Below are 72,089 nucleotides of genomic sequence, written 5' to 3'. Positions count from 1 at the left end.
TGTGCAAAACACTTATATGTGTCATTTCAGGTTTAATAACTTTGGTATAATTGGACTTATGATACTATGGATTAAGACTCTCAGAGAATGCTCTAAGAGACTAAGGTTAAAACCACAGTCTTCTTATAACGCAGCCTTTGAATTTACAGAACATTTCCACTTTCACATTCTCTTGTTCAAGCAAGTAATGAACTTTTGCCAGGAAGCAAGATAATGGAATTACATTCTACCTCTCAAAATAAGACAGGTCATAAAGATTTGCTGCCATTTTTAATCTACAATGTAAGCTATGGTTCAAATATTTGAAAACATTTTATTGCTCTTCACATAGTCTCACTGGTTGAAATCCCCAAGAATCAGATTATTAGATGAAAATAGAAGGACTATTAGGGAGTTCTTTTAGAATAAAATTCCATGAAGGAAAAAGAAGGAAGCAAAAATTGGCAGCTAGAAAAGTTGAACTATGATGTAACTTCATTTTACATCTCAGCTAGCTGACTGTACGGGATTTCAGAAAATGGGTTGAGTCTATAGAGCTGTGTCAGTTGAGGAAACAAAATCAAGGATTATCTTTCAGGAGCCCTTCCAGTAACAGTGGTAATAAGCTATTCATTCCTGAAGAATCACGATCTACCATATGTCCACATTCAGAACATATCAACCATATAATTCCTCTACAGAGATAAAAGTGCTACTCTATAGAACACTCTTCATCCATGAGTGAACAAGTAATAACAGACCAGGTATGCAGGTCTTATAAAAAGCACTGTCTTTTTATCTATTTTTCCCCCTGTGGGCTTCCCTGGTAGCTCAATGATAAAGAATCCACCTGCAATGCAGGAGATGTGGGTTACATCCTGGGTCAGGAAGATCCCCTGAAAAAAGGAAATGGGTACCCACTCCAGTATATTCTTGCCTGGGAAATCTCATGGACAGAGGAGCCTGGTGGGCTACAGTCAATGGGACTGCAAAGAGTAGGACACGATTTAACGACTATAACAATGATCTTTTTTTCTGAATAAGTAAAATGAAAAATAAAACTTAAGATTTACAGATACAAATGCCAAAATTTGCTAACTAAAACCATATGCTTGACTTGCTTCTCAATCTATCATACAAGTTGTAATCAGTTACCATAATGTACCTTATCCATCTAAAACTCCTACTCCTTTATTTATGTTTTAAGTAAGGAATGATTACAGCCATGAAATTAAAAGACGCTTACTCCTTGGAAGGAAAGTTATGACCAACCTTGATAATATATTAAGAAGCAGAGACATTACTTTGCCAACCAAGGTCCATCTAGTCAAGGCTATGGTTTTTCCCGTGCTCATGTATGGATGTGAGAGTTGGACTGTGAAGAAAGTTGATCGCCGAATTGATGTTTTTGAACTGTGGTGCTGGAGAAGACTCTTGAGAGTCCCTTGGACTGCGAGGAGGTCCAACCAGTCCATTCTAAAGGAGATCAATCCTGGGTGTTCATTGGAAGGACTGATGCTAAAGCTGAAGCTCCAGTACTTTGGCCACCTTATGCGACGAGTTGACTCACTGGAAAAAACTCTGATGCTGGGAGGGATTGGGGGTGGGAGGAGACAGGGACGACGGAGAATGAGATGGATGGATGGCATCACCAACTCGATGGACATGAGTTTGAGTGAACTCCAGGAGCTGGTGATGGACAGGGAGGCCTGGCGTGCTGTGATTCATGGGGTCGCAAAGAGTCAGGCACGACTGAGTGACTGAACTGAAGTAAGGAATATTGGATTATTTCTTTGTTTTATAAAACTGCATTAAGAATGACTCTGTATTTATTTTGCTAATTCATTTTCTAGAATATAAAGGTACTGACAAAAATATAAATAAAAAAAATTCTTAATACATTCCTTGTGCTCAGCCATGCCTTACTCTTTGCTACCGTACTGAAGTGGGGTGTTATTTTCTCCTCCAGAGAATCTTCCCAACCCAGAGATCTAACCCATATCTCTTGCATCAGTGGCATTAGCAGACAGATTCTTTACCATTGACACCACATAGGAAGCCCCATCTTAATACATTATTTGCTTCTATATATAATTTCTATTCATTAAGTTAGTGTTCTGCAGTGGGAAGTTGCTAGTCAGTAAGCAAATAACATGAAATGTGAAAGACAATAGTAGATGAACTGTCATATTGATCAATTTGTATGGCATCTGAGAAAAAAGAATAGGTTTAGTTGTTAAGCTGCATATATGCATGACATAAATTCCTGGAAAAATAAAGTTATAATATGGACATTACTATCATTTTTCATTTCAGAGAAAGTTAATTTTTTAAAGAAAAATACTAGCATAATTTCATATTTAACTTTACTGCAGCCAAAGTCTCTTCTTTACAAATTTGTATAAAAGACTGAAATAAATTTTGGGCAAGGAAACTTTTTAAAAAATTCAATATGACATACCTCTAGCTAAGGAATAAAAAATAACTTGATTTATGCAATCAAATAGTAATTTCCTTTTTATGAATCTGTGTATGTGTGTGTGTTAAAATTAGAAGGCAAGGGTATTTTAAAATACTAGAAATGTTATAACTAATCAACTAGCTTTTCTTTACCATGTCATTTTTTAATGTTTTCCATTTTCAAATGCAATCAATTTGTTAATGTCATTATACATGTTAATTTTCACTATGATAACTGATTTAATGTTAAAAATACACAAAAGTATGTTGTGTCTAGATCCAGAGAGAAATATACCTGAAACATATGAGTCATTCTCTTCAAAAAGAGAGACAGAGTGATGGATGAAATACCGGACTTTGATTTACATCCAACTAGAACCACTGGGCCCTTACTCTTTCCTTCACCCTACCCTCTCTAGGCAACTTGCTCTGCTTCATTGCAGAGTGGATCATTTCATTCATGAAGAAATTCCACCACAAATTCCACCATTGTTCTATAGATCTAGGAGAACGTATTCCTAGGGCTAAGTTAAAAGGAGACCAAGGTGTGCACCATGGCTGGTTGAGAGTTCTTGGAGGAGGCTCTGACTTCCCTAAAGTTGCCAAGAGGGATCAGAACAAGAATCTTGAAATTCAGGAAATTATCATCTTTCAGAGACACCACAGCGAGATTCTGCATTCATGAAAGAGTCAGAAGATGATTTTCTTGTCCTTCCTACTTCCAACCAAATATTTGGAGATACAGGGATTTCACGTGGTCTAGATAGAGATATCTGACATGACCTAACACAGATGGTGTCTTGTGAAGTTGTGGCCAGTTTACTAACTTGTCACCTTGGTTTTTTTTATTTTTCTCTTTCCCTGATTCAGTTCCATTTTTTCCCATGCTCACCTATTGTCTTGGGAACCCAGACTAAGAGAGGAAGATAATCAGAATATTTATATATTAATGAAAATGACTCATTTAGGGTAAAATACTCCTTTAAATTTTAAAATCTTGACTTTTTACTTAAAAAATGTTGCTATTTCCTTGCAGCAATACTTCATATATATGGAAATTTGTACTGTATTAAATGGTAAGTGCACATTTCAAGCTTTCCCAGTTTTCAACTCAAATTCAAAATAATAATTTTATAATAATTATTGTGAGATCTAAAATAAATTATCTTCATTACATATAGAAAACTAAATATTTACAAGAATAACAAAAGTGTTTGTTCAGTCATGTCCAACCCTTTGCTACACCATGGACCACAGCCTGCCAGGCTTCTCTGTCCTTGGAATTCCCCAGGCAAGAATACTGAAGTGGATTGCCATTTCCTTCTCCAGGTGATCTTCCTGATACAGGAATCAAACCTGTGTCTCCTGCATTACAGGTGGATACTTTACTGTTTGAGCTGTTTAATTTGTGATTGAAACCTACATGCATGGATTTCTAACCTACATGAGGATAGAGAAACTATTTTAGTCACTCTCTTTAATACTTAACGCGTTTGGCATTAGGAGAGACAATACATTAAATTAATAAACTGAGCATCTTAAAGATTTGATATCAAATCAATTAATTCAGTTCTCATTCCTATTAGTCAAAATTCTGTTTGTTCTGAAAAGTCAAAACAAATTATTTCTCTGTAATTTTCAATTTTGTAGGTGGGTAATTTATATTAAGGTTAATAGAAATGTGAAATACATTGAATAGGCTAATCACTACACACTAATCACATACAATACTGATTTTTTAAATAGTAGTATTAATAATTTCTATAAAATTTGTCCCTCTGTGCTAAGGGATGCCCCATCCAAGCTATTATTTTCTTGGATTTTTGTTCCTATATTCCAGTACTCTTACTCAATCCTGAATTTGTTACTTTTTATAAACAAGGTCAATAAAATATTTAACATGCATTTATCACCATGTTTAATGGTACTCAGCTTTTTCTCAAATTAAAAGTGAATATAACTGATCTAAATTTAGGTGTGTTTTATAAAATTACTTTTTAACTTAGCAGTTTAACAAAGGATAGTGAAAAAAGAAGCATGCATTTTTATTTCCCCAAACAATGCACTGACACCTTCATGCTTAACATCTAAATATATTGTTATTTGATATGATTCAATTTCTGTATTGAATTTATACCTGTAAAATAGAGAGAAAATTTAGGCAAAAAGTATAATGCATATATATTCAAAACTTTCAGTGTTAATGTTACTTCATTGTTTGGAAAACAATTGCTTTTTCATGAATGTTACTAAAGAATCACTCTTTAAATTTGTATTCCATTAAATAAATGGAATTATATGTAGATATCATACACACAAAACCATCTTTAATTGTAACACATAAAATATTTCATCTAAGCTCAAGATTATTTATAAGGTATGTGAAATTATTGCAAGGATTCACTTTTTAAGTGAAAATCACTGAGCAAAAGGAAATAATAAATGACAATTTCCATCTGAAGATATTATTTTCTTGAAACTGATTATGATCCTGTTTTTAATATTTTATTAAAAAAAGAAATTTATGAAACAGAGCAAATTATATATATATGTGTGACTTATCCTGCCTACACCATTAAAACAAAAGTAAAAGATTATTAACTTTTTAAGAAATAAAAGAGGGTATGGTGAAACCTACAAGAACAAAGGGAATGAGAAAAGAGACATGATCAGACAATGAATGTCAATAAATTTTATAGAAGACAAATACCAGCTAGGGAATGGTTAATTGATAGCAGAGTTTAGATACTTACAACTCAATAGACTAAAGAGATTTGTTCTTGAGAAAGAATTATTTTAGCCCAAATGGAATACTGAAAGGCACAAATAGAACTTAAAGTAATGGGACCAGAGATATTTTGGAACCTGGTAGTGAAGTTTGAATTTGAGGAATTTAGTAAAAGTAATTTTGCAGAGTGGCTACAACAGCTGATCCTCCGGTCCCAGAGACTAATGAACTGATATTCTCTGCAAAATGAAGGGCTAGACTAACTCTTCATGTGGTGAAACGAATGCATCATTGTATGGGTGAAGCATAGGGCTATAGAAAGGGATGACTGGAAATTGACATACTTCTCAGTGGGTTAACCTCTGTCAGTTAATCTTTCCTATTTCCAGAACATTGAGAGCCAGAGACATTCCTTCCTAAAAGAAAGTATTAAGCATCACTTATAAAAATATATTCAGATACCTACTTACCTTTGAGGATGTGGGGCACACAGCAAAATGGCCTGCTTGCTATCTGATTATTATTACATTCAAAAAAGTTATACCAAAGGCAAGGATTGTGTAGCGATTATTCAACTTGCATATTCATTAAAATGTTTCTTTAGAAACTGTAGTACATATTATATGATAATCCTCTCTTCCCATCACTGTTCAACTCTATAATATCCTGCTTTATTCTTTTAAATGTTTGCACAAAAATCTGAAATTGTTTTTCTTATTCTTTTGATCACTAGTTTATTGTCTCTGCCTCAGTGTGATAAAACATCCATAAGGTAAGGGGCTCTGTCTGCCTTGTTCAATTCAATAGTATCAGGTGGAGTTCAACTGGGGTGGAGAGGACATATTTTATTATGGAGTTTCTAGGTTTTTCTAGTAGTCCAGTATGGATGTGAGAGTTAGACCATAAAGAAGGCTGAGCGCCAAAGAATTGATGTTTTTGAACTGTGGTACTGGAGAAGACTCTTGAGAGTCCCTTGGACAGCAAAGAGATCAAACCAATCAATCCTAAAGGAAATCAACCTTGAATATTCATTGGAAGGACTGATGCTGAAGCTGAATTTCCAATACTTTGGCCACCTGATGCAAAGAGCCAGCTCATTAGGAAAGACACCGATGCTGGGAAAAGACTGAAGGCAGGAGGAGAAGGGGATGGCAGAGGACAAGATGGTTGTATGGCATCACTGACTCAATGGACATGGGTTTGATCAAGCTCCAGGAGATGGTGAAGGACAGGGAAGTCTGGCTTGTTGCAGCACATGGGGTCTCAAAGAGTTGGACACAACTGAGTGACTAAACAACAACAGCAAGATGAAACAAATAATTCTAGATGTAATATGAATGAAGAATAGGGTCTGGTCTTGTAGCAGAGGATTAGGGATAAAAAGGAGAGTAAACGGAAATGTTCTGTTCTGGGGCATGATCTATCAGATAAAAAGATTGTGCAGCTGACATAAATTGAAGAAAGTAGAAAATAGTGGGAAGCAAGTAGAAGAGAGGTAACCATAGCCCATAGAATCTGGAAAGAAATTTCATGATACCAGAAGTCTTCAAGATTGACCTAGTTTATTCCCATTTCCTTAAAAAATATTATATTATTACACACATCATTACATTTGTTACAGCACTGGGCATGTCTTAATCATACATCTAAACAATCCAGAAAATCATCTTCCAGCTTCATTTAAGAAAGTAAGCACAGGTTTTCCCCTATAGTCTTTGCTTTTGTTCCCCTCCAAGCTCGCAGTGTGTTCTACCCCCTCTTCTAACATCTTCTAGCATAAAATAAATTAGCAGTAATAACATACTATCAAGAGGTTATTATCTCATTGAGGAAGCACCAATAACAAACATGTCCCCCTCTAATTTTTAGTAATATCAGTAATCAGTCAATTCAGTTCAGTTACTCATTCACATCCAACTCTTTGCAACCCAATGGACTACAGCATACCAGGCTTCCCTATCCATCATCAACTCCTAGAGCTTGCTCAAACTCATGTCCATTGAGTCGGTGATGCCACCCAACCATCTAATCCTGTTGTCCCTTTCTCCTCCTGCCTTCAATCTTTTCACCATCAGGGTCTTTTCCAATGAGTCAGTTCTTTACATCAAGTGGCCAAAGTATTGGGGTTTCAGCTTCAGCATCAGCCCTTCCAATGGTATTTCAGAGTTGATTTTCTTCAGGATTGACTGGTTTGATTTCTTTGCTGTCCAAGGGACTCTCAAGAGTCTTCTCCAAAACTGCAGTTCAAAAGCATCAATTTTTGGCATTCAGCTTTCTTTATGGTCCAACGCTCACATCTATATCTGATTACTGGTAAAACCATAGCTTTGACTAGACAGAATTTTGTTGGCAAAGTAATGTGTCTGATTTTTCATATGCTGTCTAGGTTGATCATAGCTTTTCTTCCAAGGAGCAAGCATCTTTTAATTTCATGCCTACAGTCACCATGTGCAGTGATTTTGGAGCCCAAGAAAATAAAGTGTGTCACTGTTTCCAATTGTTTCCCCATCTATTTGCCATGAAGTGATGGGATCAGTTGCTATAATCTTCATTGCTTGAATGTTGAGTTTTAAGCTAGCTTTTCCATTCTTCTTTTGAACGTTCGTTAAGAGGCTCTTCAGTTTCTCTTCATTTTCTGCCATAAAGGTGGTGTCATCTGCATATCAGAGGTTACTGATATATCTCCTGGTAATTTTGATTCCAGCCTGTGCTTCATCCAGCCCAGCATTTCACATGATGTATTCTACATATAAGTTTAATAAGCAAGGTGACAATATACAGCCTTGACAGACTCCTTTTCCAATTTGGAACCAGTTTGTTGTTCCAGGTCCAGTTCTAACTGTTGCTTCTTTACCTGCATACAGATTTATCAGGAGGCAGGTCAGGTGGTCTGGTATTTGTATCTCTTTAAGAATTTTCCACAGTTTGTTGTGATCCACACAGTCAAAGGATTTGGCATAGTAAATAAAGCAGAAGTAGATGTTTTTCTGGAACTCTCTTGCCTTTTCTATGAGCCAATGGATGTTGGCAATTTGATCTCTGATTCCTCTGCCTTTTCTAAATCCAACTTGAACATGTGGAAGTTCTCAGTTCAGGCACTGTTGATGCCTTGCTGGAGAATTTTCAGCATTACTTTGCTAGAATGTGAGATGAATGCAATTGTGCAGTGGTTTGAACATTCTAGAACATTCTAGCCAAAGAACATTGGCATTGTCTTTCTTGGGACTGGATTGAAAACTGACTTTTTCCAGTCCTGTGGCCACTGCTGAGTTTTCCAAATTTGCTGCCTTATTGATTGCAGCATTTTAACAGCATCATCTTCTTAATATCTTCTGCTTCATTTAGGTCCATGCTGTTTCTGTTCTTTATTGTGCCCGTCTTTGCATGAAATGTTCCCTTAGTATCTCTAATTTTCTTGAAGAGATCTCCAGTTTTTCCCATTCTGTGGTTTTCTTTATTTCTTTGCATTGATCACATAGGAAGTCTTTCTTATCTCTCCTTGCTATTCTTTAGAACTCTGCATATAGATGGATATATCTTTCCTTCTCTCCTTTGCCCCTTTCACTTCTCTTCTCAGCTATTTGCAAGGCCTCCTCAGACAACCATTTTGGCTTTTTGCATTTATTCATCTTAGGGATGGTTTTGGTCCCCACCTCCTGTACAATGTTATGAACCTCTGTCCATAGTTCTTCAGACACTGTCTATCAGATCTAATCCCTTGAATCTATTTGTCACTTCCACTGTATAATTGTAAGGGATTTGATTTAGGTCAAACCTGAATGGTCTAGTGGTTTTCCCTACTTTCTTCAATTTAATTTGGCAATAAGGAGTTCATGATATGAGCCACAGTCAGCTCCTGGTCTTGTTTTTGCTGACTGTATAGAGCTTCTCCATCTTCGGATGCAAAGAATATAATCAATCTAATTTCGGTATTGACCATCTGGTGATGCCCATATATATAGTCATCTCTTGTACTGTTGTAAGAAAGTGTTTGCTATGTGCAGTGCATTCTCTTGGCAAAACTTGTTAGCCTTTGTCCTGCTTCATTTTGTACTCCAAGGTCAAACATACCTGTTACTCCTCCAGGTATATCTTGACTTTCTACTTTTGCATTCTAGTCCCCTATGACATAAAGGACATCTTTTTTGTGTGTTAGTTCTAAAAGGTCTTGTAGGCTTTCATAGAACTGTTCAACTTCGCCTTCTTTGGTATTATTGTTTGGGGCATAGAGTTGGATTTCTGTGATATTGAAGAGCAAACACATACTTTTTGAACAAATGTATTAGTGTAATTTACCAAGATTCACAAGATTCTATTTGTTCCAACAACATAAAATTTATACTTAAAGGGATATGCACACACAAACGGTGCATATCTACATCAGACTTATGAACACTGGCAGTTTATATTTGCATTTGTTTTTCTTAAGAGGGAGAACATAATTAAACATATCATGGCTGTTAAGGAGTTTACAAGTTTATAAAGCTAAATATAGCCAATGGCCATCTCGGCCAATAAATTGCCGTTGTCTGCAGTGTGATAATTAGATACAGTTATCATGATAAATAACATTTTGTGTCTTGTATTAAAGTACAGCTTGTGGATTCTTATTGTAGTAATAAAAGTGAGTCTACAGAGTATGCTCTGAACTTTACCTGAAACTAGGAATCCGGAAATATCACTCGAGGACAGAACTTCTGTGTCCAGTGCTCACACCGAAAGTCCCATCATTACTCTGATATACAGCATGTTGATCTCTAGAGCAGAATCTGCCCTGAAGGCAATAAGCATAATAGTTTCATTTTGCTGCATCTCTCTGGAGCCAAATTTTAGTGATTCCTAATGTGCACTTCTACAGACTGAAGTACTGCAAAGGTTGACTGTGACAGGAAATAAAAGAGCTCACATCAAAGCCCTTATCTGATGATTTGAGCTTTACCCTGAAGACTTGCTTGCCTTCAAGGTAGAACACCAGAGCACCTGGAAGATTTTTTGACGTGTACTGTAATGAAAATAAGAGACTGATCTACATCAGTGCAATGCTTGGGTTTTCTACTTGGTGAATCCTTTTTATAATACTGCATACTAATGTACAACTTTGTCCAGAGTGCAATTTTCCCATTACACATTTTTACACTAGTTGGAAATTTATAAAACAGATTTTTATTTGTGGAAGTAGCTCTCTTATGCAAATTTTGATTTTAGAAACTGAGCTAGAAGGAAAAAAAAGTGCACCATGGCTGAGTTGTCCACTTTCAACAATAAAAGTCTTAGTCTCTCTGCCCATTTCAGAATTTGAAATTTTTAGTTTCCTTACCTTAAATGAAGTCTTTCAAAAATAGAATACTATGGAGGGCAACTCACAAGGGTTTCTAGCTTGAAAAGTCAAATCTCAATCAACTAAAATTGACCATTTATGATAGTACTATATTTATTCGTTTAGTAAGAACTTCATAAAATGAATATTATGTTCTCAACTCTGGTTATTGTTTAGTTGCTAACGTCCTGTCTGACAGTTTTATGACCCCAGGCTCCTCTGTGGATGGGATTTTCCAGGTAAGAATACTGGAATGGGTTGCCATTTCCTTCTCCAGGTGATTGTCCCACCCCAGGGATTGAACCCGCATTTTGTGCTTTGGCAGGCAGATTCTTTACCACTGAGCCACCAGGGGAGCCCCTCTCAACTCTTAAACTGGTAAATTAAATAAATAAAGAGTATTAGTATTTATCCAAATAATTGCAAAACATAATGGAATAAGATAGCAGTAAATGCTAAAGCTGAAACTCCAATACTTTGGCCACCTCATGCGTCGAGTTGACTCACTGGAAAAGAGTCTGATGCTAGGAAGAATTGGGGGTGGGAGGAGACGGGGACAACAGAGAATGAGATGGCTGGATGGCATCACCGACTCGATGGACCTGAGTTTGAGTGAACTCCGGGAGTTGGTGATGGACAGGGAGGCCTGGCGTGCTGTGATTCATGGGGTCGTGAAGAGTCAGACACGACTGAGCTACTGAACTGAACTGAACTGAACTGAAGAGAAATACAATGCAGACCTATGACATTCCAGCATTTGTACACATTATTTGACCTAGGGAATAAGAGAAAGTTTATGAAATATGTAGACGATGAGTTAACCATTAGACAAAGCCATTACTAACTTTGAAGAGCTACACACATAAGCAGACAAGCAATGAAGCTCATATGTGGCCAGTGCAATTCAATCAAGAGAATATTTCCCTATCTCTGTTGAAACTTAAATAGTAGTTAGCTTGTATGTTTACTTTGCAGTAGTGTAAGGTGTAGAATAGGTACTCAATATTTGTTTAGTGAATACGTATCTACGCATTTTCCCCACTCCTGTTCCTCTTTTATTTTTTTCTTTTGCTCCTGAATTTTCCACTTTTCAATTTTGTCCATGCATAAAAGACATTTTCTTTTCCACAATACAGGTTTTGGTAAGAGTATCAGTTTGAAAATTATTTTTGAACAATGAAACCTGAGAAGGAAAATAAACCAAACGTGAAGCTGATGAATGAGTTCTACACCTATCCCTGAACTGTGAAATGTTCACAACAGTATGGGAATGCTCTTTGCCATCAAACATACTAGGTATGGATTTTACTTTTGTGTATGATTTGGAAAGTTGTACTCTGAAATTATGTCTCTCATATGAAAATTGAAAAGTGTATAATAGCATCTTTACCTGCTGTGAGAATTAGATGAATTAACTTACATGAAAGGGTATATCAAAAAGCTTTTGACACATAGTTGATATTTAATAAATATTTCCTTCTTTCTTTCCCTTTTTGCCTTACTCTCTCAGGCTAATCAAAATTCCAAACTCAACTAGAGTCAGAATTCTAACTTGCATTAGGCCTATAGGGTGATGCTGAGTGACTTCCCAGGTAAGTATCACTTTAGACGATTGCCTTAGAAATGTTGGGAGTGTAAATACAACTGGTAGAGTGGATGTTCATTAAATAACTGTCTATATATTAATTTAAGAAAGTTAATTGATTTGAGGACAAATAAGCTACTCTTTGAATGTCTGGTTCTAGAAGATATAATGCAGGTATAAAATGCTTAAAGAAGTTATCAATATCCTTGAAATTTCAAATTTATTTTACACAATAAAAAATATATTTTCAAAAAAAAGATAAAAAAATATGTATATATATTTTCAGGAATTTCCTGGTAGTCCAGTGATTAGGAATCAGTGTTTACACCTCCAGGACCTGGGTAGAGTCCCTAGTAGGGGAACAAGAGGCTGCAGCCATATGTGGCCAAATGTGAGTTTGTGAGTATATATAAATATATATATATAATTATATAATAATAATATTATTATATTAATTGATAATTATAGTTATATATAATATATAAATTATTTTATAGTTTTCCATATATTTATATATGTTGCATTTTTATTTTAGTCTAAATTTTTCTTTTTCTTTCTCTTTCGTTAATCAGTTTTAAAAGACATTTATCCATTCTTCGTATCAAAGAATGTACTTTAGGACCTATTTATATTTCAAATTCAGTTATTTGTTTTCTATTTCATTAATTTAAGCTTTTATTTCTATTGTTTTCCTTTCTTATTTTTAGTTTTCTCTACTTGCTATTTGTTTTTGTTGAATTTATTAAGGTGCATAATAAGATCTTCTCTTTAACAGTGTGTTGAAACGAAATTAAAAACAATGTCTCCTTACAACTTAGAAAGCATGTCCACAGAAGTAAAAGAGAAAGAAACCAACTTTGTTATTGAATACACATTAAAACAGAATGTGCTGCACATCAAAAGCAATGACTAAGAGACTACCAAAATAAAGATCTCACACCAAGTCAGCAGCTAGGACCCATGACAGACCAGTTCTTGAGAAAACTAGTAAGTGGTTCTCAAGTAGAAAGATTTTGATAGCACGATTGGTTACACACAGTTCACCACAATTCACCCGGCAATTTGGATGCCCATACTTGTTTGCTAGTAGATTTAACTCAGAGAAATAAACTTATATCTTTTATAACAAGAGTTGGTTTACAGCTTGGAGGGAGGAACCCAGAAGTTAGGCTCCCATTCTCCCCTGGAAAGTGGAAGATAGGTCTCTCTTCTTTCATGATTACAGCACAAGGAGATGGTCATTGAGAAAGACACTTTCTGGGTTTTAATTTGGCAAGAGATTGATTTACCCCTTGAAAAGATTTCCATGTACATTTCAGAGACAAAGTAATTATCATGACAAATTTTCTAAAGTAAACAATTTAAGAAAAGGAGTCAGAATGTCTTTTCCCTTATTTTCAACAGGCTTCTTATTTTCAATTTAGATTTGACATGACAAATCAAAGATTTCTCAGGCTGCTGAGCTTCTGCTGAGATTCAGCTTTGTCAGAAGTTTTCCATGCTGCCTCTAACCTCCAGCATTTCTACCTTCAAGTGGTAACATTAACTAGATGATCTCTAAGAACACAGTAGTATGGATTTACTGGACCTTCCATCTTCCCAGCATTATTAGAGTGGACCCATGGGAAAGAGGAAATGTGATACAAATTGCAATGGTGGAAAAGATCAGGAAAGATTTTATAGAGTTATCATTAAAACAAAAGACATAAGGACATGCCCCATAATCTAATAAACTGGGTAAGTGGAGAACTCAGTTCAGATCAGTCACTCAATAGTATCCGACTCTTTGTGAGCCCATGGACTGTAGCACGCGAGGATTCCCTGTCTATCACCAACTCCCGGAGCTTGTTCAAACTCATGTCCATTGAGTTGCTGATGCCATCCAATCATTTCATCCTCTGTCATCCCCTTCTCCTACTGCCTTCAGTCTTTCTCAGCGTCAGTGTCTGGGACCAAGAAGGTCAAGAACCAAGGATTCAGTTCATCAGGTGGCCAAAGTATTGGAGTTTCAGCTTCAGCATTAGTCCTTCCAATGAATAGTCGGGACTGATTTCCTTTAGGATTGACTGGTTGGATCTCCTTGCAGTCCAAGGGACTCTCAAGAGTCTTCTCCAAAACCACAGTTCAAAACATCAGTTCTTCAGCTCTCAACCTTCTTTATATTCCAACTGTAACATCCATACCTGACTACTGAAAAAGCCATAGCTTTGACTAGATGGACCTTTGTTAGCAAAGCAATGTCTGCTTTTTAAAATGCTATCTAGGTTGTTCATAGCTTTTCTTCAAGGAGAAAGTATCTTTTAATTTCATGGCTGTAGTACCATCTGCAATGATTTAGGAGCCCCCCCTCCAAATAAAGTTTGTAACTGTTGCCATTGTTTCCCCATCTATTTGCCATGAAGTGATGGGACAGGATGCCATAATATTCATTTTTTGAATTTTGAAGCTGGCTTGAATGAGCTTAAGCAAGATTTTTCACTCTCCTCTTTCAGTTTTATCAAGAAGTTCTTTAGTTCTTCACTTTCTGCCATAAGGGTGGTGTCATCTGCATATCTGAGATGAGGTATTATTGATATTTCTCCCAGAAATTTTGATTCCACCTTGTGGTTCATCCAGCCAGGCATTTCACATGATATACTCTACTTATAAGTTAAATAAACATGGTGACAATATGCAGCCTTTACATACTCCTTTCCTGATTTGGAACCAGTCTGTTGTTCCATGTCCAGTTCTAACTGTTGCTTCTTGAACTGAATATATACTTCTCAGGAGGCAGGTAAGGTGGTCTGGTATGCCCATCTCTTGAAGAATTTTCCACAATTTGTTTTAATCTACAGAGTCAAAAGTTTTAGCTTAATAAATAAAGCAGAAGTAGATGTTTTTCTGGAATTTTCTTGCTTTTTCAATGATCCAACAGATGTTGGCAATTTGATCTCTGGTTCCTCTGCCTTTTCTAAATCCAACTGGAACTTCTGAAAGTTCACGGTTCCACGTATTGTTGACTCCTGGCTTGGAGAATTTTGTCCATTACTTTACTAGCATGTGAGATGAGATTATGTGCAATTTTGCAATGCAATTGTACCATGCAATTGTGTGGTAGTTTGAACATCCTTTGGCATTGCCTTTCTTTGGAATTGGAATGAAAACTGACCTTTTCTAGTCCTGTGGCCACTACTGAATTTTCCAAATTTGCTGGCATATTGAGTACAGCACTTTAACAGGATCATCTGTTAGGATTTGAAAGAGCTCACCTGGAATTCCATCACCTCCACTAGCTGTGTTCCTAGTAATGCTTCCTAAGGCCCACTTGACTTCACATTCCAGGATCTGGCTCTAGGTGATTGATCACATCATTGTGGTTATCTGTTTTATGAAGGTTTTTTTTTTTTTTTTTTGTATAGTTTTTGTATTTTATAGGGGAAAGCTGGTATTTGAATTTTTAAGAAAGGACCACACCTTGGTGGATTCTCATACAAGTGTTCTGAGGTACATACTTTGAGAAATACTCCATGAAAGCACTGGGAACCAGGGGAAAATTAAATGTGAAAAACTATCTCAGATATATTAATCTGCTAGCTGAACACACAGGCAATACTGAAATGAGAAGGCAAATTTGATGCTAAAGCAAGAAAAATTTAGATTTAAAAGCTGGTAAAATATGCACAAGTCCATGGCCTAAGAGAATAAAAAATGTGATAAAATGACCCATATAAAATTTTAGCTCTCTTTATCTCTGTAGCATTTGACAGGGCTTAATATAATTTCAAATACACCCCCAACTTTGAATTCGTTAATGATGTATTTACCTTTTAATAATTTTTCTAGTATATCTGCACTTTTAAAATTATTTTGTTTTTAGTCCTTGTCCAGAAACATAGGGACTGATGACTGCACCCCCCCCCCGCCCCCGACCAAGGTTAACTGGCTTCTTCTATTCTCCTTCTAAATTTCATCCTGAGAATGATAATATCCATTCATAAGTTAATTTCTCACCAATAACTTTTATAGTGCCTTTCACCAATGCCCTTGTCATTAGTGTCATGTCATCTGCTCTTTTCACTCCAGCTAATAACGCACAGTGGTGGTTCAAGAAGTAATGCTTAGGTAGGCAAATGTATCTATGATGTAGGAGTGGGAGAGAATTGAATGAGAACACCCAAAACCTTTCTGAAGTGAAAACTAATGTGAGTTGATTTCAGAGGTGTTTTCAAGCACTAAGAAAATGTGTCCTAGGCTAGGGATTAAGAGAAAAGTCACAGAAGAGAGGATATTGCATGGGAGGGAAATATGAATAATGTAAGAAAGCAGGAATCTGGAAGTTCAAATATCAAAGTTTTCAGTGCCTTAACTGCCAAGATGTGACCTGTAACTTGTCATTTGATAAGGCTTAGACCAGATATTTACAAAGTTTTATACAGCAGCAACAAATTCTATGAAATCAAAAAAATCTTAATAACAAAATAGAGATCTTTACTTCCTGAAGGCATGTAAATCTTAATATTAATAATTTAATTTACATTTACTATATTGTGTAGATTCTGAATTTGATTATGCCCACACAATAGTAACTTGAAATGAATCTATACATATGGAAGAATGGTAATATTTTACCACCTACTTTCAACACTGATTCTCTGGAAGTCAGTGCCCCAGAATGAAGCGGAATAGCATTTTCCCATTGCCCCAAGAGCCCATCATGGTTCTTACACATCAGGAGCACAGAATAAAGCATTCAGGTGAACCAAGGGTCACCAGTCTTTACATTTTAACTTTTGTACTAACTTTAAAGAGTACATATTGCAAATGCCTATGGCTAGATCTGAAAAAACTTATTCTATTTTTCTATTTTAATCACAATATGATCAATAAATGATTATAGGGTAGGCTTATCTGCTTTCTTGCTTTTACTTTGGTCTCTTTGTTCTTTTATTCTCTTTCCATTCCTTTACCTTCATGTAGTTTTGCCTTTCAAATTTGTGAGATTTACTTGCTGCTAAGTCACTTCAGTCGTGTCCGATTCTGTGCGACCCCATAGACGGAAGCCCACCAGGCTCCCCCGTCCCTGGGATTCTCCAGGCAAGAACACTGGAGTGGGTTGCCATTTCCTTCTCCAATTTACTTAGAAATTTAGAAATTACTGAAATTTACTTAGAAACTGATAAATTTCAGTTTCTATACTAATGAAATCTTCCATTTTTTAATATGTCATTAGCACAACTCAGCACATGAGTGCCTTCAATCTGTCCCCCAAAAAAGAAACCACTGGAATAAAAACCATTTTGCAGTTTTGAAAATATATGATACTTTAGGATAATGTGCTATGTTGTGAGAAAACATACAGGAGGGCTTGGTTAAGGAAGAGAAAAAAACTGTGGTGTCAGTACCTAGAGTCTGTATTGTCCTTGAGGCAATTTGGGTGCTACTGTGATGACCAGGACCTAAACCACAGTTACTGTAAACAAGGCAAGTGGATATCTGTCTTAGTGATTGGTACTTGTATCAGAAGAGAATGACAATGTGAAAAAATGTGTATTCAAATGAGAAACAGTGAGTATAAAATTAAATCTGTACTTTGATTACAGAAAATGTTCAGTCACTGTTAAATCAAAGGCAAGGAATATGAAGACATGCAAACAATTGTTTTTGAATGGTTTTATATTGGGCCTCTCTATTTGTTGTTGCTGTTTATTCTCTGTACAAAAAGAGACTTATGCCACTTTATGAACCATGTCGGTATGGGCATTTGACTCTCTTTTCGTAACCTGACTCACCATTTCTGAGGACTGTTAGTATTCAGTCCTTTATTTCCCTGCTGCCTTGCCACTCTTTAATGTTACACTGTTTTCCTATTTTCACACTTTAACTTTTCCTCTGTTCAACAGAAAGCACTTTAATCTTCCAATGTGCCTTAAATTAGCATGAGTAATTCACTTATTATTTCATAAATATTTATTGAACTTTTTCTCTGCACCAGTTCTTGTGCTAAGCAGTGAGGGTACAGATTGAGCAAGACTCACCTGATCTCTGCTCTCAGAACCTTTGAGTTCTTTAGAGAACAGATAATACTAATCTATAATAGTCATAAAGTGTGATGCATATCAGGATGAGGAAAGTACATGCATCTTTGTGACATACTGCATGAGGACCTCATCTTGTTAAGAAGTCAAGGAAAGCCTCCTGTAAAAACTAAATGCTTAAGGTGAAGATATTTAAGATACATTGGACAAAAGATGTGGAAATGTGGGAAAAGTGTAGAAAACCTATGAAAATGCCTTCCAATGAAGCATTCTAATTAGTTTAGTATATTTAATGATTTAAAACAATAGTGATTGAACTTTATTCTAAAACAGATAAGTTATCTGATAACAGATAACTGTTAACAGATTTTAACAGTTAAAATTGCAGATAGAAACCGGATATGTTGCAGATCCTCATGCAACATCTGCATACGCATACCTCAAGTTCTTGCTCACACTGAATTTTAGACCACTGCTCTCCCACCCTTTTGTGACTCTGGAACAATTTCCTTCTTAGAAACTTAAGGTATTGCCTATACATCTTTACAAGCCTTTTCATTCATATTCTCTACCCACTTTCAATCCCTTAATATCAGTGAGACTTCACACTTGCCACAGTCTTCTTCCCAGTTACAAATTCTGCCATTGTTCTATGTGACATCAACATCCACATGGGGATCCAAACAACACCCTAGTCACCAAGTACGTGGAGCTACACTTCTTGCAGGATGCTCCTGCAGCCTCCTGAGACACTCAGATATTGTAGTAGGTTTTAAAATTGTTCCCAAACTACAAAATCTCACATCTTAAACAACCACAATAATTCATAATTCTCTTGTAACATGGAAGAAAAGACTAAGCAAGCTGTTGTGATGTCTTAATGAAGAAGGACTTCCCCAGTGGTGCTAGTAGTAAAGAATCCACCTGCCAATAGAGGAGGCACAAGAGACATGGGTTCAATGCCTGGGTTGGGAAGATCCCCTGAGAAAATGGCCACCTGCTCCAGTATAGTTGCCTGGAAAATTCCATGGACAGTGGAGCCTGGCAGACTATAGTCAGACATGAATGAGTGACTGAGTACACTCACAAACGTAAAAATATGGCAAGTATATATTGAACAATGCAAGCATTATTACTTTTAATCCTGATGGAAAACAAACGTAATAAACATATTTTTACCTTCTTTTGACATATTTGAAAAATGGTTTAGAGTAATTAAATAATATCCCTAAGGTCATATGAACAGATCATAACAAATTTGAGTTCTGAAGCCAAGTTGTTGTCCAGAATGCAGAGATCAAGCCTTTAACCACTGTTGTTTATCCAGAAGCTAGGTTCTCTGCACAGAAAAATAAGTTCTGTTCTTCCAATAAAGAGAAATATAATAATAAAACCTCATATATTATAAATCAGTTAACTTATTGCTTATATGACATTTATTTTTATATGACTCCAATCTTCCAACACAATAAAATTAAAGGAAATATCTCAAGATAGAATTTAAAAGAAAACACATATAATGTATAACTTGGTAGTGACACAGAATGGAGGTCAAAACTGAACAAATAAAGACATCCTGAATATATTTCTTAGTTGGATTTACCATCTCTTTATACCTCTACAGAAGATACAGATTTTGCTAATTGCAGTTGATCATCTACAACCTCCTGGACTTGTCCACAACACTTATCAATATTAATCCTTGAAAATCTCCTCCTATTGAATTCAACGTTAACGAATTCTGTGAGTGTGTTTACCTTTATGATCAAACTTTCTCCAATCATTTTTTCTCAATCTATATTTGACACAATTTCTGTTTTCAAAGCTTTCATTAATTTATCTTTGTGGGAAAGTACAACATAATAATATCATTGGCTGACAAAAAATATTGATCTCTTCATTAGAATAATGTACATCTGATTATTTGCATAAATGTTTGTATTGGTTCTGGAACCCATGGAGAGAATTGAGTCTATATATGAATCCCTATAAGGTCAGCCATCCTAGTGTAAAAACACCAAATTTATTATATTTCCCTTGAAATTACTTTGGTTTCACCTAGCATGATCCACACTGCATTGGGCACTGCAAGACAGGCTTTGTCTCTAGTCCATCTCTGGCATAGTGCCTACACTATATAGTACAAAAGGCAGTCATTAAAAGTTGTTAACTGAGAATAAATGATTTTGCTTTAAAATCACGATTTTCCTAATCACTCATGTCTTCTTAGCTCTAGTTCTATATTGCAACTACATTTCTCTATCATGCTGAATTTGAAAATTCAGTTCAGTTCAGTTCAGTCACTCAGTCATGTCCGACTCTCCGCGACCCTATGAATCACAGCACGCCAGGCCTCCCTGTCCATCACCAACTCCCGGAGTTCACTCAAACTCACATCCACAGAGTCGGTGATGCCATCCAGCCATCTCATTCTCCATCATCCCCTTCTCCTCCCACCCCCAAACTTTCCCAGCCTCAGAGTCTTTTCCAGTGAGTCAACTCGTTGCATGAGGTGGCCAAAGTATTGCAGTTTCAGCCTTCGCATCAGTCCTTCCAATGAACACCCAGGATTGATCTCCTTTAGAATGGACTGGTTGGATCTCCTTGCAGTATAAGGGACTCTCAAGAGTCTTCTCCAGCACCACAGTTCAAAAGCATTAGTGTGCTCATAATTAATTATAGAAGCATGGATTCGAGAAAATTTTTTTTAATTTTTGTTTTCTTAAAATAATCTAGACTTGATACTTCAGAATCACCTTCTTTTCTTATTCTCTCTGATCTCCTCATTCCAGTCCTCCTCGATCTGACTCAAGAACATTTCATTACTTCTGTAACCCGTTTGCTTTGATTCTTCCCATAATACGAAATGTTGTAGTCTATATTTATTAATATATTAATAACTTAAAGCATTTTATGCTTCTCATGCTCAAAAAAAAATCTTGATGTGCTCATAGTTAGATACAGGATGAATAAAATATTTAAAATATCATTGAAGATGTCTGATCTAACCATATTTATTCAACAACATCCAAATAATGGTTAGTACTTTTCTATGTTCTAAGATCTGAATATTGTTCCATGTTTTAGCTTTTACTTTCCCACTACTTGAAATTCTCTCCTTATTTCACCTCTGCATATCTAAATAGAGCTTAACTTTACAAACAGCACTCAAATACTGCCTTATACCAGATTCTCAAAACCAGCATATGATGTGATAAAATTAAATTAGTAAGAGAAAAATATAATTACATGCAGAGTATTGGGAAGAAATTCTTCAAGAAGTCACTGAAGAACTATATAGCTGTTAATAAGTGGAATATAACAAAAACAGAGGGAATTCTATACATATATTTAATGTTTTCAGTAACTCTGTCCTTCATTCTGGGTTTTAGAGAATTGCTTCAGTAAATACAAAATAAAAATCAAATCAATAGATACACAAAATTAAAACATTCAGTCTGAATAGATATAAGAATATTAGAAACATATAGTTATTTTTGCTTATTTGAATTGTAAAATATCATAAATAAGGAAAAAAATATAGAACTGCATTAAGTGCTTACATTTTTGATGTAAGCAAATATAGTGAGGGAACAGAGGAAAGAAGGAGATGGTGTTTGGATAGTTAGGAAAATGAAACTTTAAAAAGATGAAAAATCTAATACAAACCACACAGTCTAACCAAAATCATAGTTAATTCATTTTTGTAGGAAAAACTGAGTCACTGTTGTCAGGTTTTGCATGTTAGTGATGCCAGGATGTCTTAAAGTTGATCCTTAGTACAGTAAACCATTTATTTTGGCCGAGATGAAATGGTTTTCTGAATTTCTGCAACAGATATTAGTAGCTCTGGAAAACTGCTGAGACATATGTATGTATATATATAGATAGATATATAATACATATGTTATAGATATATCTATAATATATATAATTATATTAATATAAAGCTACATATTATATATGCATGCACATTTTTAGGCCAAATTTTTAAAATATTTTTTACATGTGAATACATCTTAATTATGGCAAGGTAAACTAATTTTGCTTTGTTTGTGACCAGGAAAAAATTGCTAAATAATTTTTAAAAACTACAATGAGGTACCATTTCACGCCAGTCAGAATGGCTGCTATCCAAACGTCTACAAGCAATAAATGCTGGAGAGGGTGTGGAGAAAAGGGAACCCTCTTACATTGTTGGTGGAATGCAAACTAGTACAGCCACTATAGAGAAGAGTGTGGAGATTCCTTTAAAAACTGGAAATAGAACTGCATTATGAACCAGCAATCCCACTCCTGGGTATACACACCGAGGAAACCAGAATTGAAAGAGACACATGTACTCCAATGCTCATTGCAGCACTGTTTATAATTGCCAGGACATGGAAGCAACCTAGATGTCCATCAGCAGACAAATGGATAAGAAAGCTCTGGTACATATACACGAAGGAGTATTACTCAGCAATTAAAAAGAATACATTTGAATCAGTTCTAATGAGGTGGATGAAACTGGAGCTTATTATACAGAGTGAAGTAAGCCAGAAAGAAAAACACCAGTACAGTATATGGAATTCAGAAAGATGATAACGATAACCCTGTATACGAGACAGCAAAAGAGACATAGATGTATAGAACAGTCTTTTGGACTCTGTGGGAGAGGATGAAGGTGGGATGATTTGGGAGAATGGCACTGTAACATGTATATTATCATATGTGAAATGAATCGCCAGTCCAAGTTCGATGCATGACACAAGATGCTCGGGGCTAGTGTCCTAGGATGACCCAGAGGGATGGGATGGGGAGGGAGGTGGGAGCGGAGTTCAAGATGGGGAACATATGTACACCCAGGATAGATTCATGTCAATGTATGGCAAAACCAATACAATAATGTAAAATAATTAGCCTCCAATTAAAATAAATAAATTTTAAAAATTGCAATTTTGAAAACAATAATAGTATATTTGAAAGACTCTTTAAAATATATTCTATAAAGCCATTTAATATTTTATGTTGTATTTAATACTATCAGAGATGTTTAAAGATATTACAACTTTTTGTATGAGGAAATGCTATAAAATAATAGACATTTCTAGAAGTTCTTCAGTAGTTAAGTATAATCAAATAATTCACTGTACTAGGATACATTTCAGAAAAAATGTCTGGAGAGACTTTCTATCTTATAAATTTATTCTAATGCCTTTTTTGGGAAGTGTTCGCTAATTTTGAAGGCTGTCGGCAGTTAAAACACTTGAAAAAATTTAAACATGAAAATTCACAATGTAATCATGGCTACTTAAGATCTTGTATAATCATGCTGTCAATCATCACAACAAATACTCATTTCAGGAGATTTTAATACCAGAGCCGTGAGGTAAGAATTAGTCTAATTTTCCTCTTTACCACCAGATATAAATAACAATCCACACAAATCTAGGAGAGAGAAGAAATCTCAAGTACTTCCTCTTGATAGTCTCTTGAGCTAGATTTCTCTTGGCAACCACTCAAGGTGACAAAAAGGGGAGTGGGATTCTGTCTTAAAGAAAAACTCTCAATTGTCAGTCTTATATTATTAGCAGGTTTTGGTATGAAACATTGTAAATGGAAAACATTTTAAAATAAAAAAAATGAAATAGAGACATACAGGTTGCATTGGAATGTTTTGTGTGGGATGAACCTTTCTATAAAGGTCATTTATTTGATTAAGCATATTTCTTAATGTCACTTTCACAGATCAGTGGTATTAATTGTTTAGATCTAAAGAGGTTATAGTGAAGTCCCTCAGTCGTGTCTGACTTTTTGCGACCCCTTGGACTGCAGCCTCCCAGGCTCCTCCATCCATGGGATTCTCCAGGCAAGAATACTGGAGTGTGTTGCCATTTCCTTCTCCAGGGGATCTTCCCAACTCAGGGATTGAAGCTGGGTCTCCTACATTGCAGGCAGATGCTTTAACTACATTTAAAATAAATGCAATGATAGACCAATCTGTTAGAGAAATCTATATGGTTCTGAATGTATCCCACACATATTTATTTAGTATCTGCTATCAGATTCTATACTATATGCTGAGAAAAAATTAAACAATTACAAATATGTGTATATAATACAAATTGCAATCAAGATTGCTGGGAGAAATCACAACCTCAGGTAGGCAGATAATACCTCTTTAATGGCAGAAAGTGAAGAGGAATTAAAGAGCCTCTTGATGAAGGTGAAAGAGGAGAATGAAAAAACTGGCTTAAAATGCAGCATTCAAAAAACTAAGATCATGGCATTTTGTCCTATCACTTCATGGCAAATAGATGGGTAAAATGTGGTAACTGTCAGATTTCATTTTCTTGGGCTCCAAAATCAAAGCAGACTGATGGTGACTGCAGCCATGAAATTAAGACACTTGCTCCTTGGAAGAATAGCTATGTTTAACCTAGACAGTGTTTTAAAAAGCAGATATATTACTTTGCCAACACAGGTCTGTATAGTCAAAGCTATGGTTTTTCCTGTAGTCATGTACGAACATGAGAGTTGGACCATAAAGTAGGCTGAACATCAAAGAATTGATGCTTTCAAATTGTGGTGTTGGAAAACTCTTGAGAGTCCCTTGGACAGCAAGGAGTTTAAAGCAGTCAATTATAAAGGAAATCAGCCCTGAATATTCATTGGAAGGACTGTTGCTGAAGCTGAAGCTCTAATATTTTGGTCACGTGATGTGAAGATCTGACTTACTGGAAAAGACCCTGATGCTGGGAAAAATTGAGAGCAAGAGGAGATGGGGGAGACAGAGGATGAGATGGTTGTTTGGCATCACTGACTCAATGGACATGAGTTTGAACAAATGCAGGGAGATACTGATAGGCAGAAGCCTGGTATGCTGTAGTTCATGGGGTCACAAAGAGCTGGACATGACTTAGTGACTGAACAACAAAAACAATATATTCATAGGTAAATTATAAATATATGTAAATATCTAATATATATTTGTAAAAAGCCTCCAGAATTTTCAATATTATGGTAATTTTCAATATCATAGTTATAACACTCATATGCACACACACAAATCTGTGACCAAGGATAACACAAGTTACTTTCAAGTCAAAATGTGACTGGTCTACTTATTCGTATTAGTCCTTTACTATAATATAACCCTATTTCTGATGGATCCTAAAAGCAAACAATAAAAATAAAATTATTATTCTGAAATGGCTCACCCAGCACCTCTGTTCTCTTCTACTCTATCTCCCTGTTAGTAAAATCTGAACATGTAATACAAAACAACAAAGCATACATATATGCATATGCTGCTGCTGCTAAGTCACTTCAGTCATGTCCGACCCTGTGCAACCCCATAGACGGCAGCCCACCAGGCTCCTCCATCCCTGGCATTCTCCAGGCAAGAACACTGGAGTGGGTTGCCATTTCCTTCTCCAATGCATTAAAGTGAAAAGTGAAAGTGAAGTCGCTCAGTCGTGTCCGACTCTTAGCGACTCCATGGACTGCAGCCCACCAGGCTCCTCCGTCCATGGGATTTTCCAGGCAAGAGTACTGGAGTTGGTGCCATTGCCTTCTCCGAGAAAAACATTTACTTCTTCTTTATTGATTACACTAAAGGGTTTGACTGTGTAGATTACAACAGACGGTGGAAAACTCTTCAAGAGATGGGCATACCAGACCACCTTACCTGCCTCCTGAGAAATCTATATTCAGTTCGAGAAGCAACAGTTAGAACTGGACATGGAACAACAGACTGGTTCCAAATCGGGCAAGAAGTACGTAAAGGCTGTATATTGTCACCCTGCTTATTTAACTTATATGTGAAAGTGAGTCGTGTCTGACTCTTTGCGACCCCGTGAATTGTAGCCCACCAGGCTCCCCCGTCCCTGGGATTCTTCAGGCAAGAACAGTGGAGTGGGTTGCCATTTCCTTCTCCAATGCAAGAAAGTGAAAAGTGAAAGTGAAGTCGCTCAGTCATGTCTGACTCTTCGCGACCCCATGGACTGCAGCCTGCCAGGCTCCTCTGCCCTTGGGATTTTCCAGGCAAGAGTACTGGAATGGGTTGCCATTGCCTTCTCCGATATATATATATACTTATATATGAAATTAGGAAAGTTTGGGAAAAAAAAACTTTTTTTTTTTGTCTCAGATGCAGGTGTAGCTAGGTTTTTGGATGTGATCAGGCTTCCCATATTGATGCACTTGTAGAAAATCCAGACACAGAAAGTGAGGTCTTCTTCCTACTCCTTCTCCTGGAGCTGCTAGCAAAACCGTTACAGAGTCCTTCATGTTTGAAAGCAGTGTCCCCTCGTGAGCTTCCTGAGTGACCAAAGTTGTTCTGCTAAGTGAGGCCTGATCCAGCAAGCAGTTTTGCCAATTTTAATTGTTTTCTTATCAAGAATTTGTCAATAAGTCTAACAGAAACAGCTTTTTAATTCTTGAATCACAGCTTCTGCAGTGTATTCTTGAACTCAGAGTTATACATGGTTTTCCCTTGGGTCCATTCTAAACATCAATCTCCAAGCCCTTGTAATAAATTGGTATGTACCAAATTACCAGTGTCAAATCACTTGCTAATTAAGGTAGTTGAGATTGTTCCTGTTTTCTTTATCTTGCTTTACCTGATATACCAACCATCCAATAAACACTCTTCAATGTGGGCAATAATTCAAATACTGACAAAATGCATCCCCAATCACGGTTTAACTAGTGATTTAAGAAGAGAATTAAAAGTGAAAAGCTTGACTTAGGTGTTCTGAATACAGAAATGTCAGATTACACAAATGAGCAATGGTTTAGCTTTTTATGTTCAGAGGAGAAAAAAGATTGCCAACTTAATAAATGCAAAAAAAATAAAAAGTAAAATCTTAGAAACCTGTTTCATGAATTTACTCTTGACAACTTATCTTTGAAATTTAGTAAAATTAAGTATTCAAAGAAAGCATGTTATTTTGATAGCATCCTAGGAAGTCTATTGATATAGATATTGATATAAACATTTATATATATTCCAGTCCTATGGCTTAAAATTCCATCTGCATGCCAAATGTATAACTTAAGCTTCAAACTCTCCTCCAAGTGCCAGACTTGCTTATTCCAATGTCTGTTTGACATCTCCTTGGATGTTTGGTAGGCATGTCAAATTTATCTAAAGCAACTATGTATCCCTGATTCTTCTGCCTCCCACATGGTCTCTACTTCAGGAAATATCACTATCATTTGCCATCTGGAGTCATCCTCCTTTATATTTTGCCTCTTTTATTCTCACCAGCAACATCCATCTTAGAAAAATATATGTTCATATTCTAAATTTATGCACATTTAGTCATATTCACTGTTATTATTCTTATCTAAGCATCATTATCTCTCTCTTAAATATTTCCCAAGCCTCCTAAATAACCTCTCGACTTTTGCTCTTTACCTTGACAAATCTAACCTCCTTTCAGAAACTGGAACAATCATCTGAAATATAAATCACATCACATTATTTCTCTGCTCAATAATCTCCAATCACTAGGAATGAAATAACACTTGGAATATAATTCAACAGCCTTCCTGTGACCTGCAGGATCCATCTGCTTTGCTGATGATAAATAAAGTTGAACATATTTTCATATCCTTAGTTACCATGTTACATACTCTTGGGTGAGCTATTCGTTCAGATCTTTTGCCTATTTTTATTTGGGTTGTTTATTTACTTAATGTTGAGTTTTAAGCGTTCTTGTTTAAATTTTGGATCCAAGTCCTTTATCAAAATTTTTGCGAATATTTCTTTTTGCCAGCCTGCATCTTGCCTTTTCATTTTTCTTTCACAGGGCAAACACGTTAATTTTAATACAGTCCAACATACCAGGTTTTTATTTCACGGATATTTCTGATATAATGGAAATATCATTAATCCCAAGGACACAAAGTATCTGTCCTATATTGTCTTCTATATAGTTCAAAGTTTTGTATTGATACTTCGGTTTGTGAACCATTTAGAGTCAATTTTTTTTAAACTGTAAATTCTATATTTAGATTTATTTCTTTTTGCAGCACCATTTGTTAAAAAGACTGTCTCCATTGAATTACCTTTGTGTCTTTGACAAAGTATTTTTGACTATATTTGTATGGATCTACTTCTGGGCTGTCTACCATGTTCCATTGATCTATGTGCCTATTTTTTTAATACCTTGGTGTCATAATTACTTTATAGCAAATTCTGAAATTAGATGGATTGAGTCATCCACCTGTTCTTCTTCCTTGTTGTACTGGCTACTCTAGGTCTTTTTTCTTTCCCAATAAACTTTAGAATCAGTTTGTTGATTAGGTCTTTATTTATTAAACATGAGATATGTATGTAAATGTTCTTACAAGTTGTTATACGGATCAGGATCTGTCATTTCACACACAAAGATTCATTTTCAGATCGCTAACTTAAAACTTTCAGTGTTTGTAATTAAGGCATCTTGAGAAAAGGTATCTAGTTTATCACCATTAAGCAGGATGTTAACTGTATATTTTTGGAGATGTTGAAGCTGAAACTCCAATACTTTGGCCACCTGATGAGAAGAGCTGACTCATTAGAAAAGACCCTGATGCTGGGAAAGATTGAGGGCAGGAAGAGAAGGGGACGACAGAGGATGAAATGGTTAGATGGCATCACCGACTCAATGGACATGGGTTTGGGTGGACTCCGGGAGTCGGTGATGGACAGGGAGGCCTGGTGTGCTGCGGTTCATGGGGTCACAAAGAGTCGGACACGACTGAGCTACTGAACTGAACTGAACTCTTTATCAAAAAGTTTTCTTAAGCATGGCCCAAACAACACAGATCACAAACTATATTGATAAAAGGGCTATTTTAAAGTCAAAAATATGTGCTAATTAAGAGATTAAAAACAAGTTCAGAGTGTAGAAGATATTTGCAAAATATATAAAGCATATATAAAAACCCTATAAGTCAATAAGAAAAAGATAGATACTGTGATAGAAAATACGTGTAGCAGGGGCAGATATGAATGGCATGGGGAAGTTGTGAAATCTGCATTGATATTAGAACCACAGCCTACAGAAGGCCCATTGCAACTTCCAGCTGAATTGCTTCCTAAATTTTTTTTTAAATATTTTCAATTGGATTTAGATAAAACTAATAGACACAAGACAAATATGCAAAATGTGCTAGACACAAACAGAAATGATGAACTGCCACAGAAACAAATGGCTTTTTAGAAATGAGGGAGCTGTTGTATGGATTGTGAATAATTTAAGATGCATCTTGCTTATTTCCTTGGAATATACAGCTCATCATGTCAAAACCCTAGATAGGATTGTTTGTATCGTTGTTGTTTATAAAACTTTTAGAATATAGTCCTTGATAATGTTACACATCAGGTAATTTTCCCCTCCAAATCTTCCCTTTCTTTCTCAGCTCTCATTAGTTCATATTCTTCCAGTTTTTATCAGATGAACCAAATTATTTCTCATATCTTCATCTTTGAGCATGGTATATCCTGCTGGAATCATTATTTATGTTACCTCCTAAATCTTCTAGTAATTCCCCTCCTCCTCTCGTGTTTGTCCAGCTACTGTCCTGTAATTCTTCTTCGACATCATTTTAATAGACAGTGTTGAGGGACCCATTCTAGACCAGTCTTAGCTACCACTTTCTGCACACTTACAGTGGATAATATAGACTTCCCTGGTGGCTCAGATGCCTACAATGCAGGAAACCCAAGATCGATCCCTGAGTTGAAAAATACCCTGAAGATAGGAATGACTACCCATTCCAGTATTCTTACCTCAAGAATTCCATGAACAGAGGAGCCTGGTGGGCTATACAGTCCATGGGGTTGCAAAGAGTCAGACACCACTGAGCAACTAACACGTTAATGGATAATATACTTCCATTTTGGAGAAGGAAATGGCAACGCACTCCAGCATTCTTGCCTAAAGAATCCTGTGGATGGAGAAGCCTGGTGGGCGGCTGTCCATAGGGTTGCGCAGAGTCGGACAAGACTGAAGCGACTTAGCATGCATGCACGCATTGGCGAGGGAAACGGCAACCCACTCCAGTATTCTTGCCTGGAGAATCCCAGGGACAGAGGAACCTGGTGGGCTGTCATCTATGGGGTCGCAGAGTCGGACACGACTGAAGCGAAGTAGCGGCAGCAGCAGAGGACTTCCATTTCATCCTGTTAGCATAGTGTTAGACACATAATAGCCGTGTAATCAGTAAATAAATGATCAAGAAGCAGAAATAAAAATGTCGATTGCCAACATTTAAACTATTTTGGAGTACATTTTATGATATAGACATAGAAATAATAATGTGATGTATTACCCATTATGTTTTCTGAACATAGACAAAACAATAGCCTGTTGAAGATGTTTGGAAAAGCAGAGTAGAATTATCTGCTCCTTCACCTAAAATTTCTTTTAAAATTAAATTTTTATCATTGGAAGTTAAACACATTTGACCTGATATTCCAGAGATTTAAAAATGTCTATTATCATCTTTCAATACGAAACATTATTTCTCTTATTTTCTAAAGAATTCAAAGGTTATTAAAATGTAAAAGATATAGCATGCTTGTTTGTAAAATGCTATAGGCCAAGATATATTCATATTAAGAAAAGCTGTTTTAAAGAAATGATAAATTTTCACATAGAGGAAATGTCAAAAACCCAAAGATCAATACATAAACTTTTCCCCAAGAGTTAGCAATTTATAGTGTGGCTTATAGAGTCTTCCTTATTTTTAAAACTCATGATAGAAATACTGAATCATACTTACAGAAAACGTCAAGTGAAAGAAAATGCAAGATAAATTTTGAATACTTGTGATGCTAAGAAATCAGTTATACTTGTCAAGTAAAAACATTATATAGATCAATGAACATGTTTTTTCAATGTTTTTATATCCATAAGGTACCATTTGTACCTCATTCGTCCTTAACTCTCCCAAATCTTAATTTGCTAATTTATTCATCATTTCAGAGATTACATTTCTTTATGCTATTTGATTCTGCCTCTTTTCTCTGTTACTTCATCAGATATAGCCTAGAAAATCGTGTTCAAATATTTTATATTTATCATCCAGTTAAAATTATAGACATAAATGCTACAATATGTTGCTTTTGGTTCAAATATTCTTTTATTCTGTGATTTTACAATATGTTTCCTAATTTGCAAAACCTCACAAAACACATATACACACATGCAAATTAAAAATAACAGAAAAATTACTAAATTATTTTCCTTCGCATTGGTGATTTACCCTTCTTTGCTGGCATAATTTTCACGGAGCTGTAAGGAAGATTTACATAGAGACGAGACGCGGGAGACGCCCGGCTCCGGCGGCGCAGACGCGGGAGACGCCCAGCTCCGGCGGCGCAGACGCGGGAGACGCCCGGCTCCGGCGCAACCGACCACGTGCAGAATCATGGCTGAGATGAGCTACCCCGCGCCCAGGGTTAGGGCGGTGGCCGAGAGGAGCTGTACCACGTTCAGGAGGCGGTGGCTGTTTGGGCACCGGAGGGCCGAGAGGAGCTGATCTACATTCAAAGCAGGAGGCGCGGCCTTGAGGAGATACCCCTCGTCCAAGGTAAGGTACAGCGGCTGCGCCTTGCTGGAGCAGCTGGGAAGAGATACTCCACGACCAAGTGGAATATAAGAATCCAGTGTTCTGGGGAGGAAGGAACAAGATGGCGGAGGGATAAGATGGCAAGACCACTTTCTCCCCCACAAATTCATCAAAAGAACATTTGAACGTGGAGTAAAGTCCACAAAACAACTTCTGAATACTGGCAGAGGACATCAGGCTCCCAGAAAAGCAGCCCATTGTCTTCTAAAGGAGAGAGAAGAAATCCAGCTCCACCCACCAGAACACCGACACATGCTTCCCTAACCAGGGAACCCGGACAAGTCACCCGTCCAACCCCACACACAGCGAAGAAACTACGTAATAAAGAGAACTCCACAAACTGCAAGAGGGAAAGGCCACCCCAAGCAAAGCAATATAAGCAAGATGAAGAGGCAGAGAAATACCCAGCAAGTAAAGGAACAAGATAATTGCCCACCAACACAAACAAAAGAACAAGATATAAGGAATTTATCTGATAAAGAATTTCAAATTTTGATGGTGAAAATGATTCAAAATCTTGAAAGCAAAATGGAATTACAGATAAATAACCTGGAGAAAAGGATTGAGAAGATGGAAGAAAGATTTAATAAGGACTTAGAAGAAATAAAAAAGAGTCAGTATACAATGAATAATGCAATAGAGGAGATCAGAAACACTCTGGAGGGAACAAACAGTAGAATAACAGAGGCAGAAGACAGGATAAGCGAACTAGAAGATAGAATTGTAGAAATAAATGAAACAGAGAGGAAAAAAGAAAAACGAATTAAAAGAAATGAGGACAATATTAGAGACCTCTGGGACAATGTTAAACGCTCCAACATTTGAATCACAGGAGTCCCAGAAGAAGACAAAAAGAAAGACCATGAGAGAATACTTGAGGAGATAATAGTTGAAAACTTCCCTAAAATGGGGAAAGAAATAATCACCCAAGTCCAAGAAACCCAGAGAGTCCCCAACAGGATAAACCCAAGGCGAAATACTCCAAGACACATATTAATCAAATTAACAAAGATCAAACACAAAGAACAAATATTAAAAGCAGCAAGGGAAAAGCAGCAAATAACACATAAGGGGATTCCCATAAGGATAACAGCTGATCTTTCAACAGAAACTCTTCAGGCCAGAAGGGAGTGGCAAGACATACTTAAAGTGATGAAAGAAAATACCCTACAGCCCAGATTACTATACCCAGCAAGGATCTCATTCAAATATGAAGGAGAAATCAAAAGCTTTACAGACAAGCAGAAGCTGAGGGAATTCAGCATCACCAAACCAGCTCTCCAACAAATGCTAAAGGATCTTCTATAGACAGGATACACAGAAAGAGTGTATAAACTTGAACCCAAAGCAATAAAGAAAATGGCTACGGGATCATACTTATCAATAATTACCTTAAACGTTAATGGGTTGAAATTTTCAAAAAGGCTAGGAAACAATTCTCATAGCCATCAATAGTTCAGTGTTGAATTCATGAATAGTTTTTAAAGTTTGGGACAAACTGTAGTATTTGCTATTTGAAGTACTATTTGTAATTGGCATATTACGATGTAACATTGGTCTTCATTTCCATCTTAAAACGCCTAAAACTGCCTAACAGGTTTTCAGATTTGTGAATTTTAGTTGAAATGTATTTTACGATGTTACTAAACCTGCAGAAATATTGAAATATTTCAGAGAACTTATTCACTGTACATTTAATTTATTTTATTTATAAAAGTTATGAACTGTAGAAAGTTTTACTTATTGGGTCAAATGCTTGTTGCATTTGAAGTGCTAGTTACAAGAAAATCAAATACCTTCAATGTATAAATGCTATTAAGTTTTTAAAGGACTCTGGAGTATAAGTAAGTTTGTTTAAAGAAATTTAGTCTGTTCAACTTGAAAAAAATAAATAAAATTGGAAAAAAAAAAAAAAGATTTACATAGCTAGGATAAGTCAAAACTGTTACATTTGAGTTAATGGATAGAATCATGATAGGATGAAAAAACGGTACTTATGAAAGCTTAGTTCAAAAAATGGGATTTATAAACCAAGAGCTGCATATTTCATAGCCCCAAAGTATCGTGGAAATCAGAGCATCATGAAGGGCAAAGATTCCCAGAAACTAGTATTACTTATGAGTCTCTCTTCGTTCCTGAGTTTTCCTTTTCACCATGTGGGAAGTTTCTTTCACCCTCACCAATTTTCTTTCCAGTTAATTAGCATCATTACTCATTTGCATGCTTGTGTTTTCTCAGTGGCTCTCATGTCTAACTCTTTGTGACTGTATGCACTGTAGTCTACCAGGCTCCTCTGTCCATGAGATTTCCTAGACAAGAATACTGGAATGGCTTGCCATTTCTACTACAGGGGATCTTCCTTACCCAGAGATCCAACACATGAATACTGCATCTTCTGCTTTGCAGGTGGAATCTTGACTGCTAAGACACTGGGGAAGCCATTTGCATGTTTAACAAACAGAAATAGAGGGACACCTTGTTTTTTTTTCCCCAAAACAATTTTAAAAGTGCAAGAGAAAGATTATAATGTCTTAGCTTTGATTTTTTTTTCACCTTTTAGCGGAATGAGACTGAAGGTTTATCAACTTTCACTGTATTTCTAGTTGCAGGTACAGTGTTTGAACAAACAGAAGGAAGTAATAGGTTCTGGGAAGAGCAAAGCAATAAACATCAACTTTTGAATCAAATAAAAGGATACTGAGTGTTGACTGCTTATCTTCCAGTGTGTAGTTAAAATCACAAATCCTTATATTAAGAAAAGTAATACAAAAGAAGATGTGTGTGTTTTATTTAGAACATACTTTTTAATGTTAAATTTACCAGTGACTCCCCTGTTTTAGTCTGCCCTCTTTATCCATGAAAACTTGTGTAGCACAAAATTGGCACTCTATAATGGATGCTATTCTTATTGCTAAGCATCTCATACATCTTTCTGAAATTTCTAAAATAGGAAACATTACAAAATTTAATCCTCTTGAGATTATAGTCATTGTTATTATGCAAACTTTGATACAAAGAAACAGAAATTTTCAGTTATACCAGTATTTCAAAATATAGAGCTAGCTATATTCTAGTTCCCTGGAGAAGGGAATGGTAACCCACTCCAGTGTTCTTACTTTTAAATCCCATGGATGGAGGAGCCTGCTGGGCCCCAATGCATGGGATCACAAAGAGTCAGCCACAACTGAGTGACTAACACACTCATACACATCTTCTAGCTATCATCTAATTTTAGACAGGTTTTTGCAATGTTAGTCCTTAAGGTGTGCCTTCTCTTCTTACAAAGCTTCTGAGAAAAGAAAATTGACAACTGTGCATCTTGGAAAAGAGACTGGGATCATATAGTGCCTTTTCCCTGCTTTGTTTCAGAAAGATTTCTGATATGGTAAAGACTGAAAGCCTTGTTGATTGTGCAAAAGTCAGTGACTGTACTATTTTATGTGTCTTTAGAATCATTCCTGTTGCATTTAGTTGCTTCTTTAACATATGGGTAACCTGAGATAGCTTTATGTTAAATGAAACTTTCAATGTTTCTAAAATATTTAAAAAAATGAATATATTGAGATAACTAATGGGGAACATATTACATTTAGAAAGATAAAAAGAAAGATTAGGATTGAATTAATTGGCATAATAAAGACATTTTTAATTAATGGAAGTCATGGCTTTACAGTGTAAGGTAAACAAGCAAAGTGGAATTTTTCGAAGGACAGAGATGTCAAAGAAAAAGAAACTACAAAAATAAAGGTGAAGATATATAGAAACAGGAAAATATTTTTGTTACAAGAAATAGAGTAACTCTAGTAGATTAAGTGAAAGTACAGATTAAAAAAATAGAAGACACATTGTTACTACATAACATTTTCTTGAGTACAATTCACTAAGTTCTACAAAAGATTTGCTATTCACTGAAAATATATTATTTATTGACTCTATATAAAAATATTGATGAAAAATAAAATGCAATAGTTAAGCTACTTGCCAGGATAATAACTTTTTGATGGGATTTAGAAATACCAGGACAGAAATGGTATGGACCTAACAGAAACAGAAGATATTAAGAAGAGGTGGCAGGAATAAACAGAAGAACTGTACAAAAAAGATCTTCACGACCAAGATAGTCACGATAATGTGATCACTGACCTAGAGCCAGACATCTTGGAATGTAAGCATCACTACTAACAAAGCTAGTGGAGGTGATGGAATTCCAGTTGAGCTATTTCAAGTGTTGAAAGATGATGCTGTGAAAGTGCTGCACTCAATATGCCAGCAGATTTGGAAACTCAGCGCTGGCCACAGGACTGGAAGAGGTCAGTCTTCATTCCAATCCCAAAGAAAGGCAATGCCAAAGAATGCTCAAACTACCGCACAATTGCACTCATCTCACACGCTAGTAAAGTCATGTTCAAAATTCTCCAAGCCAGGCTTCAGCAGTATGTAAACCGTGAACTCCCAGATGTTCAAGCAGGTTTTAGAAAAGGCAGAGGCACCAGAGATCAAATTGCCAACATCCGCTGGATCATGGAGAAAGCAAGAGAGTTTCAGAAAAACATCTATTTCTGCTTCATTGACTATGTCAAAGCCTTTGACTGTGTCGATCACAATAAACTGTGGAACATTCTGAAAGAGATGGGAATTCCAGACCACCTGACCTGCCTCTTGAGAAACCTGTATGCAGGTCAGGAAGCAACAGTTAGAACTGGACATGGAACAGACTGGTTCCAAATAGGAAAAGGTGTTCGTCAAGGTTGTATATTGTCACCTTGCTTATTTAACTTCTATGCAGAGTACATCATGAGGAACGCTGGGCTGGAAGAAGCACAAGCTGGAATCAAGATTGCTGGGAGAAATATCAATAACCTCAGATATGCAGATGACACCACCCTTATGGCAGAAAGTGAAGAGGAACTCAAAGCCTCTTGATGAAAGTGAAAGAGGAGAGTGAAAAGGTTGGCTTGAAGCTCAACATTCAGAAAACAAAGATCATGGCATCTGGTCCCATCACTTCATGGGAAATAGATGGAAAAACAGTGGAAACAGTGTCAGACTTTATCTTTTTGGGCTCCAAAATCACTGAGGTTGCTGATTTCAGCCATGAAATATAAAGACGCTTACTCCTTGGAAGGAAAGTTATGACCAACCTAGATAGCATATTTAAAAGCAGAGACATTACTTTGCCAGCAAAGGTCCATCTAGTCAAGGCTATGGTTTTTCCAGTGGTCATGTATGGATGTGAGAGTTGGACTGTGAAGAAAGCTGAGCACTGAAGAATTGATGCTTTTGAACTGTGGTGCTGGAGAAGACTCTAGAGAGTCCCTTGGACTGCAAGGAGATCCAACCAGTCCATCCTAAAGGAGACCAGTCCTGGGTGCTCATTGGAAGTAATGATTTTGAGGCTGAAACTCCAATACTTTGGCCACCTCATGCAAAGAGTTGACTCACTGGAAGAGACCCTGATTCTGGGAGGGATTGGGGGCAGGAGGAGAAAGTGACGACAGAGGATGAGATGTCTGGATGGCATTAGCGACTCGATGGACATGAGTTTGGGTGAACTCTGGGAGTTGGTGATGGACAGGGAGTCCTGGCCTTCTGCAGTTCACAGGGTCGCAAAGAGTCAGACACGACTGAGCTACTGAACTGATTTATTCTTTCAATAAATATTCATAGGATTCATACAATGTGCCTGGGATTATACTGAGATTAATAACAGGGTTACTGGTATAGCAGTAAAAATAATTGACACAAATTTCAGGCATTATAAAGTTTATAATCACTCAAAATGGGACTCAATAAAATATACAGAATATGAAATATTAATAAGTAATGTGGTAAAAAAAATAGATGAGCAGCAAGAAATAGCATTTGTGACAGTTTTGCAAATTAAATGGGGAGATCAGTGAAGACCTCATGGATAAGGTTGAAATAGCAATAAGAACTAGAGATTGTAAAGGTAAAAACATCCAAGGTAGAGAGACTTCTTTCTGCAAAGGTTCTGAGGCAGAATTACCAGGAAGGCCAGAGTACTGGAACCGAAAGAGCATGGTGGCAAGTAATAGATGAAATATCAGAATGAGAATAAGATATCATGAGAGAGGACCCTGTAGGCTATTTTAGCAGCTTCAAGTTTTACTTTAGATGTGAAAGGAAGTAGTTAAAGGATTTATAACAATGGAGTGGCATGATCTAAATTATATTTTAACGTAAAGAAAGAGTAAAAACAAGGAGATCACTTAAAAGGCTATTCACAATCCAGTTTAGATGTGATTTGTGGTATTAAAAGCAGAGGTTACGAAAAGTGGTCAAATTTTGGAGAAATTTTGAAGTTATATCAGCATAAATCCCTGACCATTTGGATATGCTGGCAATTGAGGAAGAGATTATTTTGAAAGGCAGAGATGTGCTTTTATTTTGAAAGGCAGAGATGTGCTTTTATTTTTAAAACAAACATGAATGTGCACAATATTGTCTATTGAATGCTTGGTGATAAATAAGAAACATAAGTATACAAATGTATATAAAATTAAGAGATGTATTACAGATAGGGAAAGTAAATACTTTAATGAAGCATAATAGTGTTAAGTTCTAGAAGAAATAAGACAGCCTAATTCTAAAAGTGATTCATGGGGTCGCGAAGAGTCGGACACGACTGAGCGACTGAACTGAACTGAACTGAATTCTAAAAGTTATATGGAAGGATAAAAGAGAAGGAAAGTCAACATATTTGAAAAGTTAGACAAATGGTGAATACACTGTAAGGTATCAAATAAAGTAAAATTATAGAAATTAATAGGAAGGGATATTAGTACATGAATATAACATATACTAACATAACAAAGATACATGACTATTGGGAATTTGGACATAGAACTGGCATCTAATCTAAGTAGAGAATTCAGTAACAACTGATAGTCTGTGGGAATTATTTATAGAAAAACAAATTAAATCGTATTGCTACTTTGTACCAGACGCAAAGCTCAATTAAAATTTAAATAAGAAAATCAAACTAGGTAAATATAAATTTACTTAGGTTAGGAAATTTTTTTTTAATTAAGATGCAAAAAAAAAAGTAAAACCATAAAGGAAATGATGAATTCCACTACATTTAAATTTAAAATATATGCTTATCAAGAAAATATAATAAATTCTTAAGACAAGTCAAAAAATAAAGAAGATATCTGAAATAAAAATAATTCAGAGGATTAATATTCAATTTATATAAAGAACAACAAATCAAAAAGAAAACAAAAATTTAACATAATGGAATCATGGTCAAGAGAAATGAACAGGTGTTTGAGACATGACAACATGACAGGTCAGTAGATATATTAAAAGATATTTCATCTCATTCAGTTCAGTTTGGTTCAGTCACTCAGTCATGTCCGACTCTTTGAGACTCTATGTATGCCAGGCCTCCCTGTCCATCACCAACTCCTAGGGTTGACTCAAAATCAAGTCCATTGAGTCAGTGATGCCATCCAACCACCTCATCCTCTGTTGTCCCCTTCTCCTCCTGCCCTCAATCTTTCTCAGCATCAGGATCTTTTCAAATCAGTCAGTGCTTCATATCAGGTGGCCAAAGTATTGGAGTTTCAGCTTCAACATCAGTCCTTCAAATGAATATTCAGGACTGATTTCCTGTAGGATGGACTGGTTGGATCTCCTTGCAGTCCAGGGGAAGCTCAAGAGTCTTTTCCAACACCACAGTTCAAAAACATCAGTTCTTTGGTACTCAACTTTCTTTATAGTCCAACTCACATCCGTACATGACTACTGGGAAAATCATAGCCTTGACTAGACGGACATTTGTTGCCAAAGTAATGTCTCTGCTTTTTAATAAGCTGTCTAGGTTGGTCATAACTTTCCTTCAAAGGAGTAAGTATCATTTAATTTCATGACCGCAGTCACCATCTTCCGTGATTTTGGAGCATCCAAAAATAAAGTCTGACACTGTTTCCACTGTTTCCCCATCTATTTCCCATGAAGTGATGGGGCCAGATGCCATGATCCTACATTTTCTGAATGTTGAGCTTTAATCCAACTTTTTCACTCTATTTCATTTTCATCAAGAGGCTTTTTAGTTCTTCTTCAATTTCTGCCATGAGGAGGGTGTCATATGCATATCTGAGGTTACTGATATTTCTCCAGGCAATCTTGAATCTAACTTGTGCTTCATCCAGCCCAGCATTTCTCATGATGTACTCTGCACATAAATTAAACAAACAAGGTGATGGTATATAACCTTGATGTACTCCTTTCCCTATTTGGAACTAGTCTGTTGTTTCATGTCCAATTCTAACTGTTGCTTCCTGACCTGCATACAGATTTCTCAAGGGGAAGGTCAGGTGGTCTAGTATTCCCATCTGTTTCAGAATTTTCCACAGTTTATTGTGATTCACACAGGTAAGGGCTTTTGCATAGTCAAGTAGTCAGAAATAGATGATTTTCTGGAACTCCCTTGTTTTTCCAATTATCCAGCAGATGATGGCAATTTAATCTCTGGTTCCTCTGCCTTTTCTGAATCCAGGTTGAACATCTGGAAGTTCGTGGTTCACATACTTTTGAAGCCTGGCTTGGAGAATTTTGAGCATGACTTTACTAGTGTGTGAGATGAGTGCAATTGTGTGGCAGTTTGAGCATTCTTTGGCATTGCCTTTCCTTGGGATTGGAATGAAAACTGACCTTTTCCAATCCTGTGGCCACTGCTGAGTTTTCCAAATTTGCTGGCATATTGAGTGCAGCACTTTCACAGCATCATCTTTTAAGATTTGAAGTAGCTCAACTGGAATTCCATCACTTCCACTAGCTGTGTTTGTAGTGATGCTTCCTAAGGCCCACTTGACTTCACATTCCAGGATGTCTGGCTCTAGGTGAGTGATCACACAATCTGCATGCAAATGGGCATATCTTTCCTTTTTTCCTTTGCTTTTTGCTTCTCTTCTTCTCACAACTATTTCTAAGGCCTCCTCAGACAGCCATTTTGCTTTTATGCTTGCTTTTTCTTGGGGATGGTCTTGATCCCTGTACAATGTCATGAACCTCCATCCATAGTTCATCAGACACTCTGTCTATCATATCTAGTCCCTTAAATCTATTTCTCACTTCCATTGTGTAATTGTAAAGGATTTGATTTGGGTCATACCTGAATGATCTAATGGTTTCCCCTACTTTCTTCAATTTAATCTGAATTTGGCAATAATGAGTTCATGATCTAACCACAGTCATCTCCCAGTTTTGTTTTTGCTGACTGTTTAGAGCTTCTCCATCCTCAGTGGTGAGGAGATATCCCACGTGCAAGCTCAGAGAAACCCCAGTAAGATCATAGGTGCTGGAGCGACTGTTAGGTGATACTCCATGCCAAAGGGAAAGGAGAAGCCCCAGCAAGGTGGTAGGACGGGCAAATTCGTGTTTAGACTCAAACCCCATACCAGCCAGAGACACTCAGAGGGCTCAAACAAACCTTGTGCACACCAGGACCCAGGGACCCCACAGAGATTTAGACAGAACTATTTTTGAGCATCTCCTGTAGAGGTACGGGTCAGCAGTGGACTGCCACAGGGACAGGGACTCTGGTTGCAGCGGATTTAATTATGGCATAAGCTCTCTTTGAGGAAGTTGCCACTAACCCCACCAAAGATCTGCAAGAACTTACACAGGACTGTGAAATAGACTCTTGGAGGGCACAAACAAAACCCTGTGTACACCAGGATCCCAGAGAAAGAAGCAATAACACCAAAAGAAACTGATACAGACTTGCCTGTGAGTGTTCAGGAGTATCCAGCAGAGGTATGTGTCGGTGGTGACCTGCTGCAGGGTTGGGGGCACTGAGTGTACCAGCATATGCATGGGATCTTTTGAAAGAGGTTATCATTATCTTCATTACCTCCACCATAGTTTGGCACAAGGCAAACAGCAGGGAGGGAACACAGCTCCATCCATCAACAGAAAATTTGATTAAAGATTTACTGAGCCCCAGAGAAGGCAATGGCAACCCACTCCAGTACTCTTGCCTGGAAAATCCCATGGACAGAGGAGCCTGGTAGACTGCAGTCCATGGGGTCGTGAAGAGTCAGACATGACTGAGCGACTTCACTTTCACTTTTCACTTGCATGCACTAGAGAAGGAAATGGCAACCACCTCCAGTGTTCTTGCCTGGAGAATCCCAGGGACAGCGGAGCCTGGTGGGCTGCCATCTGTGGGGTCGCACAGAATCAGACATGACTGAAGCGACTTAGCAGCAGTTGCAGCAGCAGCAGAGCATGGCCCCACCTATCAGAACAAGACCCAGTTTCCCCCTCAGTCAGTCTCTCCCATCAGGAGGCTTCTGTAAGCATCCTATCCTTCTCCATCAGAGGGCAGACAGAAAGAAAACCACAATCACAGAAAACTAATCAACCTAAGCACATGAGCCACAGCCTTGTCTAACTCAATGAAACCATGAGCCATGCCGTGTAAGGCCACCTAAGATGGACGGATCATGGTGGAAAATTAGTGACAAAATGTGGTACACTGGAGAAGGGAATGTAAACCACTTCAGTATTCTTGCTTTGAGAACGCCATGAAGAGTATGATAAGGCAAATAGATAGGACAATGTAAGATGAACTCCCCAGGTCGGTAGATGCCCCATATGCTACTGGAGATCAGTGGAGATATAACTCCAGAAATAATGGAGAGGCAGAGCCAAAGCAATAACATCACCCACTTGTGGATGTGACTGGTGATGGAAGGAAGGTCCGATGCTGTAAAGGGCAATATTGCATAGGAACCTGGAATGTTAGGTCCACGAATCAAGGCAAATTGGAAGTGGTCAAACAGGAGATGGCAAGAGTGAACGTTGACATTTTAGGAATAAGCAAACTAAAATGGACTGATATGGGTGAATTTAACTCAGATGACCATTATATCTACCTCTGTAGGCAAGAATCCCTTAGAAGAAATGGATTAGCCATCACAGTCAACAGAAGAGTCCGAAATGCAGTACTTAGATGCAATCTCAAAAACGACAGACTCTGTTCATTTTCAAGGAAAACTATTCAATATCATGGTAATCCAAGTCTATGCCCCGACCAGTAATGCTGAAGAAGCTGAAGTTGAACAGTTCTATGAAGACCTACAAGAACTTTCAGAACTAACACCCCCAAAAAATGTCCTTTTCATTATAGGGGACTGGAATGCAACAGTAGGAAGTCAAGAAATACCTGGAGTAACAGGCAAATTTGGCCTTGGAATACAGAATGAAGCAGGGCAAAGGCTAATAGAGTTTTGCCAAGAGAATGCACTGGTCATATCAAGCATCGTCTTCCAAAAACACAAGAGAAGACTCTACACTTGGACGTCACTAGATGGTCAACACCAAAATCAGATTGATTATATTATTCTTTCATCTCCTTATTAATCTGCAAAATGCAAATAGAAAACACAGATATGTGTTTATAGGAATTCAGTTCCAAGTGTTGTCAGCGATGTATAAGAATGAAAACATTTATGCATTGCTAGTAGAGTACAATTTGTCCAATCACATTGGAATCTAGTGAATATTAAAACACATGTTAAATACACCATATTTTAAAATATCATTTGCATATATATTAAAAATGTATAAGATGTGAAAATAGCAAAACAACAACCAAAGCAAATTTGGAAAAATATTATAAAGAATTAAATGCCCACAAATGTCATAAATTATAAGTGAATTCTTACACAACAATCAAAAATGAATAAACTAGAGCAGGTGTTAGCAAACTTTCTCTGTAAAGAGCCAAAAAGCAAGAATTTTAGGTTTTGAGAACCTCATGTTTTCTACTCCATATAATTTTTTAAAATAAATCCTTTGCACCACCTGTGAAGCCCTTAAAATATATTAAAAGACAAAAAGGTTTTCAACTTATGGGCTAAAAAAAAAAAAAAATTCAGGTTCTAGATTTATTCCATTGGCTATAGTTTGCTGAGTCCTGAACTAAAGATATAAAAGATAGGAAAGTGAATCCCAGAATCCCAGAAATGTATCTGAGAGACCAACAAAGCAAGTCAATGATGTCAGAATAAGTATTATAATATATTCGGTATATTGTATACAATGTATACTGTAAATATTGCATAGTATAAGAATAAATATGATGATATTTAAAGTTGAGAAATAAGTAAAACTAAATAAATTATTGCCTAGGATTCCATAGACATAGATCTCTTTTAAAAAGGCATATCGACGATAAAAATTAAAGCAAAGCGTACCTCTGAAGAGAAAAATGCAATTGTATTTAGAGGTGGCACCCAGAACATTTTTAACAGCACTAGAAATATTCCTTTTGCAGGGGGATCTTTTCAGTACATAGGTATGCATCTTACTTATATATCAAAAGCATTATATAGAATTTTTGTTTTTTATGTGTTTAATATTTAGCTTAATAAAATGTTCATGTAAATATGAATGAGAAACAGTTGATAAATATCAGAAATACTATAGCTTAGAAACAGACATTTACAAATGATTGGACAATTTGAGTCCCTCCTCTGACCTTTGACCCTGGGCTTCCCTGGTAGCTCAGTTAATAAAGAACCCGCCTGCAATGTAGCAGACCCAGGTTTGATTCCTAGGTCTGGAAGAGCCGCTGGAGAAGAGATAGGCTACCCACTCCAATATTCTTGGGCTTCCCTGGTGGCTCAGATGGTGAAGAATCTGCCTGCAAAGCAGAGACCTGGGTTCGATCCCTGGGTTGGGAAGATCCCCTAGAGGAGGGCATGATAACCCACTCCAGTATTCTTGACTGGAGAATCCCCATGGACAGAGGAGCCTGGCTGGCTACAGTGAATGGGGTCGCAAAGAGTCTGGACAGGACTGAGTGACTAAGCACAGCATACCTTACCCACATATGAATGGAAACCAGTATGCAAATATACTCAGATCTCTACATTCAAGAAAAATGTGTAATGAAAATTACACAAATTTAGAAGAAACATACAATTAATGCTTCCAACTAGTCTTACATTTAGAATTGTGATCAAACAACCAAGGATCATGAGATATTTGAGAATAACAACATTAAAGAGATAATAGCATTAAAGACAAAAACTAATGAGAAGAAAAATCTGACAGTGTAGAAATATTCTTTTGTTACACTGAGAGCATTTGCAGAGGAAATTTCATTTCTAAATACAGAACAGATTTTCTATGAGAATGAAATAATCAGAAAATTTACTATTTTTATTGAAATTTAAATTATTATATTAAGAAATGGAGTTGACTGTAGACTTATGGTTTTAGAGAAAGATAAAATTGATTATTTTTGTATTGTATAGGCAAAATATTATTGAGATGAAAACCATTTGAGAAAAATTGGGTTCTAGCTGAGGAGGTGCTCATTTTCATTTTATAGCAGTGTAAGTAGCAGAGGAAAAAGACAGAGGATGGAGAGGGGGCATTATCTAGGATATAATTAAGAATAACCTAAATTCCCAATTCATATTTTTTTGGTCATGGTGACCTGATTTCCCTTTGGCAGAGTCTACTGTAATTGTTAATCATGATGACAGGCCCATCCATCTCAGGTTGGTTTTAGACATATGATTGAAAGAAAGCTAATTAAGTATTTCTCCTGTTTTTAAGTAGTTCAGTTTTTAAGCCTTCCTTTATACCCTGTGAGTTACTAAATATCCACTGTGCTGTATGTAGTCCCTCAGTTGTGTCTGACTGTCTGCAATCCCATGGACTGTAGCCTACCAGCCTCCTCTGTCCATGGAATTTTCCAGGCAAGAATACTGGAGCGGGTAGCCGTTCCCTTCTCCAAGGAATCTTCCCAACCCAGGGATTGAACCCATCTCCCCGGCATTGCAGGCATATTCTTTAATGTCTGAGCCACCAGGGAAACCCACGGTTACCATTTTGTTTTTATTTTTTATTTTTCCTTTTGAGTAAGTTCAGTACTTAACATTATTGAAGAAGATCTTTAGGGAATTTTCCTCAAAAAATAATTATTTGAAATGGGACAATATGTATGTATTCTAACAAAGGCCAAAGAACCTCATTTTCATGGTAACACTGTCTTTCACAGTGCTCTCTCAGATTGTATTTTAAGATCAGCTGCTTTAATGTGGAAAGAAATTATTATTCAGGGGATTTAATTTTTCCATTAATGTAAAATGTGGCTCAGTCTCTGTATTTGTTGCAGTTACAGGTATATGGCTAGCATTATCCATCATTTCCTTGATCTCAAATGAGTGCTTGGTTGGATCTCTCCTCTTTTTTAGTTCCACCAACTGTCCAAATGATGTCGTTTAGTCACATGCTTTGAAGAGCATATATTCATTGATGAAAACTAAATTCCATCCTCAGATTATACCTTTCCTCTGAACTTAGACTGAATCTCATATGCAGATTTGACACTCTACTTAGGAAATATTTGTTTCTTGTACATCTCCACATCTAACATACATCAAACCCTACACACACAGCCATAAGCCACCTTTTTCACACTCTTCAGTTCAGTTCAGTCGCTCAATCATGTCCAACTCTTTGTGACCCCATGAATCACAGCACGCCAGGCCTCCCTGTCCATCACCAACTCCCAGAGTTCACTCAAACTCATGTCCATCGAGTCGGTGATGCCATCCAGCCATCTCATGCTCGGTCGTCCCCTTCTCCTCCCGCCCCCAACCTTTCCCAGCATCAGAGTCTTTTCCAGTGAATCAACTCGTCGCATGAGGTGGCCAAAGTATTGGAGTTTCAGCTTTAGCATCAGTCCTTCCAATGAACACCCAGGATTGATCTCCTTTAGAATGGACTGGTTGGATCTCCTTGCAGTCCAAGGGACTCTCCCGAGTCTTCTCCAAAACCACAGTTCAAAAGCATCAATTCTTCGGTGATCAGCTTTCTTCACAGTCCAACTCTCCCATCCATACATGACCATTGGAAAAACCATAGCACTCTTGGGTACCATCATATCTTGCCAGACTATTTAAAAAGCTGGTCTTCCTGCTTCTAACCCTGCCTTGCTAGTTATAATACAGCAGATAGGTGATATTTTAAAGATATAACAAGATCTTGTTATTCAAGAGCTTAAAACTCACCACTAGCGTCACATCTTTAAAAAAAAAAAGTTCTTACAATGGTAATTAAACCCCAGAGGATTTGCCCACTACTTTCATCACCTATCATTATTGCCTAAGCACTGGGTTCTTTATTCTTTTACTACTTTGACCTAAGACTTTGAGTCTGCTTTATCTTCTATAATCTCTTTACTATGGCTACTTCTGTGGATAACTCCACTTTTTAAAATTCTCTTCTCAAATACTTTGCTTTCAATGATCATGAGAAAACAGTAATAACTTCCACCTCCTTTTCCAGGAGGTCTCCAAACACTTTACCTCCAAAACCCTTATTATCGTTTATTTAATGTATAATTACTCACTTTCTTTTTGATGATCTGTTTCCTCACTCTAAAATTCAGTTTTTAAATTGGGATGAATTTTTGTCTGTTCTATTCATTGTTCTTTCTGGACATTTAATACAACAACTTCATTGTGGAATGAGTGTTGTAGGAATAGGTAGGTTGCTCTATCATTTTTTTTTCATTATTTGCCTTTTAATCTGTCAGAAATAACAAATAAAAGTTTAAATTTAAAATACTATCTTTTCAAAAAAAACTGAAAAATTGCATCATGGTAATAATTAAATGTATATTTTATAGGTCAACTGTTTTTAAGCATTAGCAAATTACTTAGAAACATAGGTGGAGATTTTGTATGCAAAATAAAAAAAAAGACAAGGCAATTTTTTATAAATGAAAAATGTATGGAAATTCAATACAACCTCACAACAAAATTCATTAAGATCTGTGATTTTCATCTGAGTTAGAGGACCTTAGTCAGTGCTATTTAATGATATAGATTTTCAGTTTGAAAATTAATTCATATTTTTATCCAATTATTGACTCCCTGAGAGATCCTAATCATTTTATTTAGCCTAGTCATTATCAGATTTATCATGCACAAAGACAGTTAATTTTTCTTCCAAACGGTAATATGTAAATGATGATATTATATGTTCTTGAGATATATAGTTTTTTTTTTTTTTTATCAGTCTCTAAATAAATTTGAAGAAAGAAAGCTGGGCATATGTTCTAGCAAAAAAACAGGCTTGTCACAACTCCATGCAGGAGGACAAGGTCCTGACTTTCCCAAGTCAGCACTCTTCCAAAACATCATTTTAGCTCTTGTCACCAAGGGCTTCCCTTGTGGCTCAGCTGGTGAAGACTCTGCCTGCAATGCGGGAGACCTGGGTTCAATTCCTGGGTTGGGAAGATCCCCTGGAGAAAGGAAGGGCTCTCCACTCCAGTATTCTGGCCTGGAGAATTCCATGGTCTGTATGGTTCAAGGGGTTGAAAAGTGCCAGGCATGACGGGGCAACTTTCACTTCACTATTGTCACTGAGCAACCCCTAAATAAGTGACTGCAGTTGAGTAATAAGAAATGCACACACTTCTATGTCTCCTGGTTTCCCCATGCAACTTGTTGCCTAGAATTCAACACATACAAATCCCACAATCAGTATAAAAAAACAGAGATCCAGACACTTTTTTAAAAAGTCATAAGTGAAGAAGAAAATTTAGTTGCTAATTTTTTGTTGTCTTATTAAAATTGGTGTGGAAAATAATAATATTCAGTCCCATGAGCCTATAACACCTTCCCAAGTCATTATTACTAGAGTAATAAAATTCTTTTATTTCTTTCATAAAAATGGCTATTTTAATACTACAAATAATGATAGTATTAATACTAAAATAAAATGAATTAAATAGTATAAAGAATAATATAACTATTTAAAGTGATCGCAAATTCATTATTACAAATAAATTTAGTAATAATTGGTCTTAGTCATAACATTTCTTAAACTAAACCTGAAAACTGGCAATATTTTGCTTAAGGAAAAATAAAATACTAAGAATATATGCCTCTACATATAAAGAGTTAAGTAAAAAATTCAGATGATCTCTGGAATATTTCTATGTGTTTTTAAGTCTATATTCTCTTTATTGTGGAGCCTTTTGCCATAATGTACTACATAACTAAAGAGCATTTAAATTTATTTTATGTGAAACACATTGTTTGAATACATATGTAAATGATAGCCTAGCCATACTGATAGGCCAGAGATATTTTGATTATCTGGCTGAAGCTATAAAACTTCAACGTTACAAAAATTTCACTAAGTAGAAAAGCAAGAAAAATACTTTCATCTATGTTTTCTTCAACTATTCATAAGCTTCTTCAAGTGGATTCTGGAGGAAAGACCCATAATTTTACTTGAGGACACAAAGCCTCAGTCAGTATACTATACTTCTAGTTCAAAGCGTGCAAGAAAACCAAACCAGCACAGCAAAGTTATTTGATGTTGCTTTGTGTTAGAATCCAGGAAAAATAACTGCTTTGATCAATTTGGTGCCTTGAAAATGTCCTCTAGTCGAACTGCTCAAGAACGATCTTTGATTACAGTTGCATAGTATATGTGCCCATCCACAGCTGAATTCAGTGTATAGGTTTTCAAAAAGGAAAACAAGATGGAATTGTTCAATGTGTATATATTTTATTAATTTCTATCTCATTAAATAAGGAACATTTATTTCCCTTTTGTCTCATGACCCCAATTGAAAATAATTATAATATTTACTCAGATTCATAAAAGAAATAATATGTGAAAGGAATATAAGTATTTAAAAATGCAAAATATGGCCCAACTGATGAAAGAATGTGGCCTGAAGTTAACAACTTCATTATATATCATACATTGAGAAAGAAATGTTTATGTCAAAAACTTCTTTACAATTGTGATATAATACCTATCTTATAATCATTAAAGAACAAGTACATAGATTCAAAAGCAAATTTTTTAAATATATATTAACACGGAAGGATGTGAAAAATATTCTCTTAAGATATTACTTATTGTGTGTCCATTCCATTTTAATGCTCTTATTAAAGATACTTTTAATTAATCCTCAAGTAAGTTGAGAAGTAGATGTTATTATTCCAGTTATACAAATGAGAGAAATGATTTTCAGAGATTCCAGAGAACAGTCGAAAGGCTAGCAATTGACTGGTGAAATTTGAAATGATATATTTAGCACAAAGGATATCACATAAAAATATAACACCTTGTTATTCATGGGTGACCCTCTCCCCAAAATAGATTATATAATGTAGAAAATAGAATGATAACTTGGAGGTAACACCAACAACTGCATCTTACTTACACTAATTTTTATATAATGAAATTATCCAACGTCATCTCACATAATACTAGAGACACTTCTACAGTATAACAGTAGGAATCAGAAACAATCTTGAAGTTTTGAACACAAAACACAAAGCAATGTGTATTACCAAACCAGTGCCCTGTAATTTGCTGAATGTATGTAAATGCTGATGCCCAAATACAGTGTTTTTTTGCTTTTGACTTGTATAGATGTTATCCAACTTCCAGATTAAGTATACATTCTTGAAAAATAGACATTCAAAAGCCTTTTACAAAATGTACAACTAATTTTCATGACAATAAAGTTTTCAAACAATTCAGTGTGATTGTTAGGAAAAATCTCTCTTTTCTTACTATTTGTATGAAGTTGTGCTTTTACTATAGAAGGAAAATGCAATCTTTTAAACTCTCTCATGTCACTAAAATGCAAGTCAATTACTTCTATGCCTTCTTAAAATATCTTATTTCATGCTAATAGTATTTCAGTATATTTGAAAAGATAAAGTGTATTTGAAAACTGAAAATGCAAATGTATTCATTTCAAAACCTGTTCAAAATGACACGGAGTAATGTTTTAGTTTATATCCATCAAGTACAATTTTACATCTTTGTTCAATATGGATTATTAACTATCTTTGACTTCTATAAGAGAGTTTTGTAGGATTTTTTAAAAAACTAAAGTTTGGAAAAGATGCCAAGCATATTTGCCAGCAATCTCCTATAATGTCAGTTGCAAAATATACAGCTAATAATAATCACAATTTCTATTGACAGAGTTTTTAAAATTGGTGCATAAGTTAGTATTTATCCTAACTTCTCTTGAGATCATTAAGATCACCAGTACTATATAAACTTTATTTAAAAATTGGCTAAATGAAAAAAAATTCTTTGAATAAACTTTAAAGATCTTTGGAAAACTTTGTATGCTCAAAGTAATTACCTAAATGTATTTATAAACATTCCATAAGGTTTTCTCCAAAACTTTCACTTTAAAATGCAAAATACCCTATCCAAAGTTCAGTTGTATAGATTTAAAAAAAAAAGCACATCAGGCTTTCATCACCCTTCACTAATATTATCTCAAAATTTATATCACCCTTTCACTGATTTTGGTTCATGCCTTACACTTTATTGAAGTAGAGAGAGGAAGTATGTGAAAAAGTTTCAAAGAACATAGTGGAATAATAATGATTCTAAATAGACAGTAGATTTTCCTATTGGAAAATATCAGGAAATTTTTGATGGAAAGAAAATTAGAAGAATCAAAGTTAGCTGATTCAGTATGTAACTGAAGTTGAGCAACATCATAGATGCAAAAAGAAGTCATATTTTCATCATTATTTTCTTCTTTATTACATTGAACATATTATTGATAATAAAGTTTATTTTTGGACTTAAATCATACCCAATAAACATATTTGTTTTATTTTATTGACCTTTTTACTCTAGATAACTCCGAATACAGTGGGGAAATGTGCAAAATTTAGAAGAAAATTATTGTATATGTAAAAAGTAGTGAATTCCACTTAGTGGTCTAAAGAAGAAAATTTTGAGAGATCATGCTGCTTACACGAAGGCACGTTGTCTGCAAGTTCACTTTGAGTGAATTTGTAGTAATATTAAAACATCAAATGTAAAGATTCAAATAAAGCAATAATTTTAATAAAATGCAATTATTATATTCAACAAGGTGAAATTCTATCCAATAAATATTAAGGTTTGTGGCACAAAAGCTCTAATTTCTCTTTGTCTAGCTCTCTAAAAATGGGCACAAAGGTATTTAGCTCTCCTAGATCTCAATTTACAAATACTTTAAAATCAAAGTTGTAGACTAAGATTTTCAAGTGTGCTACAATGCCTACAGGTACAGACAGGAGGTGTTTATAGTGAAGCCACCACATTGCACCTGTATTGTTAGTGGTACGGACTGTACAGAGTATGCCTTTTCCTGAGGTAACGGAAGAAGCTGGCACTCAGGCCCCTGTCAGTCACTCACTTATGGAAATGCATGTCCTATGTAACCAGAATCTTTGATTTTAGGAGATAATCTAGAAATTGCCATTAAACATAATGCCAAATTATTAAACATTGTATCAAAAAACAGGAGTTATTGTTCAGTCCAACTCTTTGTGACCCCATGTACTGTAGCATGCCAGGCTTCCCTGTCTTTCACCATCTCCTGGAGTCTGCTCAAATTCATGTACATTGTGTCAATGATGCCATTCACCATCAACACGGCCAACAAATAAGGGTCAAACAAATCACATAAAAGGTCCTTTTGGGAAGCAGATTAAAAACCTCTGCCCAAGAACGCCTTTTAAAAGAATATAAGAGGAGCATCTTCCTCCAGATCTGTCGTTATTAATGGTTTATGACAAGGAATAATTCAGGAAAAATGTTTGGATAAGTGGGATGAGTTTATAGGACTTGAAACTGAAATCTTTCCACTGACATGCAAGTATTCTTTTATTATTTCCACATACATAAATTCAAATATTTCCTCAAATCTTCTTTTCTACTACCAAAGGTCAGGACTTGCAAGATGGGATTTGAAACTTTGGAGAAAATAGTGGAAAAAAAAATCATATATGTGAAGATGCTTGCATGTAAGTGAGAAGCCATGAAAAATTACAGAAATCCAGTATCCTGCTTAGAGACAAACCTTAAAATTTTGTCATTTTGTTTCAATTTTACTATCCTTATAAAATTAATTTTAATCACAGCATTACTGTCATGCATTTCTTTTAATTGTTATGTTTGGGGGCTTCCCTGATAACTCAGTTGGTAAAGAATCCACCTGTACTGAAGCAGACCCCAGTTTGATTCCTAGGTTGGAAAGATTCACTGGAGAAGGGAAAGGCTACCCAGTCCAGTATTTTGGCCTGGAAAATTCCATGGGTTATACAGCAAGGGGTCACAAAGAGTCGAACATGACTGAGTGACTTTCGCTTTCACTTCAAAAAATAAGCCACATTCTTAAATTTGAATTATTTGTTTTGGTAGCTATATTAACTTTCCAAAAGAACGTTATGTTTATTTCATAAGAAATGTGCTTTCTTTAAATATCTTGAACGTGAACGTGAAGTCACTCAGTCGTGTCCGACTCTTTGTGACCCCACGGACTGTAGCCTACCAGGTTCCTCAGCCCATGGGATTTTCCAGGCAAGAACACTGGAGTGGGTTGCCATTAAAGTTATTTGAATATGTTTATATCATTTCCCAGAATCTTTTCTTTTGAAATTCAAGGAAGGTCACCTAGAGACCTCGAAAGCATCATGGAACACTGATGGAGGAGGCAAGTCTGAGAAAGAGAATACCAGATTCCTATCCCCATCGGAGCCAGGATACAGCTTGAAAACCGGTTGTTTGTGGTTATTTAGCTATATAATAAGATTATTATTATATACATTAATATATAATATTATTATATATAATAATAATCTGTTAATAATCTGCTTATTATTTCTCCATAGTTTAAGCAAGATAATTTTTAAAGAAATATTCAGAGAATAAAAACATCTCGGGGGAAAATTGCATCAGAAATGTATTAAAATTTTACTAGAAATTTAAATTGAAAGATATAATTATTTATGCCACAGAAAGAAGCAAACTGAATAAAAAGGTAGTGGTAAAAACAGGGTCCACAGGTAAAGTCAGTAAATAACACGGAAAATTGCAAAGCCAAAAAAGGAAGGATCTAAAACTGCCATTTATTATTATTTAGGTAAGTGAGGGTAAACAAGAAATATGATAAAATGGTTTTTGAAATAATATCATTTGGGGAAGTGAAAATAGTCCAGGCAGTAGTGTGTGTGTAATTAAGAAGTCACACAGCATTATTTAATGTGATTTAGAAACATCCTTAAAAATATGGCCCCTACAAATAAAAACAAATGTAAACCAAGTTAATTTTAAAACTATTAACATCAGAATGTTATCCATTTCTCTATATCTTTATATTATTTATTGAGTGTTTACTATATCCTAGACATATTCTGGAATTTGTGAAACAACCAACCCACAAATTTGCCTTTGTGGGACTTATATTCCAGTGCAAGGATTAAAGAATATACACGTTAGTAAAATACATTGCATTTTAATGAAGGTAGGTGGACTGAAAGAAGACAAAGCAGGACTGGAGAATAACAAGCAAGCAGAGGCTTCAGACACGGAGTTTATGATTTTCGTCAATGGTTTCTAATGTTAATGTTACTTCACCACTTCTCATATATAGCTTATCTCTGTCTGTGCACTTATGTTCTGACTACTAAAGTGGCCACCCTTTGTTGTGTGTTTTCTTTACACAATTGCTTCTGCTTCTTCAAATCTGATTTAGTCAATACTTTGGATACTACCTGTTCCTCATACCATTTTCTACTTCATGACTTTTGCAGTTTAATCTTCACTGCGAAATCTGCAATAGTACCCATTCAAATTTTTAAGAGTAATATTCAAAATGGCCCTGCTGCTCACTGTTCTTTCAAAGCTATTCAAACCAGATTTCTCTTTAGTGATGATTTCATGCTTTACGGACTGGCGGCCCTTGGGTCAAGTGTCCTTCCATGAGCTAATCAAATGTGGCTGTGGCACATGTACAATTTATTATTAATAGGACTGTGACTCAACAGGCTCACAGGCAAATAGGATTACTACATGGCATGACTGTATGGCACAGATTACTGAGAGGTCCATATGGCAGTTTGATACTCAAATAGAGTCTTAAAAGAAAATGGACTGAAAGCAGAAAATCTTACACTTGGAATATAAATCAGCATTAATATAGAGATAAATTTACATATTTCTCTTACTCTGGTACTAATTTTTGGTTTTTCAAAGTAAAATCAAATTAATTGTGAACATAATATCTGAAGATTTTCCTGCATAAACTCCATATAGATTGTTAAAACATCTCCACTTAGAAATTGTTTAAGCTGAAATTAATTTCACCTTTCTCTTAGCTTTTTCCTCCCTCCCCCCAATCTCTCCCTCCCTCTCTATCTCTCTCTGATTGGTGTGAATTTATTACATATTCCTACTTCTTGATCAGTTTTATTTTAATTTCCTTTTTACTAAAAAGAGATAAGTTTACAAAATTACTTACTTACTTTTCATATGACTGAATGCCTCATTGCTCAAAATACTTAAAAGTTGTTTCACAAAATAACAGTTCATGATGCTTTTTGAAATGGATATTCTAGAAAATGGATAGATAGGGAAGTATTCATAAAAAGCAGCCTAACCCAATTACTTACACTGCTGATAAATCTTAATACTTCACCCTGTTTTCATGATAATAGTAATCTTTCCCTTAAAACAGGGTTCAATAACTATCATAAACTAGTAAGAGTGTGAATTTGGCCCTGCTGGGATAAATCATGGTGAATATATCAGAAATTCTATGCATTTTCCCCTCAAATAATTTTCCCAGAAAGTGTTTCAACTACTTTAAATATATTTTATAAAAACATACTTTTATAGCTACATTGTGTTAGAAATGAACCAATTTTATGTAAATGAACATTCTGCATTCTGCAGATAAAACATGCTAATTTTAACAATTTCAGACATCTGTGACAGAATTTCTAAACTACCCAACTGGATTAAACTGACAAATATGAAAAAGTAATACATGGTTAGTCACCTTTTAATTCTTACATTTACATTAAACTACCACTTCAAAGGGCAAGGGTAATTTCACACTTTTAAAGTTTTAAATAGCTTTTATTTCAACTTAAACAAAATATGCCAATATTAAAACACAGTTATAATGATTATTTTATTCTCTTTTATGACTTCTATTTAAAATATATTGAATAATATAACTTCCTCCTCCCAAATAACTAACATCCATACAGTTCTGTGAACATTATTGTCTTATAATTCTTTCTTTCCAAGATTTTCTGTGTTGGAAATGTGTACATCTAAGAGCAGATTTTCAATGCTAGACCTATCAGCTTTCCCTAAATTTATTGTTTTTGCTCTGTAATGCCTAATTACATAAAATTTGCATATTTGAACATATAATGATGCTGTGCACTGGAATCATAGAATAATAATACAGTAGTCACATGTTTAAACATTCTATTACGTGCTAGACCTTTTGGAAACAATTTTTGCATATGTAAAATCATTTAACCCTCACCACCACTCTATGAATTAGGTCCTATTCATTTCACATTTAGTTTACACTAAATAAACAGAGAAATGGGCTTCCCTGGTGGCTCAGTGGTAAAGAATCCAACTGAAGTGCAGGAGATTCAGGTTCATTGTCTGGGTCAGGAAGATCCCCTGCGGAAGGAAATGGCAACACACTCCAGTATTCTTGGCTGGGAAATCCCATGGACAGAGAAGCCTGGTGAGCTACAGTCCATGGTGTCCCAAAAGAGGGGACAAAACTTAACAAATAAACAAGAATAATAAACAGAGGAACAAAGCTTATGTAATTTATTAAGTTCACCCAATTTATATGCTTTCAAAGGTTCAAGACAGGCAGTCTGCTGTCAAAATCTTACAATATAGATGCTTTAGGAACACTAAAGTACGGCATTTTGTAATAACAAGTTTTACATTTCAGCTCAGATCTTGCAGTTTGTGGTGTATTTGATATTAATATTATGAATGATTCAGGTAATATTAACTTTTTCTTTTACATGTGACATTTCAGCATCATTATGTCTATGTCTTACGAGAAAATTACTTCCCTTTATAGACAGCTCTCAAGTATTATTATTATTGAAAGTCAATGCCAAAATAGATTTAAAATATTTACCTTTAGTATCATACATAATGATTTGTACTGTTTGGTACAATGACTCTTAAACAGAAAATGAGATCTATTGCAGAAGCTGTTTTCCATTAATTTCAAAAGATTTTCCTTTCTTTATGTATATATATATAAAATCAGTCAATGACTGATTTCATTTCACAAACTCCTGCACATTTGTCCACTTGAATGACAAGCTTAATTTCTAGCTTTCTAGTTAGTGTTGGTAGTGTCAGCACTTGAAGGGTTCTGCTTTCTTGCCCCTGGTTACCATAGGGAAACTGTAGAATTGGCTGGGGTACATGGATTTTAGGAAGTAAAAAAGTTAGTCTGTGAGAACATGTTGACTAAATGTAGTAGTATCTTTTAGCCGTTCATACCAGCCAGAAATAGCTGAGAGAGAAGCGAAACCTTACAACTAGACCCACTGAGCTCTAAGAACAACAAACACAACGAGTGCACTCCTTAAAATATTAATAATACAAAATAAAAAGAGTAGATTAACTCCCTAGAAACAAAAGTGTATCATTTAAAATTTTTAAGAATTTAAATTGATATCAAGCTGTTCAACAAGAGCACAATTTTTATTTAGTTATGTACCCCGTAAAGACATTGGCAAAAAAGATTGCTAGGTGTCTCCAATAGAATACTATGAACTGATTCAAGGCCATCCTTTTCAACTAACTGATTCTAGAATTTGATTGCCTTTAATTTACAACTTGTAATCTATAGGTAAATGAAAGTTATGCAAAATAATTCTGATCTTTGAAAATGCAAATGAGTTTTGTTCAGTGGAGATTCAATTGATTTTCTCTACTTCCTTCCCTGCTGCTCTTGAAAAAAGCCAGTTTTCAGTCCATTTGTAAATTCATTTCAATATTCTTTACTCAAAATAAAGTTATGTTTCTTTCAATTCTTTTTTTAAAAGAGCAAAAGCTCCCTGGCTGCTTCTTTAATACTGAGTGAAATAAATCTTTAATAAGAGTTCATCATCTATATCTGTATGAGAGTCATAATTTTATTTTGTTTTTTTGGAAATACATTTTTTTAAAAATTTTAGAAGTCTGCCACTGAGATTCCCAGTGGATTCATTCACCTGCTAGAACTAGATTGCCTCCTATGGGCGACTGAGACACCTTGACTCCTTGAGGTGAATCCAAATAGTGACAGAATTTTGTTGTTTCTTCAATTTCCGTTTTCTCTTCCATGTATTTTTTTTTTTCTCTCTCTCTCTCTTTTTTTTATGGTCAGTAAGTCACAAGCAGTGATTAGGAATCTGTGTCTATAGCTTTTTCATTTTATGATTTCTGTAAAAATGTGTTAATGGTTTTTAGAGATCTATTCCGTGCTTGATAGAAGTGGGAGAGAATTGGCTTATTAGCTCTTTCAGTTGTGAAGAAGGAATTCGTCGGGCGTGAACTCCATCTTAGGCCTGTTCATGCTGATCATGCTCGGCCACCTTTCCAATGGACTCTGAACTCTGTGTTTACTGCCTATGAAAACGACAACAGAAGGATAAGACCCTCTCCAGACAGGGGAACCTTGAAGATCGTATCTAGGTTACTCATCACCTAAGAGAAAGCATACACTAATCACCCCCTCCTCCAGACAGGTCATACATTTTTTGTATCTATTGGAGTGTAACCTTGGGTTTATTGATTATTGGCTAACTGTTTGACTGTTTGAGCACATGAGCACATAGCACATGAATGATGGGGTTACTGAGATTGTATTTTCCTTGATTTATGTAAATCTCAAGGAATTTGGAGTGATGGATTCAGACACGTACACATGGGATATAAAAGATTTTCACAAATGCTGGTCGGGGTCCTTGGCTAAAAGGAGACTCTTCCTTCTTTGGGCCCGCTGGTGTAATAAACTGCACTCCACTATCTGCATTGTCCTGAGTGAGTTTGTCTCTCAGAACGCATGGCTACAACAGTTGGGCTAATAGACTCAAACATGTCTAGTCTGAGTTCAAATCTATCAAAAATTTTGTTTACTGTGGGCTATAGTCCATGGGGTTGCAAAAGAGTCAGACATGACTTAGCAACTAAACAGCAACATAAAATAAAAATGAACATTTTTTTCATATCTTAATTGGTGAACATCTGTGTTTTTGTGTTTGCTATTGACTCAAGGCTGAAAGTATAAAATTACAGCTATATGTTTATCTTTTTGTCTGTAAGCATCTTTGTAATTCAGACAGATTTTAGCATCTCATAGTGTAAATATATAATATTTTCTTATGTCTGGAAGGTGTTAAGCAGCTAGCCTATATGTTCTCTTAAAGTAAAGGAGAGCTGTTCTAATGGACTTACCAAGAAAAGTAAGCACTCATATAAGCATTACACTTCTAAAATTTACAGATAATGAAATTCTACTTCTACAAGTTAAATATACTATAATTAAAAGATAAAGAAAGAATTTTTATATATACTAACTCAGAAATCTTAAGGGCTGCAAATTCATCTTCCCAACCCAGGACTCAAACCAGGGTGTTCTGAATTGCAGGAAGATTCCTTACCAGCTGAACTACCAGGGAGGCCCCAAAATGGGTAAAAGTGACCCCAAAATTTACTAACTCTGGCTTAATAAAAATAACTATGCCTTCTATAATGAATTAGTTTAAGGTAAAAACAGCTTTTATTCTACTTAATATGATTATTCTGGTTCGATGTGGTTTTACTAAATGTATACAGGTTTACGGATCAAATAAGTAACATTATTCATATAAACTGTCTTTTAATGAGAATGTGGGGGAATACCATTTCCCTGTACTTCTTGGTGCTCCTAAACTGCACTAGACTCCTGAAACATGAAATGTGTATGATATGAAGCAAGAGAATGCTTGCTTTCACTTCTCCCAGAGATCTTTTCATGTTCATATACCATGAGAGATTAGATCTTTAGTCATTAATCTCTGATTTGTCTTTTATGCTCTGTCTATGATCTGTCATTTATGATCTGTCTATGCTCTGATAGGAAAGGATAATAAACTTCTGTTATATCCCCTAGACAGTCCTGTGATGACAGCTTGTACTAGGTCTTAAGTTAAGGCCCAAGAAGGACTGAAACACATAGATACTTACATCTCAGAAGGGATGAAGCTCAGAATTAGTAATCTGTAACTTGGAAAATCTTGTTATAGTCCTGTTTACCTGGATCTTAGAAAGATTTGCTGCTGGTGCTGCTGCTAAGTTGCTTCAGTCGTGTCCGACTCTGTGCAACCCCATAGATGGCAGCCCACCAGGCTCCACCGTCCCTGGGATTCTCTAAGCAAGAACACTGGAGTGGGTTGGCATTTCCTTCTCCAATGCATGAAAGTGAAAAGTGAAAGTGAAGTCTTTCAGTCATGTCTGACTCTTCATGACCCCATGGACTGCAGCCCACCAGGCTCCTCTGTCCATGGGATTTTCCAGGCAAGAGTACTGGAGTGGGTTGCCATCGTCTTCTCCAATTTCAGTTCAGTTCAGTTCAGTTCAGTCGCTCAGTCGTGTCCGACTCTCCGCGACCCCATGAATCACAGCACGCCAGGCCTCCCTGTCCATCACCAACTCCCAGAGTTCACTCAAACTCATGTCCATTGAAATGATTAGGGTGAAAATCCTTTCTTTAGAGCATCAAACAGTAATAGATCTGTATTTTTTGTTTGTTTGTTTGGTTGGTTGGTTTTCTCCATCTCCTTTTGGAAGTAGTGCTTGTCCTAGTCCTGAGCTGTGTCTGACTCTTTGCAACCTCATGGATTGTAGCCTGGGTTTCCATTTTCCCTTCCAGAGGATCTTCCCCACCCAGGAATCAAACCTCTGTCTCCTGTGTCTTCTGCATTGGCAAGCAGACTCTTTATCACTGCTCCCTGGAGGGGCAGAAATCTCTCTTCTGCATAAAAACAGAGAGGAGGTTTTTCAGTCCCTGTTTCACCCTGTGATCCTCTACCTTTGGAACTAAGGGGTGGGGGACTGAGGCCATTGTGTCACTAGGCTGTTGATCTGCTTGAATCAATAAATAACTTTTTTTCCAGCTATAGCTGTGCAAGTAGGATAACATATCACATCCTTCACTATTATTGACAAAACAAGGAATTTCTCAGAAACCATCAGTGTTCATAATCTTTCTGTTTACTAGTCTTGGTAGTTGGTTGCTAGATTTTGGAAAATGAGTCAAATGTTACCAGACATAATATCAGATGTTGTTAAAAATGATATATTGATCTCAACCTTATTTTTTAACTTAAATTTAGCCTTAGACGGGGACGACAGAGAATGAGATGGCTGGATGGCATCACCAACTCGATGGCCATGAGTTTGAGTGAACTCCGGCAGTTGGTGATGGACAGGGAAGCCTGGCGTGCTGTGATTCATGGGGTCACAAAGAGTCGGACACGACTGAGCGACTGGACTGAACTGAACTGAACTGAAGCTAGTTCTTCCTCATTAAGAATGCAGGTCTAAATTATCTATAATATTTTATAAAAGTTCAGATGTTTGGGTTATTATCCAGACTTACTGAATCACTTTTGATATTTTCTTGGTATATGTTATTTCTTTTTTTGTTATGTTCTTGATATTTTATGTTTTTAATGCTTCAGAATTATTTTACATTATATGGCAATAATTTTCCTCTATAAAATTATGTTCATCAAATTTTATAAATCCACTGAAATATTCATTATCATTGCCCTTAGTGATATCTTGTCAAATTTTGAGGGAATCACTATTTTATCTTATTTTGCATGCTACAGAAACACCCATTTAATTGTCACTTGCATTATTTTTGTTGTGAAGATTTTTCATAGTGTTCACAAAAAAATTATCAGTGATTATTTAGCAATGACTGTTTAATATCTGCCATTTCCACATGGATTTTATATTACTCTGATGCTGACTGAAGGCCCTGCAATGAACTACAGATCAGAGTTTCTTTCTTCATCAAAGAAAGACCATGTCAACGCCCTGTGAAAAGGACCCTATCAGGTACCTTAAACCAAGACATTTCAAAGAATAGATTCTGGATATACACTCCTGATGTTACTGCTTAGACAGCATTCAGATCATACCACTATGCTGTCAGGATTTCCAACTCTTTTCAGAGTTAGTGTTAACCCAAGATCCAAGAATCAGTCACATAGTCTAATGAACTGATGAAGGAAATTTGATTATGTAATTTATTTGGAATAATTTTGGCATTGTTTTAATGTTCTATATTCTGAATATATAAGAAAGTTCTTTCTCTTTCTTTTTAAGCTATCTCCAACCCATCACTATTTAATAGATCTTGCTTTTGAAACTGAAATGAAACATTTACAATTTATATGTGACTAGAAAAACCCTACATCATGTTTAATGGTGAGAAACTTGAAGCTTTCCAGTAAGATTAGGTACAAGACAAGGATGTCTCCTTTCATTCCTAGATGAACATCATGCTAGGTGTTGTCTTTGCAAATGCAATAATTCAAGGAAGAGAAACAAAATGTACCCAGAGTGGGAAAGGAGAAATGGAACTGTTTTCTGTTCATAGGTGGCAAGATCATCTATATAGAATATCCAAAAGAATTGTTAAAAAAAAAAAATCACTGTTAAGCAATTGTAGCAAGGTTGCAGGATACAAAGTTAATATACAAAAGTCAGATGTTTTCCTTATATAACAGAAATGAACAAGTGGAATCTGGAATTAAAATAACACAGTGTCATTTATACTAGCACCAAAAATAAAAGAATAAATAATTAGATATATATCTAACAAAATATGTTTAAAATCTATAGTGGAAAAACTACAGAATTCTGATGAACAAAATTTAAAAACAAATAGATACTCTATGTCCATGGACAGGAAGACTAAGTATTGTCAAAATGTCCATTTTTCCCAATTTTATCTATAAATTTAATGAAATCATTAACAAGATCCCAGAAGGTTTATTTACCAATATTGATAAACCTATTCTAAATTTTATAGAGAGGAAGAAGACCCAGAAAGACCAACACAATGTCAAAGGAGAATAACAAAGTTGGAGGACAGAAACTGCTTGACTTCAAGACTTACAATAAAGCTGAAGTAATCAAAATAGTTTGGTACTGATGAAAAGAAAGACAAATAGATATGGAACAGAAGAGAGAAAGCAAAAATATGCCAAAAATATTGTCAGCTGATTTTTGACAAAGGAGCAAAGGCAATACGATGGAATAAAGTCTCTTGCACAAATAAATGGTGCTAAAACAAATGGACATCTGCAGGCCAAAAAGAATTAATAAATCTAGGCATAGACCTTGCATCCTTCCCCAAAATTAACTCAAGTTGGATCATAGATCTAAAGGTAAATGCAAAACTATAAAACTCCTAGAAGTTAAGAGAAAACCTAGATAATCTGGGTATGGTGATCCTTTATACCAAAAATGTAAATCATAAAGTAAAATAGTTGATAAGCTGCTGCTGCTCAGTAGTATCTGATTCTTTGTGACCCCAGGGACTACTGCCCATCAGGCTGCTCTGTCCATGGGATTTCCCAGACAAGAATACGGGAGTGGGTTGCCATATTCTCCTCCACCAGATCTTCCCAACCCAGGATTGAACCATTCAGCCACCTGGGAAACCCATAAAATGCAATGCATAGAGATTATGTTTAGAAAGGATTGGTACTCCCACCTCCTAAAAAAATGTATAGAGAGAAACCATTGGAGGTCATGCAAGATTTCAACAATATCTACAAATTAGGTACATTCGTAAGTTGAGATCTTTATACAAGGACCTTGATAACTATGGAGGCAAACATGAAAGTTTATTCAAGGATCTGTTTGTTTTTCTTATCTGTTGTTATTGTGTAATCACCAAGTCATGTCTGACTCTTTTGTGACCCCATGAAATATAGCCCACCCATTAGGCTCCTCTGTCCATGGAATTTCGCAGGCAAAAATACTGGAGTGGGTGGCCAATTTCCTTCACCAATTGATAAGGTGGATATCATTAAAATTAATTTTTTTTTTTTTTCTGCAAAGACATTGTCAAGAGCATGAGACAAGTCACATTGGGAGAAAATATTTGCAAAAGGCATATCTAATAAAGGGCTTCCCTGATAGCTCAGATGGTAAAGAATCTGCCTTCAATGCAGGACACCTGGGTCAGGAAGATCCCCTGAAGAAGGGAATGGCAACCCACTCCAGTATTCTTGCCTGGAGAATCCCGCGGACAGACCATGGGGTCACAAAGAGTCAGATGGCTGAGCAGCTTTCACTATCCAATAAAAGACTGTTATTCAAGATAAATCTTAAAACCCATCAATAAGAAGACAAATAACTAAAAATAAAGAGCCAAAAATTTTAACACACACTTTATCAAATAGATACACAGACGGGAAATAAATAAGTGAAAAGATGTTCTGCATTATATAATCATCAGGCATACGCAAATTAAAGAATCTCAGCCTTGTAGATGGTAAGAGAGATTACTTCCTGGCAAGTAAGGATCTTAAGAACATTTTTGAGATTTCAAGAAGGGATAGATTTACACAAATTATAAACTCTGCAGGTGAAATCTCAAGTCTATTGAACTTGGCTTCCTAGTTTTGTGAAAGCAAATAGAGGTTTTTAAAAGTCAAACATGAGAGCCCTTATGAAAACATTCAGTACAGCAAATATAAGGCACACAGGTAAATTAATGCTCTTGCTGCATCTATTTAAATATGCAGTACATGCATAATAAATCCTTATTTATTTTGCAATCAAGAATAATATTTGTTTGGAATTATTTTGATTTTTAAAAAAGAGAAAATACTGTTAAGACAGAATAAACAAAAAAGTGGCCGGCAGCTCTAATGAAAAATGTATTAATAGAGCTCATCCCTTTGGAGCTATCTGATTAGTCAGCTGCCTTGAGCTATTTTACAATGGTGTGAGTTGTAGATAATCAATAGTAATACAAAATAATTCTCGTTTATACACATGCAAATGAATTCTCTCCAGTGGAGCTTCAACTGACACTTCTCTTCACAAGAGGAAAGCCTCTCTTGCATCCACGTGTGAATTTATTTCAACATAACTTTTTCTCATTTAAAATGTAATCATCTATGTCCATTTATTACTTGTGTATCAGTTACTGAGTTAGAGTGTTTTTCCTTTCCACTTTCTCCTTCTGCATACCTCAGAACATATGCAGTTTATTATGTTATTATTACTTGTCCTAAACTTTGCTTTACTCTTATATTTGCAAGATTAGGTATTCAAAGTTTATCACAAATTATTTGCCAAAAATTCTTCAGTCAGCTCTTGCTTGGATAAAGGTCATTCTCTCATCGATTCCCTAGGAATTGCTTGTTTGTTACTCCTGAGTTACCCCATGATTAAATAATGATTTTTGTATTTAGTATTGATTTTTGAATCAATCAATATTATATTCAGCCCCTTGACTGAATACAAAATCACAACTCACACATTCTTCTTTTCACTCTCTTGAAAGTATTGTTCCATTGTTGTTACTATCTGTTCTTTATGAAAATGTTTATATCAGATTAATATTGTTAAAATTATAAGTGAACTCTATTAATTTGCCTGGGTGCTTGGAAAAGGAAATATATATCTTTATATTGAAAAGAAAAAAAAATCTCTCAATATATGTTCTTATCAAGTGAGAGAAAAATTATAGTTTTCAAATATTAGTTTTCTTTTTAGGAGTGCCAGTTATATAGATGATGAATATCTGCCTTCTCAATGACTTTCTCACAGATAATTTTTACCTATTTATTTTTGTAAAACTCTCTACTTTCTGTATATTTGCTGTGTGCTTAATGTGCTTAGCCACTCAGTCGTGTCCAACTCTTGCAACCCCATAGACTGTAGTCTGCCAGGTTCCTCTGTCCATGGGATTCTCCAGGCAAGAATACTGGAGTGGGTTGCCATTTACTTCTCTAGTGGATCTTCCTGACCCAAGGATCAAACCCAGGTCTCCTGCATTGTAGTCAGACTCTTTACCAACTGAACTGCAAGGGTATATTCGCAGTTATATCTAATTATCTTGAACTTCTTGTATTAATTTTTGAAATTTTTATTGGAGTATAGTTGCTTTATAATGTTGTGTCAGTTTCCACTGTACAGGAAAGTAAATCAGTTATACCTATATATCCACTCTTTTTCAGATTTCCTTCCCATTTAGATCACCACAGATTATTGATTAGAGTTCCCAGTGCTAAACTTAGGCTCTCACTAGGTATCTATTTTATACATATAAAAGTATTAGTTGCTAAGTCATATCTGACTCTGTGACCCCATGGACTTTAGCCCAATCAGGCTCCTTTGTCCATGGAAATCTCCAGGCAAGAATATTGGAATGGGTAGCCATTTCTTTCTCAGAGGAACCTTCCTGACACAGGAAATGAACCTGGGTCTTCCACATTGCAGATATATTCTTTACCATCTGAGCCACCAGGGAAGCGCATTTTATATATATTTCTGTATATATATATATATATATATATATATATATATATATATGCCAGTCTCTCAATTCATCCTACCCTCCTGTTGTATTTAGTTTTAATTTCTGAGCGAACTTTTGTCTTTTTCTTCAATTTTTTAAATTTAATAAATTTATTCATCAATCCCAAGTTTTTGTTCATTTGTCTATAAATTTGAATTTCAAATTAGAATTATTCTCTATCTGCAAATGCTAATTTTTGGTAACATTTAATTCATGATCAGTATTAGGTTTTTGAGGAGGGTTACTTCATTAACTGAATTATTTTAATTTAAATTTTCATTTAAAACTAGAATTATATGGATGATGCCTGCCTGATTTTTTTCCTGTTTATTTTGAAATATCAGAGTTTTCCTAGGTCATCAAAACACTTGTCTCTGTGTAAAAGGCTTGAGGGTTTGGGAGGATTTCTAGATTTCAAAGTTTCAAAGTACTTTTTATTTTTTTAATTTATGGACAAGACGTGCAAAATGTAAAGACTTTGGGGGTAATTCTTGATTTTAAGATTCTCTTTTTGTTTCTTTTCTTTCTTATTTTTTGGTTGTTAACAGACCTTTATTGTTCTTAGTTTGGTGGCCTCTTCTAGTTTACTTGGCAAAAGTCTGAGAAATTACTTTTCCATGAATAAATAATAGGTAAACTTTAACAGGCAGTTAGAGATGATAACTTTGAAGATCAAGAAAGGTAAATTGATTCATTACTTAAGAAATGACAAATCCAGGGGCTTCCCAGGTGGCTCAGTGGTAAAGAATCAGCCTGCCTATGCAGGAGACATGGTTCAAGCCCTGATCTGAGAAGATCCCACAAACCTTGGAGTAACTAAGCCTATGCGCCACAACTATTGAGCCTGTGCTCTAGAGCCCAGGAACCACAAATACTGAGCCCACGTGCTGCAATTACTGAAGCCCACTTGCCTTACAGCCTGTGATCTGCAACAAGAGAAACCACCACAAGGAAAAGTCCATGAACTGCAGTTGCAAAATAGCTCCTGCTCACTGCAACTAGCGAAAATCCAAGCAGCAACAAAGTCCCAGCACAGCCAAAAATAAATAAGTAAATGAAAAATCTAAACATAACTGTAAGTAATGCCCAGGATTGCTTTTTTTGGACTTTAATAAACATTTGTGTTTTATCTTTTACTTATATCAATACCAAGTCTTAAAAAGGTGCTCCTCAGAAAGAGGAGCCTCTCTCAAAGTAGAAGTGTTTCAGGAAAATAGGGTGTGAGAGGATGGTTCTGTCCCAGGTCTCAGATGTGTCCCTGGGATGGCCACCAAGTGAGGATCCTGACTCTGCACAGGAAATAATTCACCAGCAGCCGTAGTAAAACAAAAGCAGGTTTATTTAAAGAGGTACACACTTAGAGAGTGGATCTTCTCAGAAAGCGAGAGGCCATGGGGTGCAGGGTTATCAGTTTTTATGGACTGGGAAATTTCATAGGCTAACAACCGGAGGATTATTCCAACTATTTTGGTTAAGTGGCGGGGATTTACACTTCCCACTTTTTGGCCTTTTGTGATCGTTGCATCTGTCGGTGCATCATTTAGCATATATTAATGTATTCCAATGGATGCATAATAAGGCTCAAGAACTACTGGGAGTTGAATCTTCTGCCATCTTGAGCCTAGAGAGTTCTAAGCAGTTTTGTGTTCTGTTCTTCTTAAGGGGTGGGTGTTTCATTATTTTAACAGTTATACCCTGCCGTCTTTCTTCCTGCCTCAAAAGCAGTGCCTCCCCAAGGCTCTTCCTCTGCTTCCGTACATTTTGAAACTCTTTCTGTTTGATTTCTGTTATCAGTTTAGTTCAGTCGCTCAGTCGTGTCCGACTCTTTGCAACCCCATGAATCACAGCACGCCAGGCCTCCCTGTCCATCACCAACTCCCGGAGTTCACTCAAACTCATGTCCATTGAGTCGGTGATGCCATCCAGCCATCTCATTCTCTGTCGTCTCCGTCTCCTCTCACCCCCAATCCCTCCTAACATCAGAGTCTTTTCCAGTGAGTCAACTCGTCGCATGGGGTGGCCAAAGTATTGGAGTTTCAGCTTTAGCATCAGTCCTTCCAATGAACACCCAGGATTGATCTCCTTTAGAATCCACTGGTTGGCTCTCCTCGCAGTCCAAGGGACTCTCGAGAGTCTTCTCCAGCACCACAGTTCAATGGCAGTGCTCAAATGACACTTTCTTCAGTTAGGTGAGTGCCTCGCTTTCTGGCAGTGATTTTGTGTTTCCTAACTTTGTACCCAATCCTGGTTTTCACTCAACTTCCAACTGATGCTGCTGATTTCAGGTATTTACTTGCAAACTTTGTGTGTAAATTGAGACTTTTAGGCTTATTTTATTACCCTTTATGCTGTAGCCAGGGATATTACATAGCTTTATTTGCTTTACTTATTTGCTATTTTTTTGCTTATCTGCATAATTGTCAGAAAAGATGTGGAAAATAGACATGTAAGATGCCACAATTATTTTATAGAAATCTCTCCTGTTAAATTTTAATAATATTGATAAATTTGAGTATCAGTATAAGATTGCCCGTAATTTTCAACTTTATCTTATGGAGAGGCATCTTATTGAGAAAATAATTATTTTAACATATGTAAGTTTAGTCTAATGGCTATTTCAGGTAATGGGCCAACTATAATTTACTTATTTGATAAAAAAAATAACCATCTTATTTATTCCTGAAAATAAAATGAAGCACATTTATAAGAGAAAGATTTCAATATATAGCTTCTGTCTTCTTAGTAAGTATAGCTAATATAGCAGTATATAAATCAAGTCTATTTATTATTTCTACAGATACATTTTAAAAATAACTTTTGTTTATTTATGTGTTTATACTTGGCTGTGCTTGGTCCTCACTACTGTGTACAGGCTTTCTCTAGTTGCAGCGAGTGAGAGCTACTCTCTAGTTGCACTGTGCAGGCTTCTCGTTGTGGTGGCTTCTCATTGCAGAGGGGAGACTCTAGGGTGCACAGACTTCAGTAGCTGTGGTGCACAGGCTCAGAAGTTACTACTCTCAGGCTCTAGAGCATGGGGTTAGTAGTTGCAGTGCACAGGTTTAGCTACTCTGTGGGATATGGAATTCTCTTGGACCAGGGATCAAACTTGTGTCCCCTGCATTGGCAGGCAGATTCTTAGCCACTGGACCATCAGGGAAGTCCTCTGCCGACATATTCATCTTTATTGTAAACAGAAATTTTGAAAGTGACCAGAATATATAAAAATTCCCTCTGAATTTCGATCTCTTCCCAAAGAGAAAAAAACAAATATATTTCTCTGACACATTCTTATTCATTCCAGAAAATCATTTAAGCAGTAATTAAATTAGTCTCATGTTATTGCTCAATGCAGTCACAGTGAAAGTAGTGAAATTTGCTTCTTTTCTTCTCTCTGGCCCCACTTCTAAGGAAACTAGCCTTTCCCTGCTTGAAAACTCTGGAGCACCTCTCCTAAGACTATTGCCTTCTAATGGACCACCCATCTGCCCCAATATTCACTTCATTTCCTCATTGCCCCCATGCTTGTAACCACAGGTCAAACACCTGTATAAGTGGAGGTAAAAGAATAATTACATGTTCTTTCTAGGGAGAATAGTGAATAAAATAAATGTGTTCCATGATTTTAATTTGTATCATGCAAAGATGTAGAGAAATAGTTGTTCAGTGTAGTAAAACAATCCTTGGCCAATAACTCACCAATATAAGTTGATGAGTAGGTATCACATTTGAATGATTGCAATTGAAAAATTAAAGCCTTGCAAAAACTTCAAAATTGGTAGACCCAAAACTCTTTTTGAAAGAAATCCTAGTTTCTGTTAAAGAAAATCTGACTTTAAATATATATAAACATAAATATATACTGTAAATCTTTCTTTAAGTCTTCCTCAGAGGGCCTGAGTAGATATCAGTTGACTTTACACTGGGGAAAGGTAATATCCACGCTTTAGGGAGATTATTAGACCTGGCTTTCTGTGTTGACACTGAACAGTCCATACCTCAGCATTTACTCCAATGACCATCTGGTGATCCGTGAAGATTTAGAGTTTTTTGTGTTTAGGGTAGGTACATTAGATTCATTCATCAACCTTCTGCTTTTCCCCTAGTTCCTAAGAGGGATTATACTCAACAAGTATAATCCTTAACATTGAGTGTTTTGTCTTCATTATTGTTAGGAAGAGTCATTTGAAAACCCCTGGCCCTGACCCTTCCTAAGAGAGAAGCAAAGTAAAAGCAATACTATGTTCAGTATTTGAGAGTGATGTTATCTACTGCATTGAAGGTTAGCTGGAAGGTGGCCATGGATCATCTTAAAGTTAATGAAATGATAAATCCAGTTGCAGCTACTATTCCAATTTTGCTACCTTGGAGAGAATGAATATGGGCTATTGATTTGGCAATTATATCACTCTCTGTATATATTAGCAAGAACTTCCAGAAGTGGCTTACATTCACTGAAAGGCAGAGCAGTAGATCATCATGATAATAATTTAGGACTATGTCAACTGTTCTAGTCTGTCAAAATATGATGCATGAAGTTAGCGATTGCCTAGAAAAACTGTTAAACAATATTCCTGCCAATTCCATTTGCGATGTCATGATATTTTGATGAGCTAAGTAGTTGTAGAGGAAGTAAGTAATTGAGATACTTTAGAGAAACATGTAAATGCTAAGGGTTAAACTTCCGTTCCGTTCCGTCGCTCAGTCGTGTCCGACTCTTTACGACCCCGTGGACTGTAGCCTACCAGGCTTCTCCGTCCATGGGATTCTCCAGGCAAGAATACTGGAGTGGGTTACCGTTTCCTTCTCCAGGGGATCTTCCGGACCCAGGGATCGAACCCAGGTCTCCCGCATTGGAGGCAGACGCTTTAACCTCTGAGCCACCAGGGAAGCCCTGAACCACCAGGGAAGCCCAAGGAGTTTTTTACAGTAGTGAATTCCACTTAATGGCCAAGTGCAGTGCTTCTTAACCCCAAAGGTACATGCACACAACTCATCTGAGGATTTTATTAACAGGCATATTGTGACTCAATAGGTTTGCAGTAGGGCTTGAGATGGCTTTCCAAGTGGTTCAGTGGTAAAGAATCCACCTACCATGAAAGAGACATGGGTTTCTATCCCTGGATCAGGACGATCCCCTGGAGGAGGGAATAGCAACCCATACCAGTATTCTTGTCTGGGAAATCCCATGAACAGAGGAGCATGGCAGACTACAGTCCATGGAGTCCAAAGGCATCAGACATAACTGAGTGACTAAACAACAAGCGCCTGAAATATTGCATTATTCACAAGCTTCTAGGTCATGCTGGTGCTGCATTTGGTGAACCATCCTTTTAGGAGGAAGGGGCTACATTCTAAATTTGAAAATATTTGGCTGCATCTTGCACTAGTTACCAATTATAAGTACAAGGTTAGTTAAGGAAGCCTTTCAAGATCTTGAAAGCAAAATGTATCATATCTAGGTGGGCTTCTTCAAACAATTCACCCAGTAACTTGAGAGGTTCCTAGGATTGTCAAAAATCAAAAAAGCTGTGTACCAAGCCCAGGCTGCAGTGCAAGCTTCCTGTCATGTAGACCATAAGTATAGCATAGCCAGTGGTATCCTGCATGTCTCTGGAGAGTACAAAGTAGCAATCAACTCCTAAGAGGAGAATCACCCACACAACACAGGAGTTTTTATGTAATTTGTGCCTTGAAAAGCAGAGACAGAGAAGGAACAAGATGGCGGAAGAATAGGACGGCGAGACCACTCTCTCCCCCAAAAATTCATCAAAAGAACATTTGAACATGGAGTAAAGTCCACAAAACAACTTCTGAATGCTGGCAGAGGACATCAGGCACCCAGAAGAGCAGCCCATTGTCTTCGAAAGGAGGTAGGAAAAAACATAAAAGATAAAAAGAGAGACAAAAGAAATAAGGACGGA

Source organism: Moschus berezovskii, chromosome 19 (genome assembly GCF_049115385.1).
Source record: "Moschus berezovskii isolate FMDL1 chromosome 19, NW_MosBer_1.0, whole genome shotgun sequence".
NCBI classification, from domain to species: domain Eukaryota; kingdom Metazoa; phylum Chordata; class Mammalia; order Artiodactyla; family Moschidae; genus Moschus; species Moschus berezovskii.
This window is presented reverse-complemented; position numbering follows the sequence as displayed.